Source organism: Bufo gargarizans, chromosome 4 (genome assembly GCF_014858855.1).
Source record: "Bufo gargarizans isolate SCDJY-AF-19 chromosome 4, ASM1485885v1, whole genome shotgun sequence".
NCBI lineage: Eukaryota > Metazoa > Chordata > Amphibia > Anura > Bufonidae > Bufo > Bufo gargarizans.
The window spans coordinates 479,700,199-479,772,287 of NC_058083.1; the positions used below are offsets into that span (position 1 = coordinate 479,700,199).

General features: G+C 45.8%; 1 protein-coding gene across 4 annotated transcripts; it reads right to left on the bottom strand.

Moving 5' to 3' along the window:
• Positions 1-11,789: 11,789 nt before the first annotated feature.
• On the bottom strand, positions 11,790-59,628 carry HYOU1 (hypoxia up-regulated 1). Of its 4 annotated transcripts, none has more exons than XM_044291467.1 (25): positions 59,552-59,628; positions 58,007-58,112; positions 46,259-46,352; positions 45,952-46,030; positions 45,390-45,544; positions 44,277-44,353; positions 43,246-43,427; positions 40,569-40,684; positions 38,844-39,030; positions 38,618-38,752; positions 38,153-38,235; positions 37,202-37,334; positions 36,927-37,111; positions 36,700-36,838; positions 35,971-36,031; positions 35,334-35,416; positions 33,489-33,632; positions 33,110-33,291; positions 31,755-31,842; positions 31,529-31,651; positions 18,718-18,851; positions 16,919-17,003; positions 15,973-16,216; positions 15,683-15,763; positions 11,790-13,034 (listed from the first exon to the last, which is right to left on the bottom strand). In XM_044291467.1, the coding sequence occupies exons 2-25, from the start codon at positions 58,077-58,079 to the stop codon at positions 12,982-12,984; spliced, it is 2,916 nt and encodes a 971-aa protein (XP_044147402.1). In that variant the 5' UTR covers positions 58,080-58,112; positions 59,552-59,628; the 3' UTR covers positions 11,790-12,981. The 4 variants fall into 4 exon arrangements, with proteins under 4 accessions (XP_044147402.1, XP_044147403.1, XP_044147401.1 ...); XM_044291468.1 differs by having other exon boundaries at positions 15,683-15,760; positions 59,452-59,579; XM_044291466.1 differs by having other exon boundaries at positions 59,452-59,579.
• Between the last annotated feature and the right edge of the window lie 12,461 nt (positions 59,629-72,089).

Genomic DNA, 72,089 nt, shown 5'->3' on the forward strand with positions numbered 1-72,089 from the left:
CCCAGTCAATTGAATTTGGTTAACTGGTTGTTTAATCAGTTGTTTAACTGGTTGTGATGGACTAATGTCTTTTTTCAGCCATATTAACTATGTAACTATGTTTACAATAGTGAGGGAGAAATTACTTTTCTAGACTAGACACATCTCCTTTTACATTGGCCACAGTCCTTATACGTGACACGGCACGTGTGTGTTTGGACCCTGGGGCTGTATCTGATTGTGCAGCAGTTAGGGCTGATTTCTGTGAGGCTTCCACTGAACATGAACAATGTGCCAAGTTCAATCGGTCCCTCCTTTTTCCAGGATCCACCCAGATGTTCTGGGAGAGTTGACAAGTATTTGCTTATGCATGCTACCTCATTATATTTCTCCTATCTTGTGCCATCTGATGTGTCATATGCGTGAGACGCCAGCAAGGTATCAGACATGCACTACCATGATATAAAAGCCCTGTGTGAAGGTCACCTGTGATTGGGAGTGATGCCCTTGGAGTTGTATACATTCAGGCAGGAAGTCAATGGGTGATGCAAACCATTGGGTTGTGAACCTCAATATCACATGCAAAAAAGGCACTGTATTTGATGTAATATTGGACTGTGTATTGGTGGCAGGGAGGGAGTTAATGCCAAAGACGCCCCACAGCTAGACAGAGTCCGAGGTCAGTGGAGGGGTTACGTCAAGGGGCCCTCATGCTGGAGAGTACGGTCCATGAGGAGATAAACAGAAGTCCCAGTCAGAGCCATGTAAACAGTGTGTAGGCAGAGTGTGCAGTGAGCAAGAGAGAGTGCTGGTAGACACTACAGTTGGTGAGACAGGGAGCCAGTCAGCTCCTGTGTGTTAGCTAGCTAGCAAGTGGAGGTGAGTGACACTTGCAAACTGGCATACCATCTAAAGAGGGTCAAACAGCTGAGCACTGTAGTAGAGGATAGCCCAGAGCAGAGGCTTAGCCACTGCACTTCTTTTCTTACAAGCCAAATCTATTTTTTTTCTTTATTGAAAGAAGATGACAATGATATATTGCAGAATACTTAAAAGATATGCATTTTCTTTTACATTATTTTCTTTTTGTCTGATTACATTTGCGTAACAAACCATAACGTTCCCAACTCCCCCCCCCCTCACTCATCTCGACTCTCATTAAGAAAAGATCTTCGATAATGCATACAATGTCATCCATCAATTGATGAAATCCTATTTTTGGACCATTCAGTGTGCAGTAAGTACCATGGGTCTGAGGCCCCCAATTTCAAGAACCAATCTGTTTGAACAAAGGGGGAAATAGTTGTTAAGATCTCCTCATCCGTGAAAAAAGCCACCATATACGGCTTCCACTTTTTGAAAAAAGGTGTCACCAGCTTCGATTTACAGCTTTCCGCATCAATGCGCTCTAGCGTCAAACAGTGTGTGGTTAGTCAAAGGACCTCATCTATAGTCTGTACATTGGGACGAAGCCAGTGAGATAGTATACTTCTTTTGGCCGCTAATAGAATCACATGTATTACAACTGCTAGTCGTGATCGAGTTTCCGACCTCCCCACATGGAATAAAACAAATTCTGGATCTTCGCATGGCACTTGCCGTTAATCTTATCAATAAAAGACCGCCAGAAGGCTTGGATGTTCGCACAAGACCATAATCCATGCGTGATATCCGTATTCGGAAGGTTACACTTTGGGCAATGTGTTATTCTCTCAGGTGGGACAGAAGCTGCGCCTCTTGGTAAGTGGAAGCCATATATAGCTCTGTGTATAATTTTAAAATACGTTTCTCTCCATACCTCATTACTAACGATTTTCCTAATCTTGTCCCACCCCTCCAATAATTGATCGGGGAGGTTCATGTCAGGAAAATCCCTCAGCCAGTTTTTAAATAAAAATGTATCTCCTTTCTTAGAATCCACCTCTCTCAGTTATAAATGAACGATAAATCTTTCCAACTTCCCGCACCACCTAGTAATGTATCAAAAGGGCCAGGCAAGAACTCTTTAGTCAAATCTCTCGCTTTTGCTTGTATGAAGGCCTTAACCTGATAGTACGCCCAAAAATGGTTCGGGGGTATTCCATATGTGGATTGTACCTTTTGAAAGTTATACAATTTTCGTTCTTCTTGCTTCCACATGTGTCTGACCTCTGATATACCCTTCTGTGCCCACTGTACAAATTGTTTATTGATTGTGGCAGCCTCAAATTCTGGGTGGCCCCATAGCATCATGTTTTTTGAGATCCCACATGGGAGGTCAAAAATTTTCCTGGTTGCTCTCCAGGTCGCGATAGTGTCCCTAAGAAGGACACTCTGTTTTACAGATAGAGGCAACTGAGAAAACGTAGTGTGCAACAATGCATTCAGCCTCCAGGGCTTAACCAGTTCTTTTTCCACATGAAGAACTGAATAATAACACGTGTCCTGCATCCAATCCAGACCATGTCTCATCAAACTGGCTAAGTTATATTTTCTAATGTCTGGAAAAACCTAGTTCCCCTCTGGACGTAAGTCTAATTAGTGTCCGCATAGATATTCTACACTTATTTTGCCAAATAAAAGAACGGAATGCCTGCGATAGTTGATGAACATCAGTATGTTTCAGAAGGAGTGGCAAGGTCTGCATGGGATAAAGCACCTTGCTAAAGCTCATCATTTTTTATCATATAATACCTGCCCAAAAAGGAGATAGGTAGGTTCCTCCACAATGTCAGTTCTGCTACAATTTTCTTAATTAGAGGAGGGTAGTTCAAGGAATAAAGTGTATCCGGAGTTCTACCAATCTTTATACCTAGGTATTTGATGTATTGGGTGGCCATCAAAACTGGAACCCCCATCTGGACGGTGTCCTTCTTGCTCTGAAACGGGGACAGGTCTAGCATTTCAGATTTGGTCATATTAACGTTGAAGCCTGATAATCTGCCAAAATAAGAGAGGAGATCAAAAAGCATCGGGGCATCAGATCTGGGATGGGCTAGAAACACCAGTAAGTCATCAGCAAACAATGCATGCGTTAGGATCTGGAAGCCTATAGATATGCCTCTAATTGAAGCGTTATCTCGCAATGCTCTCGAGAGCGGTTCCAACATGATTTTAAAGAGCAAGGGAGATAAAGGACACCCTTGTCTGGTGCCTTTTTGTAACTGAAAGGGATCCGATAAGAAGCCCGGAATAGAGATCCTAGCCATCGGCGCACTGTATAAAGATGTTATATATGTACGGAATTCTCCTGAGAACCCCATGCCGTCTAGCACCTCATTCAGCCATCTCCAGCTCACATTGTCAAATGCCTTTTCGGCATCAATGGCTAGTAGAGCTGGAGATGGGTGAAGTCGTGGGTTGGTCCTAATGTCATCTAATAACGCCATTACTGTCCTGATGTTATACACAGCTGACCTACCCTGTACGAACCCTACTTGGTGGGGAGAGATAAGCTTTGGTAGAAAATTTGCCAGCCTATCTGCTAACAATTTTGAGAGGTATTTTAGATCATTATCTATAAGAGAGATGGGACGATATGACGATGCCAGCGTGCTATCTTTACCCAAGACCTTTATATAGGCTGTATTCATATCAGTAGGTATCGGCTGTCCTTGTAATATCTCATTATATAGTTGTGTGAGTACTTTGACCACATTCGGGGCCATGACTTTATAAAATTCATTGGTATAGATGTCAGGACCTGGGGCCTTCCCATCGCTCGAACCCTTGATTACCCCCAGGACCTCTTCCTCTGTGACAGGTCGGTTCAATGCTAGCAGATCCTCCTGCGTTACCCTCGGCAAGTTCAAAGTTTTCAGACATCTCAGGCATAGCTTCGTACTCATCCCTGGAATAAAGGGTTTTATAAAAATGTACTTAATATATCTAATATCTCGCGTGGTTGGTGGCATAAGATCCCCATATAATTTTTTTAAACCAGTTATATGCGTGGACGGGCGTAGTCCTGACTTGTTACCGTATTTGAAATATTTCGCTTCACGTCTTCTACCCTCTAGCTCCTCTTTTTGCCTCAACCAGCGTTCATATTCTAGCTTCTTTTCCTGCCAAACCCTCTTAGTGGCTTCCGAGGGCTTCCTTAAGTGGGCGGTGTAAGAATTCCTTAATGCGGAGGACAATATTTTCAGTTTCTGTATTGTAGTCTTCCTGAGTCTATTTACGTAGGCTAGAATGTTACCCCTAAGGACTGCCTTTCCTACCCTTCATACCAACTACATATCTCCTGAGCTCGAGTTCGTCTCCCAATATTCCATCCACCAGTGCTTCAACATTTCTGTAAATTTTTCATTAGAGGCCAGGTCCGATGGGAATCTCCACAAGAAATCCGTCCCCCTTGGGATACTACCTGCTAGATCCATAACCACAGGGGAGTGGTCAGATATTACCAGCTCACCTATATCTACACCTCGAGTTCTATGTAGTACCGATTCGGAAACCAAAAGGTAATCCAAGCGGGACCAGGAATCGTGTACAAGGGAAAAATGGGTGTATTCCCTATCTTCCGGGTGTTTGACGCGCCAGGCATCATATAGTCCCAATTTCTCCACCGCTTTACTCAGGGTCTTATGTCTATGTCAGGGTTTTATACACCTCCCCTTTGTACTGCGTCTATCCTCCTCATAGTGCATAACTGTATTAATGTCCCCTGCAACAATTTTATGGGATTCTGTCAGAAATTGCAGTATGACATGCAGCAACCTTTTCTCTTTATCTTCCATCGTGGAGATAACCTGGCATTTCAGATGCCTATGAACTAACCGCAACACCCCTCCTTTATTGCCTGCTGGCAGAGAACCCAGAACCTACCCCACCCACCATTTATGCATGCGATGGAAATCCTTCCTGTCTAAATGGGTCTCTTGGAGTAAAGCTATGCAAATAAAATATATATACAATATATAAAAAGCCTTAGGTGCGTTGCCTTTCTTTTGGTGTGTCGCGAGTCCAATAGTGAAGTGGGCAATGTTCACATCTATAGACACGTTTTCTTTGAATGGACCGTGGAGTAAAGCTATGTCTATCTTTAAGCGTCTGAGGTGTCCGAGTATCATCATACGCTTTTGGGGAGACCTCAGCACTTTAACGTTCCAGGTAGCGATCCTTGTCATTTTGTCTTGCCCAAGCTACATGGCTGACACATAATGTTGTGTATACTGAACTATAGTGTAGTTACTCATACGATTACATTTAAGTACCCCCTCTATACCAGTTATATAGGGGACTGCTCATATTGCCATATACTGAGGTGAATATATGGCAGTATACACGCCCCCCCCCATCGACAAGCAGGGCGCTCAGGTGGCAATGCTCTTTTAGGCAAGGGCTACACAACGACACTGGTCAAGGCCAGGATCACTCAGTAGCAGTGATCCCATAGAAATAAATGGGATCGTCATGGCAGTGGCAAGAAATCCAACACAGCTGGATTTCTTGCAACTGCCGTGCCGATCCCATTAATTTCTATGGGATCACTGCTACTCAGCGATCCTGGCCGCGACCAGTGTCATCGTGTAGCCCTAGCCTTGGGGTGTGTGATATAGGGCTGAGAAGTTCTCTATAGGAAGACAGCAGTAAGGAATATGACAGATCCAAGGTCTCAGATTCCGGTGGGCTCTCTCTTGGATTCCCAAGCATTATTCTAAGCTGCTTATCTGCCAAATAGCATGTTATAGGGAGCTGAAATAGAGCAAGAAAGGGGGGTGAATAATATTTCCTATGTCTCTCCGACCTGCCATTTGTCGTAGGTGGTCCAGTGGTCATTTGGATCAGTTGCATTTTTAACATTACATGTATTTGCCCCACTCTGGTAGACACTTTCTCATTATAGGGTATTGAGTGCAGAATGTGATATTTTATTTTAGCACAAGGCTACCACATAAAACGTTAAAAAAAAAAAAAAAAAAAAGAGACAGTCTGAAGACACTGCACCTTCCCTATGTGCCTAGTTTCAGCCTATTTGACTCCATCACCACTGTAACAAACTGAAGCCACTCATTTCTTCAACTATCGTAAAAACACTGAATGCAACCTCTGAACTGGCAGAATACTTGTGGTCTGCTCAAGTTTATCTTCTGCCCCTAGAACATACTCTCATATACATACTCCACTATCCCGCTCACCACATTAAAGATAAAATATTCATACTTGTCCACCTTGGTTGTCACATGAGCAGAATGGTGAGGTGCATCACATAGTTTAGTGGCTTCGGTAACTAGAAATAAGTGCACAGACTTGTGGTAGTCAACAAAGCTCCTCACCTCAGCAGTCTGACATAATTGGTACCAGCCTCAGGACTGCTATGACCCATGGAGCAGCCATTAGGACATGCTTGCGGCCTCTCCATTAATTTCTACGGGAGTTCTGTTGCTAGCAGCACTCTGATATCTCTAACTGTCATAAAAATTAAAGGAGCAGCTCAGTTATTTTGTTCTCAAAATTGGGGGTCCCAGCGGTAGAACCCCCGCAGATGTATTAGTTATCCCCTATCCCAGTGGCATTGAATTAAGCTCTTTTACTCCCCCTCAGTCCTGCCACAAGAAGTAAAAGTGCTTCCCTAACTGCCCTATGAAAAGGCTCTCAGAGGCAACTTTTGGGTAGTGTAATGCCTCTTTCACACAAACGATATGGATTGTGTCAGGATGCATTCAGTGAAACTCGCACCTTTCAGAAAGCAAGTTGAGTCAGTTTTGTCTACAATTGCTTTCAGTGTTTGTTTTTTTTTCCACGCAGGTGCAATCAGTTTTGATACGTTTTTCATGCACGTAACAAAAAACGAAGACTTAGAAACAACATCTAGCATCCATTAGTGAAAAACGGATGCAGTGTTTTTCACTGAAACCCCATTCACTTCTATGGGGCCGGGGCTGTGTGAAAAACACAGAATATAGAACATGCTGAGATTTTCACGCAACGCAGAAACTATGCGTGATAAACAACGCTCACGTGAAATGAATGGGTCAGGATTCAGTGCGGGTACTATGCGTTCACTTCACGTATCGCACCCACATGGAAAACTCGCTTGTGTAAAAAGGGGCCTAACTCTTTGTGAGAGATTGTTGACTACTTGACATGACTGTACAATGCACTTGAAGACATTTTGCCCAGTTGACAGACTTTGAGAGGGCTGGACTGAGAGGATGGTCATTTCGACAAATTGCCCACCATCTACGCTAGGGATCAGCAACCTTCGGCACTCTAGCTGCTGTGAAACTACAACTCCCAGCATGCAAACAAGCTTGGCTGCTCTTCTAACTTCTAGAAGCGAAGTAAGCATTCTGGCAGTTGTAGTTTCTGAACAGCTGGAGTGCCGGAGGTTGCTGATCCCTGATCTACGCTGTCCTGACAGAGCTGTTAGGTGGTGTTGGGAGCAGTGGTTACGTGAGGGTCACCAAAGAGGCTCAGGACAAACCACCAGTAGAAAAGCAGCTCCCACAGTTTTGTTGTCTACAGTCCAGCACTGAAGGGAACAAAAATGCCCTTTGGCTTCCTCAGGAACCCATCAGCTTAAAACATGCACACGGCATGATGAGGCATAATGTGAATGGAGCAGCACGGTGCGTGTCCGACCATCACTTACTAAAAGTCCAAGTCTGGATAGGTGATGACCAGGGATGAGCGAATCGACTTCGGATGAAACATCCTTAGTCGATTCGCATAATACTTTCTTTGAATACTGTACAGCACGAGCGCTCTGTACAGTATAAGGCTACTTTCACACTAGCGTTCGGGGCTCCGCTTGCGAGTTCCGTTCAAAGGCTCTCACAAGCAGCCCCGAACGCTTCCGTCCAGCCCTAATGCATTCTGAGTGGATACGGATCCGCTCAGAATGCATCAGTCTGGCAGCGTTCAGCCTCCGCTCAGCAGGCGGACACCTGAACGCGGCGTGCGGAGGCAAACTGATCCGTCCAGACTTACATTGTAAGTCAATGGGGACGGATCCGTTTGAATATGACACACTGTGGCTCAATTTTCAAACGGATCCGTCCCCCATTGACTTTCAATGTAAAGTCTGGAAGGATCCGTCTGAGGCTACTTTGACACTTAGAATTTTTTTTACAATATAATGCAGACGGATCCGTTCTGAACGCAAGTGTGAAAGTAGCCTTAGAATGTATTGGCTCCTATCAGCTGAAGTTCAGGAAATTATATATTTTTTTTTTTACAGTAGAAATATATGAAGTTATTACCCAAAGTAATATTTATTTTTTAAGTTATTACCCGAAGTCTTGCGAGACTTTGCAAAGTAATAACTTTGGCTCATAGGAGCCAATACATTCCAATACTGTACGGAGTGCTCGCTCAGTACAGTATTCAAACGAAGTATTATGCGAATCGACTTCGGATGTTTCATCCAAAGTCGATTTGCTTATCCCTAGTGATGACGGTCAATTGTGGGATCAAGCAGCCAGGGGTCAGGAGGCTTCTGAATAACACAAAGACTCCCTTTCAGAAATATAAAGAACTTTATTATTTGTTTCCTAGTTTCTGCAAATGATAAAACAGCGCAGTTATGAAAATACGAACTGGACGCAATTGAACAGGAGGACTCTGGACGATTCATGTGGTCAGAGAACTTCCCCACTGCTCCATGTCGCTTTATAAAAGGTCATACATAGTTTTCATTATTCAACAGCCAGGAGTCATTTCTCTCTTTACAATCCATTGTACAATATAATCCGACTACACTCCAGTCAGCAAGGAGGAAAACCGATGAACTGCAATAAGTAGCTTCCAATTACAATGCAGTTTTGCGTTGGCAATTGTGGGAACATTCAGACGTGCCCAATGCAGAACTGCTGAAAGCCACAGCAAAAACTGCATAGCAATACAAGATTTTCTTTAGTCACTCATTGGCCTCAAACAGCTGCAGTAGTTCCAGAAAACTTACAAGAATTGCTTCTATGAACCCCCCTCAATTGCAGTAAACTGGTTTGCAGTGCTGCCCCTTTTTTCCAGTGACGTTTTAATGCATTGTGTGAATGCAATGGCAAGTTACCCCTAGCAGTGAAAATGTGAACTAAACAGCACTGTACCACTAAAGCATGTAAATACCAAGCCGCATACTGAACCCACCATAAAAAAAAAAGGACAGTGTGGTGCAAACATAAGGCTAGCTAAGCACTATGGAACAGAATTAGTTAAAAACTTAAAGGCCTAATAAGAAAAACAAAACTGAAAAAAAAAAAAAAAAACACACAAGACTCTACAGCTATAACAAGTCAATGTTTTTGCTCATATGGACTTTGTATCAGCAAAAGAAATCTGAATGGACTTTGGACCTCTTCATATAACCATTATTGGACCAGTTACACAACGCTCACCTATTTTGGCTTTGAGGCCATGTCCACACATGCCTGAAAACACATTGGAAAAGTCCACAGCAAGACTACAGCAATACCGCTTGTATTACATGCTGCAGCGTTCACCTTCATTGGAAAGGGTACAATCCGCAGCATAAATTGACTGCTAATGATTGATTGCTGCAGATTTCAAATCCACATCTCAGGCCAATGTATGCTGCAGCCTTTGTTAATTCTTAAAATCTCACCCACTTTGCTGGTACTGTATAACACTGCAGATCTGCCGCTCGAAAATCTGGGACAGCAAATGCACAGCTATTCAGTCACGTGTGGACATAGCCTTCGGATTCCACCCTTTGCACTGGACAGGGTAAAATTTGCCAGCAACTCCCAGCATTTCTGCAAGTAATTCCGCACCATTTGATGCAGACTTTGCTGCTGTGGAATACCAGTCTGACACGCTGCAGACTGTCCACTATGGCAAATCTCCAGCAAACCTGCCACATGAGTCTGTAACCAAAAACAGGAACCGAGATCTTATCAAGAATTCTATTTAAATGGATGGAGAGTTGTATACACTTTTCTACATTTCAGCGGTTCTCCCTTCAAATCCAGTATACTCACCACTCCCTATAAGCGGTAAAATGATCATCCAAGTAACTATCTTACTTATGGTAAGGGACAAAAATGTCATCCACAGGAACTCCAAATGACGTACAGAACTTCACAAGAGTCACAGATTGAATGATTAAGGCGGGAGCTACACAGGCGTGACAGACAGGTTACATGAAGAAGTTACTGAAGCTCATGCGTGGAGGCCGAGTGTAGCCCAGTACACATCAGTCACTACAAACCACACCACACACACTTAGCTCCAAAAAGAGTGAAGGGGAGCGTTGATATCTTAGGTTCTAAAAACGAGCATTTCGTTTTATTTAATTTCACTTTTAAAATGCACACATACATATTAGCCCTAACATCCAATTTGTGGAATATTGCTGAACAGAGCCAAAAAAAAAAAATGAATTTTGATGATGAAGATGCAAAAATCTAAGTGCTTCTCACCTAAGCAGGCGTCTATATTGCTGTTATGCCACCTCCTTAATAGGCATATAAATTCCACCTGCACAACAGCAGGGCTCAAAAAGCTTTATCAAACTCTTAAGACCCGTGACCCTGAAAAGGAAGGGGATGCAGTACTAGTGTAGTCTTCACAGCAGCCCTAGGCACCCGACTGGTGCAGGGGACCATTCTAAGGGGCAAGCTGCAGTTCTGGACAGGAGTGTTGCTGTAAATAAAAAAAAATAAAAGTTCTGAGACCCAGTGCTAAGCTACCTTCATTTTCAGGCAAGTCAGAGTTTAAAAAGTTGGGATAAGACCAAAGGAATGTGATAGATGAGGCAGAATACCACTTTACAGTAAAAGGTTCACCTCTGATCAAATAATACCAAGTGTCACTATGAGTTTTATTCCCTTTAACAGCTGTAGTGATCCAGTAACAGGCAGAACTTTAGATGCATATTTGCCCACAAAACAGCAATCTACTATAGTGCATACAGACTAAGGACTGATTCACAGGACCGTGGTTTGGTTCCACATCCGAGCTGCATTTTTTTTTTTGCGGCTCGGGTTCAGAACCATTCACTTCAATGAGGCCACAAAAGATGCAGACAGCACACCGTTCCGTGGCCCTGCAAAAATGATGAGTCATGTCCTATTCTTGTCAGTTTTGCAGACAAGAATAGGCATTTCTATAAAAGGGCCAGTCCGTTCCGCAAATTGCGGAAGGCACCAGTGTTTTGCAGATCCGCAATTTGGGGACTGCAAAATACAGCACGTTCATGTGAACAAGCCACAAGGGTGGTTTCATACCCTTGGAAAAATGCCATTGTATTTTTTGATGCTTTTTATAAAGTTGTTTTTTTTTTGAGCCAAAGACAAAAGATTGAACTTGAAAAGAGTTGAAAATATAAAAGAATCCACCCAGCTCGATCCAATTCTAGCTTAGGCAAAAAAAAATAAAAAAATAACTGCAATGGTATTTATAGGGCATCTGTCAGCAGATTTGTCCCTATGACACCGGCTGACCTGTTACAGGTGCACTTGGCAGCTGAAGGCATCTGTGTTGGTCCCGTGTTCATATGTGCCCGCACTACTGAGAAACACGTTTTAATATATGCAAATGAGACTCTAGGAGCAACGGGGGCGTTACCATTACACCTAGAGGCTCTGCTCTCTCTGCAACTGCCATTCGCTCTCCACTGACAGGTCCAGGCAGTGAAAAAGTCATCACACCTGGTCCTCTCAAAGTAGAGAGCAGGCACATATGAGGGCATGGCAGTTAGAGAGAGCTGAGCCTTTAGGTGTAATGGCAACGCCCCTGTTGCTCCTAGAGTCTCAATTGCATATTATAAAAACATGTTTCTCAGCAATGTGGGCACGTATGAACATGGGACCAACACAGATGCCTTCAGCTGCCAAACGCACCTGTAATAGGTCAGCCGGGTCATAGGTACAAATCTGCTGACAGATGTCCTTTAAAACTCAATGGGACTTGAAAGGAAAAAATAAAAAAAAATAAGGGGGTTCAGATACTCCCAGTAGCAAAGCAGTCCCTTTTTTCTGCAAGTAAACAGATGATCAGAGCTTCACAGCTCTGATCCATTGTCCATCATAAGCATTTAATTTGAAATTAGCATTCTTGGTGAAGCAAATTTGCGCCAACTTTCCCCACAAAAAAAGCCGCCTACTTTAGTGCATTCAGACTATGGGTGGTTTCATGCCCTTGGGAAATCACCATTGCATTTTTTTTTTTTTTAGGAAGTATTTGGAGCCAAAGCCAAGACAGAACTCAAAAGGAATGAGAAACATAAAAAAAGGAAGGAGTTTTAGTTCTCCTCTCTGCTGGATCCATCTCTAGTTTTGGCTCACAAAACTGCAATGGTTATAAAAAAAAAAAAAAAAAGTGAATCCACCTTAAGGCCAGGTAAGGGGGTCAGGTACTTCCAGCAGCATAGCAGTCCCTTTGTTCGCAAGTAAACCGATTATCAGAGCGCACAGGTTCCACGGCTGTGATCCAGAGTCGGTCATAGCTATTCAATTTCTGATGAGCATGTATGTTTCCAGTTGAAAGCGACTCCCTAAATAATTCACCTAAAAGGGACCTTGGGACAACTAGACACTGCCCTAGCGCTCAGACCCAAAGTCGAAGAAGAAAGGCAGTGCCGATCAGAAAGTTATTGCGATTGGCGAGGATTTCATGTCACAGTTAAGCATCTGAAGTGAAAGTTTTAGCACACAAAACATATTCTTTACATCAAAGCTTTTTTTTGTGTGCATTTTTCTCATGCTGGAAAAAAAGCTGCTCCACGTAGTAATATTAGGCCTGTCAGCGGTAGATTTCTATGTTGTCTCCAAAATGCTAGAGCAATTGAAATGGCCTTCCAGCACGAATTCGGTCTCTTCCTGTGTACACCCAGAGTTAAATAAAACACGACAAAACACACAAGGTAACAAAAATTCTAACATTGCTCTGACAAGACAGAAATATACATCTGAAGAACAGTTTTCTTTTTGTTTTCTTGAAAAAAAAAAAAAAAAAAAAAAAAAATAGAGTTCAGTTTGTCTGAAACCATTGGGGTCCATTACAAAAAAGTAATGTCAATAAATACAAGTGCCAGCGTGGATTGCAGGTGACACAGGGTTATAACTCGGTCTTCTGCTTCTCTTCTGAAGGTTTCTGCGTCGATGAATCTGCTACATGGCAGAACAAAAGAAAAATGGAGAGAGAAAGAACTATTAGAATTAAGTGACCGCAGAGGATTAAAACCACACCAAAACATTTCCACACGGCCCTGCCATCTGGACGAGCCCGAGAAGGAGTCGCACATTTGTAACTTTTCTCTTGCCCCAAGACAAGCGGGCAGCAGGTTTCTGACAGAATGAGCATTATAGCAGGTGTAGACTGCATTTGTCTTTAGGACAGTGCAGGACGCACCAAAAATGTGTGCGCCTCTTAGTAAGGCCTCATGCACACGGCCGTTGTTTGGGTCCGCATCAGAGCCACCCGTTTTGCCGGCTTGGATGCAGAACCATTCACTTCAATGGGGCCGCAAAAGATGCTGACAGCACTCAGTGTGCTGTCTGCATCCGTTGCTCCGTTCTGTGGCTCCACAAAAAAAAAAAAAATACATGTCCTATTCTTGTCCACGCTTTGCGGACAAGAACAGGAATTTATATTTAAGGCTGTCCATGCCGTTCCGCAAATTGCGGCATGCGCACAGACGCATAACACACCACAGTCGTGTGCATGAGGCCTAAATTTGCAGTATTTCACTTGAATTGCAGTTTAAGCACAACAGCGTATTTTTGGTCTGCATCCGACCCGCATTTTTTGTGGATTGGAAGCTGACCCATTCATTTCAATGGGTCTGTAAATAATGCAGACAGCACAACAGGTCCATAAAAAAAAAAAAAAAAGCACAGAAGTTAACCGTATTTTTGGCAGATCCATGTTTTGCGGACCTCAAAATACATACTGCCGTGTGAATGTATCCTAAAGGGGACCCTGTCAGCTCATGATACAAACTGCCCACAGTATCTTTGCAATATGCTTGTAGAGCTCCAGAAGGGACTTTTTTCCCTTTTTGAAACTTGTAAACCTGTAGAAAATCTATAATCCTTGTTCCCATTGTATGCAAGTTAGCTGCTGCAAGTCAAGGAGGCCAGCACTTTCCCTGCCCTACCGCCACCTCCTGCATTCTGATGCATGTTCCCTAGCTCAGGGAATATCATCCCCTGGCCCCCTTAGATCCTGCACAGACTCCATTTGGTCACATTTCCTGCGCGTGCTTAGTGACTGGGTGTACAGCCCCTGGCTTCAAGGCTTCCCTGCACAGCAGGAGAGCTCTTCTCTGGAACATGTGGCACACATGCAATGAAGCCTTGAAGCCAAGGGCTGCACACCCAAAGTCACTGGTCATGCTCAGAAAATGCAACCGAATGGGGCCTGTGCAGGATCTAAGGTGCCAGGGGATATCAATCCAGGTTCAAAAGGTGGGGTCGGGCAGGGAAAGTTTGACTTCGAGGGGGGGGGGGGGGGGATACTGGCCTACTTGACGCCGCTAATTCACACATGACATGGACAAGGATTAAAAGTTGAGTTCGAAAAGGGGGAACAAATGTCCCTTTTGGAGTACTGTGAGCATATTGTAAAAAGGTATTGTAAGCAATTTGTATGACATAAATGAGCTGACAAGATTCCCTTTAAAGAGGACCTTTCACCACTCCTGATGTGCCTGTTTTAATATTTTCATGCATTCCCCATGTAACAGTGCTGGAGCATCTAGTCTAATGTCTGTATATTCTGCCATTCCTTTATTATTTCTACGAAAAGTTATGAACGAATTGTTAGCAGTCTGCAGTAAGGGTACAGAGGGCTGGTAACCAATTGGGGGGGGGGGGGGGTACCTGCACAGACTGACTCTATCCAATCAGTGCTGCCATTTTTAAGAGTGGGCAGGTACACCCCCCCCCCCCCCCAAACTGGTTACCTCCCCTCTGTACCCTTACTGCAGACTGCTGGCAATTCACTCATAACTTCTAGTGCAAATACAGGAATGGCACAACATAGAGACATAAGAATAGATGCTCCAGAACGGATATTACATGGGGAATGCATGAAGCTAAAACGGGCATGTGAGGAGTGGTGACCGGTCCTCTTTAAGACTAACATGTGAAACACATTAGAAAAACCGCACCTGCCCATAGGTTGTGTCTGATATTGCAACCAGGGACGGACTGGCCATAGACTCTATAGGGGGGCATCCCAAGCCCTCCTCACAGGTAAGTAATCTGGTCTGTTGCTCCCAGAGTTAGTTCTGGTTCACTGCTGTGGGAGTTCTAGAAACAGTAGAGCACAGAATGCTCAGCCCTTTTTGTAACCCAGTGTATGGTGGCCGGTGCTTAACCAAGTTATACCCATCACAGCCATGAAAGGATGAGATAGGAATAACCCTTTAATCTCCCCTCTATCAGAATGCCTGGCTGTGAAGAGGAACATTGTGCAGTACTGTGAGTGGTCCAGAGAATAGGAAAGGAAAGGAGCAGATGGGGACTATACAGTAAGCACATGGCTGGGTCACCAAAAAGAAGGTATGGCGGTGGCCGTGTCCAAGAGCAATCTATGTAAACCAAGAAAAGGCCATTGGTATGAGGTGGGAGGATCTCTGCAGACAATCATTTTGAGAAATAGATAATCTTATTTTGTGTCAAACTGCGTGCAAAGAGCACAGATGTTGGCTGCGAGATTAACCCTTCAAATTTTCCTGCAGATTCATGGATACATACTCACAATCTTACTATGTAACCAGAGCATTAAAATTCCTCTGCATGGCCCGGATTACCTGCTTCAGAACCTTCCAATTCTAAAACCTTCTCTTCCGTTGGAGGCTCCTTTGCAGGCTCAGGTTCACTGGGTGGCTCTGCTTAAAACAGATAAATAAAATATAAATCTATACATTCTTTACAGTTCAGAGTTGGGGTATGTTCACATGTGTCCTAGAACGTTACCCTAGTGCCACTATGAGCACAGGCTAATGCACATTAAGCTTGTAATAAGGTGTGTAGGGTAGGGGGGGGGGGGGGGAGAATAGTCTTACCAGAGCATGGGAACATGGTTAGAATTGCTGCTTACCTTCCGTGCCCTCTTTTTTTTTCTCAGCACTCTCCGTTGTATTCTTCTCTCCGTTGTCCGATTTTGTGGTGTTACTTTTCGGCTTGGGCTTAGGTTTGGGTTTGGAAAACTTTGCCTTGTTTAGCAGGTACTGAATCTCCCTGTCTAAAGCTGCTAGCTTTTGCTCAATATCTTTAGACAACAAGATTGGTTTCTCGGTGGCTGGTAACTTGGCTTGCTCTGCCAGAGTTTCGTTTTTCCAGACCTGAGTACAAATTGTAGAAAAAGCAAGTTAATACAATAATAACTTCTTTGCTAATCATTTAACATCGGCGTAACAATGTCTACTTTCAGGACGACACCATAAAATTTTGCAGGGCCTACCATATCCCACGTCATCCTCAGTGATCAGGGGCGGGTTGGCCATAGACATTACAGGGAAAGTTCCCGGTAGACAGATGCCCAGGGGGCCAACCTGGGCCCTCCTCATTGCCGGCCAGTGGAAGTTTTTGGGTATGTATTTTGTGCTGCTGGTAGAATTTTGAGATGGACTGTGGTTTGTGCCTCTGTTGGGGTGATATATTGGGTGCCACAATATGGTATTGCCTGCCCTGCCTTCCATCAATTTAGACCCCACTACAAAACAGGGCCACTTTGTATTTTTTCCAGGGGGACACTAAGTTCCCAGTCCATGATCAATTTCCTCTAATAGACAGATGGGCTACCATTATGACAAATATGTATCGGTTATGTACAAGCATCAGTCCTTAGGGACTACTGTTCATCCCACCTGAAACAGATAATGGAAATAAAGAATATAGAAGAAAAAGAAAAAAGAAAGAAAGAGGGATCGAGATGTCATGTACCCCAAAATGGCACCATTAAAAGAAACAGCTTGGCCTAAAAAAATAAAAATGGTTATGGTGACACAAAAGGAAATTACTCAAATAAGAGTCACTCTTCTTACCCAGGTGTCATTAATGAGCTTTTCCAGTGTATTTAGCTCAATTTCTGTAAATATAGGATCATCATCAGGGATCATCCTCGCACTCCTGAAGACAAGACAAATGTTAAATTACGGTAGAAAGCAAAATAATTCTATGAAAAACCCAAGTAGAACGCACGAGGCTGTTACCATCAGTCCCAAAAATACTGGTAGGAAGCATGTCTGACCACCACTCCAAGCAAACTCCTCCTCAATGCGCCCAGGGGGCTTCTAGTAATTGTGGAGGTCCAACTGTGGAGACCCCAGAGATCAGACATTTAAATGTAGTGTCAGCAGGAAATTCGCTGATAAACCAGACAATTAGGGGTCGTGTACAGAGACTGACTTTTCACATCAGCGTTTTACTCTTAACTTGTAACGGGGCATGCCCCTAATCATTAATTAGACGTACCTTCAGCAGTCCTTGCGTCTGGCGGAAAAACTAGACTAGCCCCTGGCTGGAGTATTTATTTGCCAACCTTAACACCTGTTTCCAGGCGTAAATGTTCGCAAACTTGTCCGGGCCCTGGCCCAGCCCCCGCCACTCCCATGTGTTGAATGTGTCGCAAAAAAAATGGTCACACGAGCGTTCAAAAACTTGCATAAAATGTTTGTAAGTGACGCTAATGCAAATAAGCCGTTTTCATGACATTTCATGGTGACCTGTTCCCATTAACACCAATTCCCATTGATAGGTGATAAATGTCGCTCGTGAGGGGAAAAACTCCTTTATAGGGACTTATCCAGTTTTTCAAGAAATTTTAGCTATCCCACCCACCAGACCATACTTAACTGCTCCCTGCCACTTGGTTCCAGCTTCTTCGATCTAGCACTTGTAAACTTCCAACACGTATAGGGGGTCACATGTGCCAATGACTGGGTGCAGCAGTGACGTGTCCGTTTAGGAACCAGTGATATACCGCTTGGGAGATAATGGCTACATTCTATAACAAATTATTCCATATCTAATGGATAGGGGATACCTGTTCTCATGATCAGTGAGGGCCTCAGAGGTCGGACCACCACCTATGATGAGAACAAAATTCCCTGTGCACCCTGTCGGAATGGAGTGATGATCGAGCATGTGCACCACCGTTCCAAAGTCTGAGACAGACGGATATTGTACTCAGCTGTCTCCAGCAGTCCCATACTGGATGGGATAGAGCCGCGCCGTGCATGCTTGACCTGCTGCTCTATTCATTTAGGGAAAAAAGCCCCCCCCCCCCCCCCCACTTAACGTATTGGGTTCCAATAGCACCTACATTCTAGTGCACAGTATCAGAGTATAGTGTAGCATATACAGTGGCTGGAATCCAGCTAAGGGTCTATTTACACATCCGCAAAATGGGTCCGCATCCGTTACGCAATTTTGCGGAACGGGTGCAGACCCATTCATTTGCAATGGGGCCGGAATGTGCTGTCCGCATCAGTGCTTCCATTTCCACAAAAAATTAGAACATGCCCTATTCTTGTCCTCAATTACGGAAAAGATTAGGCATTTTCTATTATAGTGCCAGCGATGTGCGGTCTGCAAATTGCGAAATGCACATTGCCGATGTCAGCATTTTGCGGATCCGCAAAACACTTATGGACGTGTGAATGGACCCTAATGTGGGATATTTGAGGGGACATAATGAGCTGCAGTCTAAGCAACATCCATGGAAGCAAATATGGATGCTGCCAAGTGTCCTTTTCAGCAGGAAACCAGTCCCGCTACAGTGTATAAGGTGGTGATCATAGTACTCACTCCATTATAACTAAACGCACACCAGTTCACTTACTTCAGAAAAATAGACGAGTGATTCAGCAAACTGTCCAGAGCCGACAACTTTTCTGGCCACTTTCTTCTCTCTTCAACCTTGAAAAATAATGACTTGCACACCTTCTTAAGTTCACTTAGCTTGTCCTTAAGCTCCTGCAATAAACAAGATGCAAATGATGAACAGGAATAATTCTCATGGACACAATCCCACTTTTTGCCCTCATGCACACAACCATATTTTTCACCCACGTGCCATGTTTTTTTGCAGCTAGCACACCGACCCATTCATTTCTAAGGGGCCATGTACATTTGTATTTTTTGTGGATCAGTGTGGCTGTTCCGTAAATTAAAAAAACAACATTTCTTATTCCTAACCATATTGCGGACAAGGGTAGCTCTTTCTACTGATGGGAGGGAGAAAAATAAGAATACACGCAGAAGGAGTCTGTATTTTGCGGATCCGTTGTTTGCGGACTGGAACATACATGGGACTGTGTGAATGAAACCTTAAAGATCCGGATCTGGTACCAAGTGTTCCGGAAAAACGGATCAGGTTTCCAGGTCTGCACACGCGCAGACCTTTAAAAATGTGAACAATAAATAAAATACCGGATCTGTTTTTCCAGATGACAGATCCAGTATTGCAATGCATTTGTCACACGTATCCAGAAACAAATGCTATCCGTTTGTGTATGGATTTCTGGATCCGGCAGGCAGTTCCGGCAACTGCTGTTTTCTTTATCTCTTTGTTGATAATCGAACATTCTTTGCTTTGTTTTTTTTCTTCTAATGGGCAATGGAAATTCTATATCCGCTTCACTAGCTATGTACTTTGCCATGGCATAGGCCGATTCAAATCCATCTTCCCTGTAGTCCTGCAGAAAATGGAGCACCGACCTAATTTCTCTTCAGAATGTCAATGCCAACATTTGGATTCTGAAATAGTTTGCACAATTAATATGGTATAACACATTAGACCAGACAACAATGCAAATAAACTGGCCTGGTGACATTTCACCCGAGAGGCTTTTGGCTTCTGCAGCTTTAACATCATCGTTTCTTGATGCGGCATAGATGACCTGTCAATGCGGCATATCCAGCGAGTAGTTTTAAGGTTAAGTTGGTAATGTTTTTCTTTAAAATTGCCCACCGCTGTGTCGATGAACTGAAGAGCACATAAATGTGCTGTAAAACTCCAAAGAACGTGACAGAGGACAGATTTAGCGGTGTCAACAGTGACCAGGATCAAAGAGTGGCTACTGCAGGGCACGTACAATGCTCTCATTAAATGGACAAAATTCTGGATTTCACACCTGGTTTCTTGCCTTTCATATTACAGCCATTATCGTAACTCTGGCCTCTGCAGTCATGTATGCCGATTGTGTACGTGTTGCAAGAACACATTGCACAATGCTTCTCCAAGTGCAAGGAAACCTGCAAAGTATTCAGACACTGATGCACCGACCGACCGTTCACAGCTGACAATGTGAATTGTAACTGACAGTTCAACGCGACTCATGTCCGGCGTGCAACCACTTGGAATATTTTTTTTGCCCATCTAGTTCATTAGCTCATTTTGAATGTCCTTACTCGGGTAGTGATCTTTGATTTTTTTTCTTTTGTATTTTTGTCTCACATGCTCATTCATTGTTGGGTCATATCTTGCAAGAAATTCCACTTGACCAAGAAAACTTCCATTACTAGGATGGTACAATTTATCTGTACTACCACCTAAAGCCAAGTGGCGTTCAGCTAAATAGCCGATAACGTGGATCGCTCTGCTGAAGATAGATCACCAGTATGTTTTTTCTATTTCAAATTGCTGCATGTTGGCACTGTCATGTTTTTTGCTCACAAATATCCCTTTTTGAGTTATGCCAGTCTTGCATGCAGCTGCTCATGTGAAGCTGAATGTTAGCGTTTCTTCAGATGACTATGGATATGCTTCCATTTGTTAAATCCGTCTTTGGAGATTGCAATGTACCATTTTCCAAATCGCGCACAGCAAAAACTAAATATTTTATCTACCTGCAAAGAATACATCAGCCAAGTGTGTCAAACTTTGTCTCCAGTGCCCACTTAAAATCATTTTCAGTCATAAATGGTCTTGGAATTTTTGACTTATCCTGTAGGAATACCATATTTAGAATTTGCTTGGGTCCTCTTTTACTAACTCACTACTTTGAGCATCATGATGCTGGGTCATCGGATAAACTTTTAGTAATACAGTTTCCATGGGTAAATATGTGCTCAGCAAAGCAACAGATTCTGTAGCTTCCCCCGATTCCATGTGTTGTCTTTTCTATTGCTGGCATGGGCTTGGCAGAACTTTCCCCTTGGCTCAATTCGTCCTGTGACGTGAAGAACGTTGTTCGCTTCGGATAAGAGTCCAACATCTAGCTTTTTTTTGAGAACCGCTAAGATAAGCGAGCATTATACTTCTAAATGTCAGGTCGTTTCTTGCTCGTCCAAGCAATGAAATAATGAAAATTCTAATGTACTTCCTGATCGCTGTGTATATTATAATCTTTATCTATATAACACCAACATATTCCACAGCACTTTACAATTCACAGGGTATAGATACAGATAAACAGTCAACAAATTAAACATTTTAAAATTAAAGGCCGTTAAAATTAAAAGGGCCCTGCTCACAAGAGCTTACAATCTATGAGAAGCCTGTCACCATGCCGTCTGCCTGTTCAAACATCTGTGAGAAAATGGCTCAACGATCCTGCGTGGCACTGTAAAGAGTTCATTCTTTAAATGTCTTCCCTCTTTGATATTGCGCCATCAACTGTGAGAAGTATTATTGACAAGTGGAAGGAACCAATAACTCTCCAAACCCAGAATTCCATCCTGAATTTCTCGCGACTCCATTTCCTTTAGAACCATTGGCCCCAATCTTTCATGTCGAGCAACGGAGCTCTCATGAAATGAGCAGCTCTTATCCAGGTAACCTGCTCGGAGTGCATTGGCAACAACACGGTCAGCGATTCTATCACATGAATTCTTCACCCAAATCACAACCTCTTGCAGGCTAGGTTTCACAAAGTTTCCACGCTGACTTCTTGTCATTCTACTTTCAATGTAGTCGTTAATTTCCATACGCAAATGGTCTTTGAATGGCTTGTTTACTGCAATATCAAGAGTCTGCAGATAGGCAGCTGCATCCCAGACTAGCAGACCTCTTTGGCTGGCTGCATCCCAGACTAGCAGACCTCTTTGGCGGCTGCACCCCAGACTAGCAGACCTCTTTGGCGGCTGCACCCCAGACTAGCAGACCTCTTTGGCGGCTGCACCCCAGACTAGCAGACCTCTTTGGCGGCTGCACCCCAGACTAGCAGACCTCTTTGGCGGCTGCACCCCAGACTAGCAGACCTCTTTGGCGGCTGCACCCAGACTAGCAGACCTCTTTGGCGCCATAGCAGACCTCTTTGGCGGCTGCACCCCAGACTAGCAGACCTCTTTGGCGGCTGCACCCCAGACTAGCAGACCTCTTTGGCGGCTGCACCCCAGACTAGCAGACCTCTTTGGCGGCTGCACCCCAGACTAGCAGACCTCTTTGGCGGCTGCACCCCAGACTAGCAGACCTCTTTGGCGGCTGCACCCCAGACTAGCAGACCTCTTTGGCGGCTGCACCCCAGACTAGCAGACCTCTTTGGCGGCTGCACCCCAGACTAGCAGACCTCTTTGGCGGCTGCACCCCAGACTAGCAGACCTCTTTGGCGGCTGCACCCCAGACTAGCAGACCTCTTTGGCGGCTGCACCCCAGACTAGCAGACCTCTTTGGCGGCTGCACCCCAGACTAGCAGACCTCTTTGGCGGCTGCACCCCAGACTAGCAGACCTCTTTGGCGGCTGCACCCCAGACTAGCAGACCTCTTTGGCGGCTGCACCCCAGACTAGCAGACCTCTTTGGCGGCTGCACCCCAGACTAGCAGACCTCTTTGGCGGCTGCACCCCAGACTAGCAGACCTCTTTGGCGGCTGCACCCCAGACTAGCAGACCTCTTTGGCGGCTGCACCCCAGACTAGCAGACCTCTTTGGCGGCTGCACCCCAGACTAGCAGACCTCTTTGGCGGCTGCACCCCAGACTAGCAGACCTCTTTGGCGGCTGCACCCAGACTAGCAGACCTCTTTGGCGGCTGCACCCCAGACTAGCAGACCTCTTTGGCGGCTGCACCCCAGACTAGCAGACCTCTTTGGCGGCTGCACCCCAGACTAGCAGACCTCTTTGGCGGCTGCACCCCAGACTAGCAGACCTCTTTGGCGGCTGCACCCCAGACTAGCAGACCTCTTTGGCGGCTGCACCCCAGACTAGCAGACCTCTTTGGCGGCTGCACCCCAGACTAGCAGACCTCTTTGGCGGCTGCACCCCAGACTAGCAGACCTCTTTGGCGGCTGCACCCCAGACTAGCAGACCTCTTTGGCGGCTGCACCCCAGACTAGCAGACCTCTTTGGCGGCTGCACCCCAGACTAGCAGACCTCTTTGGCGGCTGCACCCCAGACTAGCAGACCTCTTTGGCGGCTGCACCCCAGACTAGCAGACCTCTTTGGCGGCTGCACCCCAGACTAGCAGACCTCTTTGGCGGCTGCACCCCAGACTAGCAGACCTCTTTGGCGCTGCACCCCAGACTAGCAGACCTCTTGGCGGCTGCACCCAGACTAGCAGACCTCTTTGGCGGCTGCACCCCAGACTAGCAGACCTCTTTGGCGGCTGCACCCCAGACTAGCAGACCTCTTTGGCGGCTGCACCCCAGACTAGCAGACCTCTTTGCTGGCTGCACCCCAGACTAGCAGACCTCTTTGCTGGCTGCACCCCAGACTAGCAGACCTCTTTGCTGGCTGCACCCCAGACTAGCAGACCTCTTTGCTGGCTGCACCCCAGACTAGCAGACCTCTTTGCTGGCTGCACCCCAGACTAGCAGACCTCTTTGCTGGCTGCACCCCAGACTAGCAGACCTCTTTGCTGGCTGCACCCCAGACTAGCAGACCTCTTTGCTGGCTGCACCCCAGACTAGCAGACCTCTTTGCTGGCTGCACCCCAGACTAGCAGACCTCTTTGCTGGCTGCACCCCAGACTAGCAGACCTCTTTGCTGGCTGCACCCCAGACTAGCAGACCTCTTTGCTGGCTGCACCCCAGACTAGCAGACCTCTTTGCTGGCTGCACCCCAGACTAGCAGACCTCTTTGCTGGCTGCACCCCAGACTAGCAGACCTCTTTGGCCACCTCGCAAAACAAGTGGCAGCATTAAATCCATCCGCTTCCTTATAACTGCTTGTGTGCGCGCCAGGCTTTTTTTGGTTTCAAGAACATAAATGCTGGAAACACGTTCAATCTCATCTTTCTTAGTGATAAGAGGTGTGGTTTTCTTTCCATCCAAATTGCCAAAATACAGGTAAAACATGAACTTTCGTGACCAGTGGAGGGAACGTAGATTGAGGAGGCACCCCTGTGTTCAATTGTCGTTTGGGCTCCTTGACCCATTAACGCTGCAGTTTCATCTATAGCAATCACATTGCAAAGTTGGTATTTAGAAAAGTCGATGCCAAAGGACTTGAATGCAACTGCTCACTTAACTTCAGCATCTTCCAACTTAAACAGTGCTGTTGATTTTCGGAGACAATTCTTATCGCTAAAGGAAGCCATCCAGCCAGCGTTGTGATGCTTTGAATTCTGGAAATATTTCAAATTGTGTGCCATTGCAAGGGCAAATGCTTGAATATCAGCCCTGCGCACAACCAAAGCCTTTGCTCTCCTGTCAGCAATCCATCCACCGATTATGTCTTCCAGCTCAGGAACTAAAAGGTTGCCGACCTGAACCACACTTGTGCTTCTTTGCATTTCCTCTGTCCACCTGTAGACTGAGGTTATCGTATTCTGCCCGCCATTTTTGGACCATTCGGATGTCCAACTACTTCTCTTTGCAGAAAGCCGTAAGATTCGTGCCCTGGGAGTCCTCCACAATTCCTTTGTACTCAACAGAATAACTTTCTTTTTGCACTCATCTTGTCTGGGGGTACAGATACTCAGGGCAGAGATAGGCCAGCAAACCTGATGTGTAAGGGCTGGCTTATTTATCAGGGATCCAGTGAGAACTGGGTCCAACCTGCACACTGATGCAGAGGAGACTTACTTTCACTTTCTATGTCTCCCTGGACCAGGACCTGACGGGGGGAGCCAACCGTGTTGATGGGGCTGACCGCACCTCTCCGGTCACTTACAGATGCAGCTGTCACGATGGGGCAGATGAGAAGGGCTGCCTGCATCATCTTTACCGCTCCGGTACATAGCCATGCCCATTACTATGGCTTATTTTCGTGGTAGGTCTTATATTGCGCAAATTATTAGAAATCCTGCTACGGCTTATTTTATGGGCATGTCTTATTTTCAGGAAAGCACGAGAGAAAGATTATATATATTATATCTATTATATCTATATTATTCGTGCATGGCATTGGGAGGACACAGCACCATGGGTATATGCCCAGCTGCCACTAGAAACAAAAAAAAAAAAAAGTGTTGGCTCCACCCAGGTGGGCTATACCCCTTCTGCCAGAGCCAAAAGAACTCTAGTTCTAGTGTCCGTAGGAGGCAGACCTGAATCTTTTTTCGCAGGTCATCCTGCTAATTTTATTTTTTCTCTTTTTCTCTACAGGTGGCAGGGGTGGCTCCATCGTGCTGCACCTTAGTTGCCCCCCCTGCGGGCGCGTACTCAGGTACCCGGCGGCCACCCAGTCCCCACGTGACCTGCTTCCGCAGTGGATTTCCGGCGGACCCACGGCTCCCGTGTTGAGTCCGCCGAAGGGGTGGTTATGCTGCGCCTGAAAACAATCGGAAGGAGAGTATGGCGCTCCCCTGCTCCCTTTTCCCCGTTAGGTGTCTTTCCTGACAGCCTGTTGTGACCTGGCCCTTTCCTTGGCTATCATGTTCTGGGGGTCTTCCTGGAGCCTCTGTAATTCGGGGGCTCACTCTCTGGGGGTCATCTCTCCGTGTCCCCTCTCCTGGATCAGGGATCCCTGCATTGGGGGGCGCACCTTTTTTTTTTATGGAGCCTGCCCCTTTAAGACAGCCGATTTCGGCCTTCCCCTACCTCCTTCTCCCATGGCGCTGTGTCCCATCCTCTACTGCCGGAGCAGTCGCGGTCGCCCGCCTCCGGCAGCGTTTTTTTTCACTACAGGCCCCGGCTTTGCTTCGGCCTAGGCCGCGGTTACATGTGGCGGAGCTCCGTCTCTGCCTCCCAGGCTTCCCGGGCTTCTTCTCCTGCGACCCTCCCCTCTGTGGGTGGCGCTCTGGGAGGTCCTTATCTCGCCCAATCCAGCGCCAGCGCGGGCTGCTCTACTCGTCGCCATCTTGCTCTCTCCTGCGATCGGCTTCCTGGGACACAGCACCATTGGTAGCGGTAGGCAGCCTTTTCTGGCTGACTTTTCTTTTCAGGCTCCACCATCCGCCCTCATGTCTCCCTCTGGTCAGGCCCCCACTCCCTCCGCCGCTATTTCCACTCATTACGCCTGCTCTGTGTGTAATAGGAAGTTCCCATGCAGCCAACCTACTTCCCTCTGTGTGCAGTGCCTCAACCCCAGGCCCGCCCAGTCCGCCCCTGCGGCCCCCCCTTTGTCGGTCCTCCCGGAATGGGCTGCTACTCTGTCCCAGGCCATAGATAGCCTTGCCAGCCTCTCCCAGTCCCTGGCGCAGTCCCTGGACAGTCTTCCTGCCCAGATTGCGGCCGCCTCTATTCCCGTTTTCGCACGCGGTCACGCAAGCGACCACGTACGGTCTCGGCTGGGTCCCACTCCTCCTCAGCTACCCCGGATCACTCCCCGGTCAGGTCTGAGTCGGGCGAAATTTCTTCAGCCGCTTCCGCAACTCCTGGGGACTCCTCCGCTTCAGATTCTGAGCGGTGCTCGGCGATGTCGGCAGCCATACAGGATCTCATCAAGGCCGTTCGGGACGCGCTCCATGTGCAGGACGTTCCTTCTTCCTCCTCCCTGGAGTCAGTGTGCTTCCGCCGTTCTAAACTGTCCACGGTGGTCTTCCCGAATCACGAGGATCTGGACGCGCTCCTCGCTAAGGAGTGGCGTCACCCTGATCAGCGCCTCCATCTTACCAAGGCCTCCGATCTCCCTTACCCCTTCTTAGAGGACTCTGTCAATCTCTGGACGGTTCCCCCTCTGGTGGACCCTCAGGTTGCTCGCCTGGCGAAGGCTACTACGCTTCCCCTGGCTGATGCGGCTTCCTTGTCGGATCCCGCTGACAAACGGGTCGACTCCTTGGCCAAGTCTGTTTTCATTGCGGCGGGCGCCGCCATCCGCCCCGCGTTTGCCGCCTCCTGGGTGGCCAAGGCATGCGTCATCTGGGCGAAGCAGCTTCTCCGTGATTTACCTGCAGACTGACCAGGGGGATTTGGCAGTGCTTGCCTCTCAAATTTATCAGGCTTCCAAGTTTCTTTGTGATGCCTCTATGGAATCGGCCCGCCGCTCCGGCCGTGCGGCCGCCAACTCTGTGGCTATCCGCCGCACCATCTGGCTTCATTCTTGGGCGGCGGACTCCGCCTCCAAGAAAGCTCTGATTTCTCTTCCCTTTCTTGGTGGAAAGCTTTTTGGGAAGCGCTTGGAGGAGCTCATTTCGGAGGCCACTGGAGGTAAGAGTTCTCTTCTTCCCCAGAATCAGCCTCGCCGCCGTCGCTTCCCTGGGTCGTCCTCCCGGGTGCAGTCCTTTCGGGCCCCTCCCACCCGATCTGATAAGAAGTCCTCCAGGCCTTCCTTTAAGTCCAAGCCATCTTGGCATGCCAAGCCCAAACCTGCTCGCCCCCAGTCCACTAAGCCTCCTTCCGCATGACTCTAACTCCGTCAAGGTGGGAGGTCGCCTGCTCGCCTTTCGGGATGTCTGGCAGGCAAGTATAGAAGACGCTTGGGTTCTCGAGGTGGTCTCCTCTGGATACAGAATCGAATTCACCGACCTTCCACCCGGTCGGTTCTTCCTGACGTTCCTCCGCCCGGGCCCTCGCAGGGGTTTGCCTGCCTCTAAGGCCACCATCTCTCTCTGGGTTCGATCGGCTGTCAAGAAAGCCTATGTCGCAAGGGGCCGTGCTCCACCTTCCAGGTTGACTGCTCATTCGACTAGGGCAGTTGGGGCTTCCTGGGCGGTGCGTCATCAGGCTTCTGCTGCTCAGGTTTGCCGGGCCGCCACCTGGTCGTCAGTTCACACTTTTTCCAAGTTTTACCATATTCATTCCTTGGCCTCTGCTGACGCCAGCCTGGGGCGTAAGGTTCTACAGGCGACTGTGATTTAGATTGGCAATATGGCGTTCTTCCCTCCCTCAGGGACTGCTTTGGGACGTCCCATGGTGCTGTGTCCCCCAATGCCATCCACCGTAAAATCCTTTTCTTGTAGTAGGCATTGGGGGACACAGATCCCACCCTTTCTGTGCTTTTCTTGTTGGTGGTCCCGGCGTTTGGTTGTGGTTGTCAGGTCTCTCCAGTTTGAGACTTGTTAGCGTTTAATTTTATTTTTTGTTCAGGTGTGGCGCTCCTACTGCTTTTGTACTGACAGTTCTTTTGGCTCTGGCAGAGGGGTATAGCCCACCTGGGTGGAGCCAACACTTTTATGTTTCTAGTGTCAGCTGGGCATATACCCATGGTGCTGTGTCCCCCAATGCCTACTACGAGAAAAGGATTTTACGGCGAGTACAAAAAATCCATTTTTTACTGGTACTATTATCTGGTACATATGATTTTTTGATTGTTCAATATTATACTTTTTTGGGACAAGGTGACCAAGAAATTGCTGTTTTGGCATTTTTTTTTTTTTTTATGGCATCCACTTGAGGGGGTAGGTCATATGATATTTTTTATAGGAGCTGGTCGTTACTTTGGTAGCGATACCCAATTCAGTTTTACCCAAGACAAAGCATTTTTGTAAAATAAAAATCATGTTCTTGTGTCTCCAGTTTTTGGCATCACCTGAGGGGTTAGGTAATTTTTTCATCAAAACTTTTTTTTTATAAAAAAATAAATAAAAATAGCTTGATGAAGTGAAAGGGGCACTTTTATAAAAAATATAAATAAATTATAGTAAAAACACCTTATTATTTTTTTCACTTAATTTTGTGTCCCATACAAGGACTTCAACATTTCAGGGTCTGATCCCCATTTCAGTGTGGTACTATACATGTTGTATTACTGTACGACATTAAGGGTCCAATCACACGTCCGCAGTGTTTTGCGGATCTGCAAATTGCCGGGACGGCACTCCAAATTAAATGCCTATTCTTGTCTACAGCAGAGCCGCGGACCAGAAGTTCGGGGGCCGCAGATGCGGACAGCACACTGTGTGCTGTCCGCATCTTTTCAGTCCCCATTGAAAATGAATGAGTCCACACCCGTTCTGCACAATTGCGGAACAGATCTGGACACAAAGTGTGGACGTCTGAATGGAGCCTTAAACTGTCAGTTTCACACTGACCGTGTGCCTGTGAGACACAGCCAGGCCGGTTACCATGACAGCCATTGGCCCCCTGTCACTGCAGTGTGGGGATTGATGGAGAGGCAAAGGGTGCACAGCTCATGTGCCTGCCCAATCATCATGACATACTAGTGAGTCAGCTTGCAGGAAGTCAGTTCCCGCTGTGATGTACTAGTATGTTGCATGTCGCCAAGGGGATGGAGAGATATTATATATATATATATATATATATATATATATACACACACATATATACACACATATATACATATATACACATACACACACATTCAAAACAACTCCATAAGTTTCTCTCTTTTCAGGCAAAATCCAGAGACTGAACAACACTGCACAAGCAATCAAACATAAGGCAATGTTCATATCACCGTGTACTAGTCCCTTCTTTTTATGCATCAAAAGAACTGAAAAATAAAGGAAAAACAGATCCTGTATTTTAAGAATCAGTTATGCAGTGTTTGTCTGAGATCCATTATTTTAAAAGGGAAAAAGGACTCTTGCATGCAGTACTTTTTTTGTCTAAAACTAGGGATCGACCGATATTGATTTTTTAGGGCCGATACCGATACTTTGAACTTTCAGGCCGATAGCCGATAATTTATACCGATATTCTGGGAATTTTCATTTAAAAAAAATAAAAAAAATTCCTACACAAATCTGCTGAAAATTAATGTTTATTGTTAATGTGTAGTTTTGTTTTTGTAAAAAAATAAATTAATTAATTTCTACTTTATATTTTGGTTATTTATTTTTTTTAACTTTTTGTTTTGCTTGTTTTTTCTAACTTTTAGCCCCCTTAGGGACTAGAACCCTTGTCCTATTCACCCTAATAGATCTCTATCAGGGTGAATAGGAGCTCACACTGTCCCTGCTGCTCTGTGCACACAGCAGCATGGAGCTTACTATGACAGCCAGGGCTTCAATAGCATCCTGGCTGCCATGGTAACCGATCAGAGCCCCAGGATTACACTGCTGGGGCTCCGATCGGAGGAGGAGGGGAGAGGGGATCCTGTGGCCTCTGCCACCAATGATTAATACTGGAGGGGGGGCGCACTGCGCCACCAATGTTTTTAATGTGGGGGGCGCACTGCGCCACCAATGATTAATACTGGGGGGCTTGGGGGGGGCGCACTGCACCAATGAAGTTAAATCTCTCATTTATTCATATACAGGAGGCAGGAGCTGCAGAATGACATAGCCGGCTCCCGACCTCCTATGAGCGGTAGCTACGATCCGCGGCACCTGAGGGGTTAACCGAGGATCGCAGCTACAGCTCATAGAGGCCGGAAGCCGGCTATGTGATCCTGCAGCTCCCGCCTCCTGTTCAATTTGAATGAGAGATTTCTCTTCATTGGTGGCGCAGTGGCCACAGCCCCTCCCCTTCTCTTGTCCCCTGTCCTCCCATTGGCTGCAGCGGCAGCACAGGGGGGAGGAGACACTGCTTCCTTCTCCCCTGTGCTGCTGAGGGAACACGGAGAGCGCTGACAGCAGCGCGATCTGTGTTCCCCATACGCTATCGGAATATCGGCAAAATAAATGCCGATACCGATAACAGTCAAAATCCTCAATATCGGCCGATAATGTCGGTAAAACCGATAATCGGTCGATCCCTATCTAAAACCAAGGATCTCAGATGGTATGGAAATGGCGAAAATGTCTGTCAAATGTGCGTAACGGATGCTTAAAGGGAACCTGTCACCGGGATTTTGTGTATAGAGCTGAGGACATGGGTTGCTAGATGGCCACTAGCACATCCGCAATACCCAGTCCCCATAGCTCGGTGTGCTTATATTGTGTAAAAAAACTAAAACGATTTGATACATATGCAAATTAACCTGAGATGAGTCCTGTCCCTGACTCATCTCATGTACAGGACTCATCTCAGGTTAATTTGCATATGTATCAAATCGGGTTTTTTACACAATAAAAGCACACAGAGCTATGGGGACTGGGCATTGTAGATGTGCTAGCGGCCATCTAGCAACCCATGCCCTCAGTTCTATACCCAAAATCCCGGTGACAGGTTCCCTTTAAAATACAAGATCTGCTTGGAGGAAAGTGGCACAAGGGGAGCAAGCTTCTCACAACTGGGGGATGTTGGAGAATCGTGAGCCTGCATGTGACTGCCAGAGAGACCTAAAAGTCCCCTCATATGAGCTACATGAGCTATGAGACCGGAACAAAGGTCGCACTGAAAGGCAAGTTAAACTGATTTGGTTTTTGTCACATAGATTTTGCTGTAAAAAGATATATTACAAAGGTTCCCTTGTACTATTGATTTATAGTGAGATGACTGTTACTCTTTAACCAGAAGAAACTGTTCTCTCCATTTGTGATGAGGTACCTTAGTGGCTGCTGTATATCCCTCATCTTCTAACCAGGTTGAGGCTTGGCTAAGCTTGAGCAAGATCTCCTCTCTCTGATCTTTTGTAGACACTTTCCGGAACTCATTTTGTTCTAGTTTGTCCTAAGGCAAAAAGTGGACACGGTGTCATGGAAAGACCAGTAACAACCATACATATATGGCTAGTATGAAATCTGCCACTCACAAAACAATTATTAATCAATACCTGGGTCTCAAATATAAAAGCTTCTAAGCTATTTGCAGCTTTTTCTCTCTCATGTTTCTCCAGATCTCGCTCAGTGAGCTCCTGCAGCCTAAAGGCAAGGTGAAAGATTATTAACATTAAGTCGGGGGGCAAAAAAAATAAAATAAAACACAAGAGAAATAAAAAGTACTTGTCCATTCCAATGCATCCCAAGGCCATGGATAATGTGTAGTCAAGACTTATTGCCAATATACTTGGGGACAAATCTGGGTCAACATTTAATAGGATCAGATATAGTGAAACCTTTCCAATAGATCAGATCTTTGAGGAGACCTCCCTCCCCCCCCTTCCCAGACTGGATTTTGCTGTGCCGATATTTTACTGGCCCTTCTCTTCACAAGGACCCATGTTTACTGCCATTTTAAGCGATTGTGTCAGACGTTTTACTGTATTTAAACTACTAAAATCATGATGATGGCTCCTACTGTTTACCCAGACAAAAACACACCGCCTTGGCAGTAACCCAACATTTCAAACAAGTGATCCATCCTTAGATCCCCCTTTAACAGATCACATAGCTATTCCACAATCACAGTAATTGCCCAACACATCTAAAATGAAAACACTTTGCAATAGGTTTGGATTAAAACGCCCAATTATTTTGTGTCTACAGCTTCTACACAAAGCAGTGTGTCAGTAAGGCCTCATGCACACGGCCGTGTTCCGCGGCCGAGAGCGGACCATAGCAGCCAATGACGCCATGCGCTCATGCTGTCAGGAGGAATCCCTGCCGGGTTTCCACGGTCCGCTCTCGGCCACGGAACACGGCCGTGTGCATGAGGCCTAAGGCTGCAGTCACTTTCCCTTTCACCTGCCCCCATTTTGCCAGCATACACCTGCTAGGTCAGCAAAAGGTAGGGGGCAGAGGAAAGAATATTACTGCAGTGTCCGACTACATATATTCTGCCTATAGTCTGTTACCATGGAGACACAAATTTGAGCTATATTGGTTTTCTTTTAATGAAGCCCCTTTGTTAAAAATGGTTTAATTCCCCAAAATACCACCACGTACCAAGACTGCCTTATTCTTAAGATATTAGCCAACCACTGCGCCCTGTAGCAAATCTGTTTTCATATTTAGTTGCGCTTTGCTATGACCTGCATTGGAGCCTTGTAACGTGGGACGTAGGAAGAGCGTAACAAGTAGCGCGATTAGTGTCACACGATTTGCTGATGTCAGTTCACATCTCACTGCCCTAAAGCACGATGGGACGGTAGACATGACAAACCAGGAAGTAGAATTCAAGCATGGGGATAAGAGAAAACTGCAAATGAGCCACTTTCACATACGACAGATGCCCTTCACATATACTCACTTCTTAACAGATCTCTTCACCTCTTCCTCTGCAAGATCTTGTATATCATTAACGGTCTGCTCTGCTCCTATTTCATCAACAAGTTTCTGCTTCTTAGGAGGAGGTGGTGGTTTTTGGGGCTCTTCTTCCGGTGACTTTGTAGACTCAGCTTCTTTTGTAGTTTCTTCTTTTTCCTTGGAGTCCTGCAGAAACAGCATACATTTAAATAATCCAGCAGTTGATCCAGATTTTGTAAACTCAGTAAACCAGGTGATTTGGAGGAACAGGTGCCTGTCCGGAGGCTGGACAAGAACCTATCAGACGCTTATGGCATATCCTGTGGATATACCAGAACTATCCGCTTTGGAAATGCCTCTATAGGCACATTTTTGCAAGTTACCTTGTTCTCTACTTTTTCACCCTCCTTTTTCTCTTCCATTTTTTTGTCCTCTGCTTTAGTGTCTGAATTAGCTTGCTCACTAGCTGGTGTTGTGGATTCCTGATCATCCTCTTTTGTGGCCTCAGTAGGCACCTCCTCTTCTTCCTGTAAAGAATATAGAAAAATAATTACATTTTAAGGACAAAATAATTCACACTTCCTAATCATTGAATTCATGTGTTTCAGTAAGTCCTATTGCCACAGGTGCATAAAGTCCAGCCCCTAGCCATGCAGTCACCTTTACAGACACTTGTAAAAGAATGGCTCGTTCTAAAGCGATTGCTGCATTCCAGCATGGCCCTGAAATAAGTCACCACTAGTGTTGAGCGAACTTCTGTTTTAAGTTCGGCGTCTAAAGTTCGGCTTCCGGAGAATCCCGACATGGATTCCGAATACCGTTGTGGTCCGTGGTAGCGGAATCAATAATGGCCGAATTTTGATTCCGCTACCACGGACCACAACGGAATTCGGAATCCATATCGGGATTCTCCGCTAACCGGAAGCCGAACTTTAGACGCCGAACTTAAAAACAGAAGTTCGCTCAACACTAGTCACCACTGCCACAAGTCAGTTCATGAAAGGTCTTCCCTCCCTTCCATCACCTGTTAGTGGTATTACTGTAAAGTGGAAGTGTTTAGGAACCACAGCAACTCAGCCACAAAGTGGAGACCACAAAGTTACGGAGCAGGGTATCCGAGTGCTGAGTCACCAACGTTCTACTGACTCCATAATTAGGAAGCCCAGACCTCCTCTGGCATTAAGATCAGCACAAAAACTGTGCCAGGAGCTTCATGACATTGGTTTCCATGGCCGAGCGGCTGCATGCAAGCCTTACATCACCAAGCACAATGCAAAGTGTTCGAAGGAGTTGTGTGAACGCCGCCACAGGATACTGGAGCAGTGGAAACATGTTCTGTGGTATGATTAATCTGGCAGTCTGATGGATGAATCTGGGTTTGAAAAAAACCCAGAAGAACGTTACCTGCCTGACTGCATTGTGCCAAGTGTAAAGTCTGGTGGAGCCGTTTTTCAGGGGTTCGCCTTGGTTGCAGCGAAGGGACATTTTAATTCTTCAGCATACCAAGATATTCTGGACAATCACATGCTGCCAGGGTTGCGAAGGCCCTCTGTGTTCCAGCATGACTTAGAACCACTGCACAAAGCAAGTTCCACAAAAGGTATGATTGGGCGAGTTTGTGATGACTGGCCACACAGTCCCAATCACAACCCCAATCAACACTTTTGGGATGAACTAGAATTGAGATTTGCGAGCAAGGAGGAGCGGGCACAGCTCCACATTAATGCCTTTGGATTTAGAAGGGGATGTCATACAAGCTCTTGAAGGTGTAGGTGTCCCAATACTTCTTTTCAAAAAATGTAGATACAGACGCAATTATTGTCCGAGTTTGTACTTCATTATTTTGGCCTCAGTCCCAGCAATGGACTGCAGCACAGAAGGACATAGTAGAGTACTGTGTATTTCTAAGTCTGTAGTCATAGTTTGGAGAAGGCCCTTTAGGCTGGAATCGCATGATGCAGTTTTTCAGCGAAAGCATTTGAAGGCAAAGGGAAATATAAAGCAAGGACGTATACTTCTCTTCCCTGCCGAATTCATGTTTGATTTTAGTTCAAAAACTGCAAGTGTGTTTTTTTACTTAGATTTGATGTGAAAGGACTTGTCTAGCCTACATAAAGTCCTACTCCTAATCTCAATACAGCATGAAATAGAATAAATACTGTATATTCATCATTTTTGGAAGATGTCCAATCGCTAGATATGGACATGTTTGGGTGATAAAGTCTTACCTGGACACTATCTGTGGCATTTTCCTTACTCTCTGCGGTGGAACTGCCTCCTCCAAATAAACTTGATATAGTATTTCCCAGCTCTGCAGAAAGCAAGGTAATATTTAACATTACAGTACAGTAAAATAAGTAAAAAAAAAACAAAAAACTTTATGACAGAAATATATGCTCCAGTAGAAACAACTCCTTAAAATGAGCTTTAGCCAATCCCTTGACCACATACACTTAACCATTTTAATCTGCTCCTCTTGTTTCATTATATTCTCATATATTGCAAGTGAGGAGTATTTAAAAAAAAAAAACCAAAAAAAAAAACAAACACTAGGATGCAGTGTATCACAAGCCATCTACAAGGAAATGGGTCTGATGTGGAGATGAGCACATTCTCGAATTTTGTTTTGGGTCCTATTCACAAAATTTGTTAAAAAGTTTGATTCTGGAACAAATCACTTCTACCCAAATCAAATATGCCCTGAAATTGGTAGATAACACTCTGGTCTAGAACTTTTATTTTTTCAGGATAGAGACAAACAGAGATAAAGATAATTTTTGGTGAAATTTGGGACGAATTCCGAACCAGTAGAACCCATTCATTCATCATGCATATGATCTAGTCTATGCAGGCAAAGCTTCTTACTTGTCAATGTGGATTCCTGCTCTGGCTTCTCCTCTACTACGGTCTCGAAAACAGCTTCCACCTAAAGGAAATGGGACATTAAAAAAATTACTTAACCAGAAAATATATACCTAGCCTGGCCAGTAGGTGCCTTGGTCTAGTATATATGAGTTACTACAAGTACAGAAACACGCTCATAAAATGGAAAGCGTGATCATCTGGCAACCATGGAACTGCCAAAGTGCCAGATCATAAACCACAAGTATGAAGCACCATGGACTTCAAAAGCCACTGATAATCAACGCAGTTAATCAAGCATGGGATTATTTTTGCTGAAAGTAGGATTATAATTATACCTAGACTCACACTGTCGGAGCAGCATTCTTGTGCACTTTAACCTGCCTATCCCACAGACGACCATGATTAGGTGGTACATATAGCTGTGTGGGCGCCTCCTCGTCATTAGCAGGATGCACACAGAGGTTACTAGGAACAGCACACTATGTGCAGGGTCTGCTCTCCTGAATGTAGATGCCCAATGGCATAGGTAGGTTTAGAGTAGGACCTTCCTGACAGATTACCCTAGCGCAGGTAGACGGGCACAGATGTGTTTTAATCACAATATATTGGCTGAGAGACTCAGATTTTATCATATCAGTGAGGGCTTAGTCCATATATAATGCTTGCATCTATTGTGTTAGTGCATTATTATCAGTTTTCTGTGACTTCTTTTCCATTATGACATCTTACCCTGTCAAGACTGAGTATTCCACTTTCATCCATGTTGAAGTGCGCCTTGATACCTTTTGACTCATAGTCTACGTTCTTCTGAAAACTCTCCCCGACTCCACGGAGTTTAACAGTAGTGAGGTTCAGTGATCCAAAAATCCTGAAGTGACAAAAGTGACATGTTTATTGTGGCCACACAAGACCTTTCTACAGAACTAGTTAACACTCTGAAGACTGAGATTACTGACTTCAGATCCTCAGCGTCCAGGAAGCTCAGGTCTCCATAATTAATGTTGAATTCAAAGTCATCATTGTATCGATTGAAGGTGATCACTTTGCGCTGCGGGTACGGTGCCAGCCTCTGGAAGAGAATTCTCTTATTGTGCTTCAAGCTTTTTACGTTTTCTTCCTCCACTTCTCGGGTAAACTCCACCTGAAAGGTACAAGATATAATTTTAACCAAACATTATTCCCTCTCCAATTATACATGACTACTCGCAACATGCCAGGTTGGAAATCTTACCTGTATTGGAAAAACTGCAGCGTCTCGGACCACAAATGGCTTCACTTTAAATGCTTTACTCAGAGCAGCCGCCTGGTAAACGGCCCCCATTGAGGCAGCTTCATCTGCATTTATGTTCTTTCCAAGCTCCTCTCTGTGACAAAATTGGGAATTACAAAGACTAATTACATCAGTTACATAAGGTTAAATAAATAGCATGGTTTCAGAACTTCTGGAGGTTGTCCTACTTAGGCAGAGTTGCCCTATATCCTGCCATCAACTGCTTTTCCCCAAGGCGTGGTAGTGAAGCGCTAGAGAAACTAAAGAACTGATCCCATGGTTTTCTATGGGATCATTTCTCTCATCAAGAGCATTGTGACCCCGGATAGAAAAATGCAGCATATGTTTCTGTCCAGCTCTAAGTTTTGGGACTGGTGCACAAAAATGTTATCAGTTGTGTTAAGCTCAGGCATAAAACCACTGCTGGGACACAACTGATGTATGCTAACTCAGCCTAAAGGCTGCATCAGTTTTTTGTGCAAAGCACAGATACCGGCCGTGTGCATCCCGCATTTTGTGGAATGGAGCGTCCTTCTCCATGACAGAAATTCCTATTCTTGTCCGCAAATACAGACAAGAATAAGACATGTTCTATCTTTTTTGCGGGGCCACGGAACAGAAGTAAGGATGTAATCTACATCTTATGCAGCCCCATTGAAATGAAAGGGTCCACATCAGATCCACAAAATTGTGAAATGGATGCGGACAGAAAAATACAGTCGTGTGAAAGTGCACAAAGACTTTCCCTATATCCCTACATAAAAATAGGGCCACATCCCAACGATAACATCTGATCACTCAGTCATCATGATAACCCACAGCTATTAAAAGAACAGGCTTCATTACAAAAAAGGGGTCAACTTTGCGAGACAACCTCTCAGAAAAGGAAATTTTGGCTTGCATCATACTCACTTGCCCACAGCTTTAAGCAGTAGCTCTTGAACTTTGGGGATACGAGTGCTGCCTCCCACTATGATGACCTGATCAATTTCATCCTATTACCAAAAAAATAATATATTTACCCCCAGCCAATCAGCTGTTTGAAGAGAATGCAGCCTTGTCTTCACGGTCTACCTGCTTGCCATCACATCCTCCGACCTCATTCACTTCAATGGGAAGGAGCAGTTACATTCAGTTTGCTCCTTCCTACTGAAGTGAATGGGGATGGAGGAGCTGCAGTTATACCTGCTCACTGCTACAATGTCGGCGGCAGGCAGGCAAACGGGGAAGAGAAGGCAACGCTCACACAAGCTGTGCGTTCTTGTTAAACAGCGCATCGACGTCAATCTGATATTGGTGACCTATGCTGAAGATAGGTCATCAATATAGGAAACGGGACAACCCCTTTTAAGTATGCTGCCCATGTACTGTTCTCACCATTTTCATCTCGGCACTACTCAAAGCTTTCTGCACGGGAGAAGAAACCCTTTCAAAGAGATCGCCACACAGCTCCTCTAAATCTTGACGAGTTACTTTGGATTTAAAGTCGATGTCATCCATAAGCCCCTCAATCTGTATACAAAGAAAACATTGGATGTGTGAATACAATAAAGGATTGTGTCCTCCCAGTTATTAGGGTTTCTGTATTACACGAGTATTGTACCTGTGCCATGTGATCATTGTTGGCACTCAGGATGGTCTTAACACGATTTGCCTCCTTGAGGAGTTTAGCCATGGCCCTGGGGTTCTCTCGAATGTCCTTCCTGGACTTCTTTTGTTCGTTGAAAAGCTTGGCCAAGCGGTCCCGAAGCCTCAGGTCTACCTCCAAGCCACCAAGAGATCGGTCAAATCTGGATTGGATACGAAAAATAATGTAAGCAAGGAAAAATAAAAAATAATAGATGTGAGATTTGCACCTTAGGCACATTTGTATTCCTTGAGCTCTCCAGGATTAGAAAAAAATTTAACTTTTTCCAAAAACAGCACCACACTTGTCCACAGGATGGATGCGATATTGCAGCTCGGCCCAACTTGATGGTGCCAAGCCATAATACTGGACACAATCATGGGCAGGTGTGGTGCAGTTTCTGGAAGAAGACAGGCATCGAATCCTAAAAGACTCCTTTAAATGGATTTTTCCACAAACATCTATCACTTATGTACAGGAGAGGTGATAAATATCTGAACTCTAAGGGCCCTTACCAATCACATGTATGGAGATCCTGAGGCCCTCATGCCTCCTCTCGACTGCAGTGAGGAAAAACTCAATATCTACGGGGCTGACAGACATCTACAGGTGAAACTCCAAAAATTTGAATATCGTGCAAAAGTCCATTTATTTCAGTAATGCTAGTGTCACACTCTAGTCAGCTAATGAATCCATAACCCCTGAGCAAAGGGGACCTGAGATTGTGATTGGGGTTTTCACAAGCTGTAAGCCATAATCATCCAAATTAAATGCAACATCTCATATGTTAGTTTCACCTTTCAAGTTGCATTACTGAAATAAATGAACTTTGCACAATATTCAAATTTGGAGTTTCACCTGTAAGTATAGTGGTCGGCTGTTCCAGATAGTCCCATAAAAATAAAAAATAAATGAATGGATAGAGTGACATGACCACAGCTTTAACCAAACAACTGCATTGAGAAAGAATAGAGGGCTTGGGACCCTTGGTGGAGCCCCCAAGGATCAGACATTCATCTCTCGGGTGGATAGGTGATAAATGTAATTTGTGGGAGAACCCCTTTAACTTTTATAGCTAGAAGACACTAATCAGAAATAAAGCAGTAAATGGCAGAGGGGAACTGAAGTCAGAACGGATCCCATAGGTTTCTACGAGATTCTTGTGATACATCCCGATGCCCCAGTTGTGATGCCAGATAGAAATACACTGCATGCTCAGTTATTCTGTCCAGCGCCATCAGCATACGGACCCCGGATCTGTGCACCGACATGCAGGACATAAATAAGTTGTGTCCGGCTCCCAGCTTCAAGTAGCTGGGCAGACCCGATCTATGTGAAGCGGGCTTTAGCCATACGATTTGGATCCCGCTGATGGGTCACATTGTGTATGGGCAAAATAGCGGGACCAGCACTCGGGCCTTGAATAAACCCATAAATCTTTTATTTCAAATATTTTTATAAAAAGTCCAAAAATGGCACACAGCAGGACATTTTCCAACACCAGTCAACGTGTTTCAAACTGTGCCCAATCCTTATTCATGACAAAACAAATGAATCCCTTTTGTATTTAAAAAAAAATAAAATGCACTCACAGGTGCAGCCTAAAGCACAATTCGGCAGGTGACATATCATTCCGTTATATTATGACAATTCGTTACTGAATTCTTGCACATTTTATTTGCAGGACAACTCATTTCTTACCCAACACCTCGAATTTGAAGCTGTGGCTGGATGCCGGACTCTTTAGTCTTCGTGGTCTGATAAGTCACAATCGTGCATGTTGTACTCCTCGATCCCATATCATAGAACATTATGTTCTGTAACACAAAAGACAGATATACAATTTAAAACATGGAGAGGGGAGCTTTGGAGATCTGTCCACAGGGTGCAGTGCTGCATGGCCATTGCTGTTACTGTGGTGCTGGGCCTTTGGGGTGGTGTGGCCCAGTGCAAGAAGGCTTAGCCTGGCAGGAGGTGTGCTGTTGGGTCTTACTGCCTGCAGGCGCTGTGCCAATTTACTGTAGGGACACGCTTAAACCCACCTGTGACCTGGTGAATGGGTCTGTGCATTTTGATCAACACAAAGGGGGTCATTTACAAACAGATATATGCTACTTTTTGGCGTATATATGTCACAGATAGAGGCGCGCAAGCAGGCTGTCTCATTTAATCATTTTCTATGCCTGCAAGCAAGGAAGCTGGCATAGATTTAAACAGGACCATCCATCGCCAGCTAAAGGGGTATTAAGACCAGCGTCTTAATAAATGACTCCCATAGTGCCTTGTGTTCATGTTTTTAAATTATGCATAGCAGATTAAAAAAAAAAAAAAAAAAATATTTATATTTATATATATATATATATATATATATATATATATATATATATATATATATATATATATATATATATATATATTTTTTTTTTTTATTACACACATACTTGGGATTATTTAGCCTATTTGAATGGGTTGTCTACGGACAAATGATTATAGTGTCATGTATTCTGTATCTGACTCAATGTCAGACAACTTTATTGATTATTAAATGGTTTTTATAAAATAAAAATGTTAAAAACAAACAATTACTGATATATATATATATATATATATATATATATCTATCTCTATCTATCAGTAATTGTTTGTTTTTAACATTTTATAAAAACCATTTAATAAATCAATAAATCTTTGAGAAAGGCTTCATGTTGGAGCCGAAACGTTGCGTAACCACTGGGTGAATAAACAGCTCTTTTTTTCACCTTACTGGAGTACTGCTCTGTTTTTCATTGATATTATCCTGGGACGCTATTCCCACTGGAGCTTGCACCCAATCTCCAAATAAATATATTCCAAGGCTGGTGCTGCCATTTATTATAAATTATATATATTTATTTTTTCCAGGCCTATATAGGAGGGAGGCAGTGGGCAACCTTAAAGAGGACCTTTCACCAATTATGACACTGAACTAAGTATGCAGACATGTAGAGCGGCGCCCGGGGATCTCACTGCACTTACTATTATCCCTGGGCCAGCGCTACAGCAGAACAAGGGCAGCCTACCATAACTTTGTGACCGGAGATACCGGAGGACATAGCGGGAGAACGGAGCGGCGCCCAGTGATAATAGTAAGTGCAGTAAGATCCCCGGGCGCCGCTCTACATGTCTGTATTCTTAGTTCACAATGTCATAATTGGAGAAAGGTCCTCTTTAAGAGTGATTTTTCTCAAATTCCCTAAATACAGCATATTACAAAAACCACCCCCATCTCTGCCCCTACATATCAGAAAAATAAATAAAAATAAAATGAAGGTTACAGTTAAAGAGGACCTTTCATCAATTTAAATTTAATGAAATAACACTTCTACCTAATAGTGCGGCATCCACCGATGTTTCCTTTTGTTTTTTTCTCCCAAATCGACCCCCGAATTCATTAATAGCCCCGATTCTTCTGCCGCCTCATATGTAATTGAGACGGACTTTTGTATGGGGCGTTGCTAAAGATTTTGCTGTGGCCGTGAGTGCTATTCTCCCTGGCCGAGAGACGAGCGCTGCGATTGGGGAACATCAGTGGATGCCGCACTATTAGGTAGGAGTGTTATTTCATTAAATTTAAATTGATGAAAGGTCCTCTTTAAGGCTGTATTACACTGGCAGATAGCCTGCCAGATCGCTAATGAGTGTTCATAGTAACGATCAATAGCAACTGCCCATTACCCGATTTGCTTGTCTATCGAGCAATCCAGATTTTTAAACTATTGTTTGCTGGCAGCAGATCGTGCCGTCTAATGACGATCAGCTCCCAGCAAAGAGTCAGCATGGGAAACAATGGCATTAGCGATCGCTACTCCCCATACTGTGGAGGAGATCGCTGCATGTAATAGCAGCAGTCTACTCCTCTAGAGAGCAAGCATTCCCTCCTGACAATAGTCAGCCGCATTGTTAAATGTAATACAGCCCTTACACTTTAGAGAGGTTCTTCGGGCAGGATAGGTCAATATCAGATCGTCAGGGGGTCAGACAACCCCGCCGATCAGCTGTTTGAGCAGACTGCTTTGCTGCATCCCTTATCTCTTCCTACTCTGCTTCTGTATGTCATGGGACAGCAGCAGCTAACAGGAAGAGACGGCACATGCACACTGCACGTGCCGTCTCCCCGTACAGCTAACTGGCAGTGGTGCCAGGAGTGGGACCCCCGCCGATCTGATATTGATGACCCATCATGAAGACAGGTCATCAATATGAAAAAGCCCAGACAACCCCTTTAAGAGACAACAGGTGAAACATTACTTTGATGGGAATCAATGCAATTTTTTGTAAAAATATCTGGTCCACACACTGTTCATACCAAAGTGTGAAAGTAGAAAGCTTGCAAACAAACCTGCGCGGTTGAGTTAATATCATTTCTTCGGAAAACGCCGTAGTTCAGAGCCACAGCAGTGTTATCATTGATAAGCTGAAGCACTTTCAGACCAGCTAGTTTGGCAGCTTGGAGAACAGATCTGCGTTCTGCCTGATTAAAGAAGGCTGGGACGGTAATCACTATATCCTTAATGGTTTGCTCTAAAAATTGAAGAGGAGAAATAAATGAAAGTGAGTGTGCATAATAAATATATATTTTTTTTTTAACAAGATTACAGTAACAGTCAAAAAGAAACAGAACTGGACATAAATATTGCAAGTGTGATCGGAGGCTCAGCCTCAGGTTTTCTTTACCCTATGATTAAAGGGGTTCCCTTGAACTCAGCGCAGGGCAGCCATTCAGGCCCCAGGAGCACAGCCCTCCTGGGAAAAGACCTCACAGATGCTGTATTTGCAATTGACAACAGCATCTGAGGAGTTCGCAGTCCATGATCGGAGTAATCGCCGGTCACAGACTTTGCCTCCAGGCGTCTGCTGTGTAAACAGCAGAAAACCAAATCTCTATGGCACCCATACAGATCCACCCAACTTAAACTGTACATGTATGGTGACGGCCAGGGAGTCGTGTCATCTGAGAGATCGGTAGCATAGCGCTAGGATATGCCAATGTCACATGGGTGGACCAATCTCTAGAACGGGGCACCCAAGGTGTACAAGAGCGATCCGCACAAGTGTGGCCATCTCTATTCACTTCTATGGGAGTTCTGAGCATTGGCTCAGATATTTTCACCTACAGAGGTGAATGGACACTTCGCTGCACGTGCACTTTCTATCCTATAGGATTTCCAGAATCAGACGAACAAGCTCACTCAGCTATTATTGGGAGCTTCCACAGAAGTGAATGGAGAGCACGCCGACATGTGACCCGTTCTAGAGATTGGTGCGCTTATTTGACATTGGTGACATATTCTAGCGATGTGCCACCAGTGTTTTAGATGATAATAAATATCCCACATAGATCTACTACTAATGCACCCATTTAATAGGTACCTGCAAATTCTTCAGCCAGAATTCTGGAGTAATTCAGCATCATGGCCAGCAATTCCTCCGGGGTGTAAGTCAGCTCTCTGGAACCACACAGTCAAAAGAAGGATCAGAACAAGCAATTCTATGCACAGACACATAAAACCCTACTCTTATGAGACTACTAACAGCCTGTGCAGCTGTCACGGCTTGCTGGGGGTTGTAGTTTCCCTACAGCAGAAGCAGGAACATACAGGCAATGGTACTATACAGTAATTAAACCAGATTAAAGCAAATGTCCAGTCATGGGCTAAAGAAATAATATGCAGGTCAGCACTCCTAGGGGACGATCTCTCTCTTTGGGTTTTAGCTTTGCTCCATCATGGAAGAGCTGTGATCTGTGACTACAGCTTATCTGCAGGGAGTCTGAGGTAGTCTTAGACACGCCTCCTGTCCCCTCATTGGCAGGCTGCTGCTCTCCCGCCCCCTTAAGCTCCACCTTCTGAGACTGGAGGTAGAATCACAAGTCTATCACATCCTCACCAGGTAGTCAGTGCATGGAGTGTCGGGTATAGATTTTTATTACAGTGGGGGTGACACGATTACAACGTAGACTAATACGCACCAGTGAAAAAAAAAAAAAAAAAAAAAAAAAAAAAAAAAAAAAAGAATTGTCAGAACGGTTGCACATACACGAATCTGAGGCTCAGTCAGGGGGAGCCAACAACATGGGCATCACATCATATGGACGGTCGTTTGAATGCGCCCTAAGGCCCAGCGAAGCGGGTGTCACACTGCGCAGCACCCAGCCGGACGTTCCAGCACCGACTGGGTCGCATAGCATATTGATTTATGATGCTATGTAAACCTTAGAGGTCTGGATTGTTTTGGATAACACTGACATAATACTGTCAGTGTTTTCCAATACATTCCAGAACTGTAAGGGTTACAAAGCATCATAAAATCGATATAATGCTATGCGACCCCGGCAGTGCTGGAAGGTCAGGTCGGGTGCTGCGCCGCAAGTCCGCAGCGCGACACCCGCTCGTCTGAAAGGAGCCTAATGCTATGTTTTACATCTTAACGGTTCATTAATATATAGCTATAGTGGAGTGCAGTGCGTGCAGTAATAAAGCTTACTCTGAAAGCTTCAAAAGAACCGTGCCCCGCTCTTCATCCTTCACAACATTGTACTCTGGGAACCGGTTTCTAAAACTCTCAACTTGTGGGTTCTCTGCCCGCTTCCCTAACAAGTCCTGAAAGTACCGCATTGTCACCTTGGGATTCTTCGCTGCCTGTGGAGAGACAATAACAATAAGAAGTCAGATGGTCCGATGAAACTTGAAGAGCTAGTCCAGAGGGGGAAAAGGGACAGAATGGGTTACAAAATAAGAACCATTATTTATCTCACCGATCCACCAATGTTTACCGAAAGCCTGTCCTGGTCTCAACGCACAGGAAATAGCAGGAAAGGCCCGCTCCGCCAATCACTGGCCACAGCGGGGACCGACCTCAGTCAGTGACTGTCTGAGAGGGTGTTTTCGAACATTTCCTGTGCGGGGACCTGGTAAGCGCAAGAACAGCAGCAGCCGGGAATGGGTAAGGAGTAATTTATTTTTTTTACTTAATTTTGTCCGTTTTTTTTCCCCCTGCCATAAAGGTGGTTAAAAAGACACTTACAGAAAGGCTAGAAGGAACTTACCATCCCTACAGCATTGTCCCCAAAGAGACGCTCATTGTCTTTCAAAGCAACGGCACACGGCGTTTTTCTCCTCGACTCCCTGAAAAATATAATGACCAAACACATCAGACTACAAGTCTCACATCTGTGAAGAACCAGCTCTGGCGATGCACTGAGTCAGCAAGGAAGGCTTGGAGAATTCAGCTGAAGTGTGAATGCAGCTCTTGATGATTGTACATTGCTGTGACAGAAATGAAACACTAATGCCAGGGAGGACATGTTATCCATTGCAATCAGAGGGAGGGACTTTTTGACCTGCAAGACTTACTTGTTCAAAACAATTTCCATAGGAACTCCGGGTTTCACGATTGCAATTTTCATCCATTCAGAGCCCATATCAACAGACATGACGGCCACAGACTCTGCAAGGAGAAGATAATCATGTGGTCAGATAATCATTTTGGAAAAAAAAGTCTACATCGTGTATGGCCTAACCCTTAAAGAGCACTTTGCAGGATCAACCCGTTAGATAATGTATACTACCTGTTAAGGTTGATCCTGCTGATTAAACAGATACCGGTAAATTGGTACCAGTATCCTAGAGTGTAAAAAAAAATGACTTAGTCTTTATGTAAATTAGGGCTTCAGTGCAACAAGGGGAGTGGTCAACAATGGAAAGCTGAGGTGCACAGAGGGGCTAGTCCCCATTCTTCAGTGCACCAACTCCCTCATTTGCATAAAGAATAAAAAAGTCTTTTCTTGGGAGCAAAGCAATCGATTTTCACAAGACAGGCATCATTTTATTAAGCAGGTTCAACCCCATCACCAAACGAGATTTGCCATCAATAGTAACATTCTGGAATACCCCTTTAAAAGGGAGTCTGTCAGCAGTTTGAGAGCAGGATAAACGAACCTCATGTGGAGATTTATTATCAGGAGGAGTGCGAGTGTGTAGTTTTATCCTGCCAGGTTTTGCTCTTGCAAGTGCCCAGCAGGCGGAGCCTCACTGTGACGTGCCCTCTGCAATGAGCGTCTTCACAGCCGAACCCCCATCAGTGACCCCTTTAGAGGTCTCCTGGTTGGTTGCTACAGCTGTCACTCACAGCAGAGGGGCGGGGCTGTGAAGCAGCTCAATGCAGAGAGCACAGCCTTCTGGGTCCTTGCAGAAGCAGAATCTAGCAAAGTAAAAGGTTCATATTCACACTACTCCCGATAATGAAAAAATGCACAAAAAGTATGTGTCCCCTGAACCCCTACCTAGTGCTGTAAGCAGTTTAAAAAAAAAATGCTCTAATTAAGCAGTTGTTTACACGGTGGATTCCCTGCGTGGAACCCGCCTTCCGCTGCTATTAATGGGAATTCACACTGCCATTTATTTCTTTTGGCGCAGATCCTGGTCTCCATGCTGATTAGCCCCACTGAACAAGGCCAACCTGAGGCGAGATCCACAGCATTAAAACTGCAAAACCAAGGCAGAAATTAGAGGGTCAGCCTCAGATCCCTGATTTCATAGCAACTCATTCACCAAAGCGTCCATAAAAGCAGTGAACGAGGCAAAGAGGTCACATTTGCCAACGTCTGCTCATGTACTTGAACGTCTCAGCAACTACCACTCCAAAATAACGCCTTCATCGCAGATCAGATCTCCATTTGCAATGCAGAGAAGCGTGATCCATTGTCCCCGGTAAGCGGATATTTCATCCTGGGGAGAGGTCGACACAAAGTGGAGAGAGGACTGCCACGATCACTACTTTTAACCCCTTTCAGGACCACACTATTTTTGGTCTTTAGGACGTAGCAATGTCACTTTTCAAGACATATAACACTTATTTTCCGTCAACCCAGTTGTATGACATTGTTGTTGTTTTTTTTCTTTTGTGGAATTTGCATTTCAGTTATTTAACTTTTATTAACACTTTTTAGTGCAACCCCACCAATATTGTTTGCACTATAAGGCCTCTTTCACACGAGTGTGACGGATTGGCTCTAGATGCGTTCAGGGTGCGGTCAGTGAAATTTGCACCATTTTTCAAGCAAGTTCAGTCAGTTTTGTCTGCGATTGTGTTCAGTTTTTTCCGCGCGGGTGCAATCCGTTTTTCACGCGCGTAAAACTGAAGGTTTACAAACAACATCTCCTAGCAACCATCAGTGAAAAACGCATCGCACCCGCACTTGCTTCCGGATGAAATTAGTTTTTCACTGAAGCCCCATTCACTTCTATGGGGCCAGGGTTGCGTGAAAAACGCAGAATATAGAACATGCTGAGGAAGATCATGTATGGGTCAGGATTCAGTGCGGTGCCATGTGTCACACTTTTATTAACGCTTTCTGTGTTCAATGTGAGGTTCTCTGGGCTAGTTTTCTTACGTTTTGCTTCTTTTGCACCATAATTTCAATTTTAAAACATACTTTGTTTTTGTGCTGCCATACAGGACAAGCTTTAGTTTGGTACCGTTTTGGGATACATAAAATTATTTTATCACTTTTTAACGAGCTCGCATTACAGCCATCTGAATGCGGCCAGAAAGAGAAAACGCTGAGTTTTATTCCGTTGGTAAAGACGACTGCAGAACATATATTGTGCCAGATGGGTATATTAATCCTCTAAACTTCTGTGCCAAAAGGATTAAGAGGATCTTCCCACGAGTCCCAGTGTAAGACTGGGGAAGGTGCTGCAGGAGGACAGGAAACCTAACCACACTGTTTGGATATTGACAGAAGGCTACACGCCGACAACAAGGATATCCTGTCTGTTGTGTGATAAGCGGGGCGGGAACCTGCAAGCACGGGAAACCTGCTCCTACCGCATTAATCTGCACGTTTAAAAGCGCCATTAATTACCCAAGTCGATGGCAGGTGTGATAGAAACTCACCATATGGTTGGAATCACATGCATTTTTGAGGCAGTTTTGAAGCCAAACCTGAGAGAACGGAAGCTTATGGGTAAGGTTCTACACCTGATTTTAGCTTTAGAAACCTGAATGTGCACTGGCATCCTCCTACAGTCCTTAAAGGGAACCTGTCATCAAATCCATCCTATTAATACCAGCTTACATGTCCGATGAGCCCCTGCTAGATAAATCTAATGTTCTCGCTCCCATGTCGCTCGGTGGCTTTATTGCAGAGAAAGATACAGATGGTTTATCCTCACTATCTGACTGGTGGGGGTCTGACAACTTGCACCTTTGCCGATTTGCCGCTTCAGTATAGCCCTGTTGACAGAAATTGGACCTATACAGATCTCCCTGTTAAAGAAATTTATCACCGGTCCGCAAAAATGCTGTGCTGCAGGTCCGAAAAGTGTTGTGGGGTCAATCACGCTTTAAACAGGTATAAATATAGAGTTCGGACCGCGCATATCATCAAGTTTGTATACTGGCCTTGATATGCGTGGTCCGAACTCTATATTTATACCAGATCTCCCTGTTATGCAATGGTCTTCACTGCAGTAACCAGCTCTGTCCACTACACAATAGACGGAGCCGTGGAGGTCCAGAATCAGAGGAGTGGGGGGCAGGGTGTCAGACCCCCATCAATCAGATATCGATGGCCTATACTGGAGATAGACCATCGGTATTAAAATAAAATAAAAATCCCTGTAATACTACCTTATTGCATGGCAACGGTTATGAATTTTGGCTAAGTGAAGGCTGGGTGCACACTTTGCAGTGGAGCGCTGCACATATAAAAAAAGCAGAAAGGCTGCAAGTGTTTTATGGCGAATTGCTGTGGTTTTGAGATGCTGTTAATAGCTGTAACGTACAAGAGAATCACTGCCAAAAAAAACACCCCACACTTGAACCGCACAAGTCAATTGAGATCTTATAGGCCTCTTCCACATGAGCGATATGGATGGTGTCAGGATCTGTTCAGGGAAAAACTAATGGTTTTGCAGGCAGGTTCAATCAGCTTATTCTGCGACTGCGTTCAGTGCTTCCGTTCAGATTGCACGAGTTTTTCACTGAAGAATGAGCTATATCTCCGAGCGGCCATCAGTGAAAAACACATTGCATCCGGAGGTCTTCCGTTTTACACACAAGCTCCATTCACTTCTATGGAGCCAGAGCTGCGTGAAAAACCATTACAGAATGTGCTGCGATTTGTGCTGAACGCAGATGACACGTGCACAGACCCATTGAAATTAATGGGTCAGGATTCAGTCCGGATGTTGTGATGTTCGCTACATGTATCTCAACCAGATGGACTTGAATGGGGCCCGCGATCTGCAAAATACGGCAACAGATAGGACACGGAAGCGCTTCTGTGGGCTCCGTTCCTCCACAATGCAAAAGATAGGACGTGTCCTATCTTTTGCTGTATTTTACGGATTGCAGACCCATTCAAGTCAATGGGTCCGTGCCACAATACAGGAACACTGAGCCCTTACGTTTGTGTAAATGAGCCCTTAATGAGAGGGGTGCAGCCTCACATAGCACAGCACGTTTCACAGGGCCAAAGATGCCTATAATGCATTAGCAAGCATGCCGGGTAATAACCTGGGGGCATCTAAGGCTACTTTCACACTAGCGTTAATGTTTTCTGGTATTGAGATTAGGGATCGACCGATATAGATTTTTTAGGGCCGATACCGATAATTTGTGAACTTTCAGGCCGATAGCCGATAATTTATACAGATATTCTGTGAATTTTCATTTTTGAAAAAAAATAAAAAAAATTCCCACAAATCTGCTGAAAATTAATTTTTTTTTTTGTAAATCTTTCTTTTTCATTTATATTTAATATTTTTTTTTTTTTTAACTAACTTTTAGCCCCCTTAGGGACTAGAACCCTTGTCCTATTCACCCTGATAGAGATCTATCAGGGTGAATAGGAGCTCACACTGTCCCTGCTGCTCTGTGCTTTGTGCACACAGCAGCATGGAGCTTATCATGGCAGCCAGGGCTGCCATGGTAACCAATCGGAGCCCCAGCATTACACTGCTGGGGCTCCGATCGGAGGAGCAGGGGAGAGGGGATCCTGTGGGGGGGCGCACTGCGACTGGGGTGGGGGGGCCCTATGCGCCACCACTGGTGATTACTGGGGGGGGGAGGGGGGGCGCACTGTGCCACCAATGTCTAATACTGGGGGGCTTGGGGGGGGGCGCACTGCACCACCAATGAAGCTTAATCTCCAATTTATTCATATACAGGAGGCGGGAGCTGGCTGCAGAATCACATAGCCGGCTCCTGGCCTCTATGAGCAGTAGCTGCGATCCGCGGCACCTGAGGAGTTAACTGCCGCAGATCGCAGCTACAGCTCATAGAGGCCGGGAGCCGGCTGTGTGATCCTGCAGCTCCCGCCTCCTGTATATGAATAAATGAGAGATTAAGCTTTATTGGTGGAGCAGTGGCCATAGCTCCTCCCCTCCTCTTGTCACCTGTCCTCCCATTGGCTGGAGCGGCAGCAGCAGCAGCACAGGGGGAGGGAGACACTGCTCCTTCTCCCCTGTGCTGCTGCTGAGGGAACACGGAGAGCGCTGTCAGCAGCGCGATCTGTGTTCCCCATACGCTATCGGAATATCGGCAAAATAAATGCCGATACCGATAGCGTTCAAAATCCTGAATATCGGCCGATAATATCGGTAAATCCGATAATCGGTCGATCCCTAATTGAGATCCGTCATAGGGTCTCAATACCGGAAAAAAAACACTTCAGTTTTGTCCCCATTCATTGTCAGTGGGGACAAAATGTAACTGAACAGAACGGAAAGCTCCAAAATGTATTCCCTTCTCATACCGGAGAGCAGCATGCTAAGGTTTGATTTCCGTCCCGAGATGAGGAGCAAGACGGATCCGTCATGACCCACAATGCAAGTCAATGGGGATGGATCAGTTTTCTCTGATGCAATTTCTCTGACGGATCTGTCCCCCATTGACTTTCAGTGGAGTTCATTTCAGCGTCAGATTTCTGCTACAGGTCCTGCAACAGATATTGCCACCCTTTAAACAAATGCGGCACTCAGTGTTATTTTTCCCAATAAAACTGCAGGCACTTTTACCAGAACCTGACGGATCCCTATGCAATCTCCCATACGGTGGATCCGTCATAGCACTGTGGCACCCGTGATGAATGAAAGCCACAGCACTGATGTAAATTAAGATGTACACCGGCAGATGTGTCTAAGTCATCAATGTTTGGGGAAAACCGTATTAATTTCAATATTGTGCTTCTAAAGCAGCAGGTCACTGTGGTTTTTCTACCTTTTTTGCTCACCTTTTAATTTGAAAGCTGGGCTCACTTTAAGAATTTTTGGGATCGTGTGCCGTAGAGCTTTGACCTTCTCCCTTTCTCGTTTTATTTCCAGTGGTTTAAAAAAAAAATCTGCCGGTGTACATCTTAATTTACATCAGTGTTGTGGCTTTCATTCATCACGGGTGCCACAGTGCTATGACGGATCCACCGTATGGGAGATTGCATAGGGATCCGTCAGGTTCTGGTAAAAGTGCCTGCAGTTTTATTGGGAAAAATAACACTGAGTGCCATCAATATCTGATGAGTGGGGGTCCAACTCCCAGCACCCCCACCAAACTGGGCTGTGATGCTCAGACGATCATTGCTCCCTCTTAATATACCAAGCACAGGGTCATACATTGCGTTCTGGTGCCGACTTCCAGCGACAGAGCTGCCCGTGAAGAGCAATCCCATTCAGAGCTGCACAAAGGCCAGGTGACCGATGGACATGACGTCAGAGTACCCCTTTAAAGCAGTATTCCTAACTTGGCATTTATGGCATATCCACAGGATATGCCATAAATTTCCGAAGGGTGCAGGTCCCACATCTGGGGCAAATATCTCCATTTACTGCTGTGGGATTTCTGAAACCGGTTGAGTTCCATGGCAGTGTCAACTATTTATTTCTGGTGGCGTGTGACAGGGCCCCACTGATGATAGGAGTGGGCTCCAGCGGTTGGACCTGCACTTATCAGACATTTATAGCATATCCTGAGGATATGCCATAAATGTCCAGATGGGATTACCTTTAAAAGGATTGTCCAGCCTTTAAATAATGGCCTATACCTAGCTGATCAGCTGGGGTCCAACACCCTGCTGCAATACCAATCACAGCCACTATTCAATGGAGGGCGCTGTTCTTGGTATGCTACAAGAAGGCCGCAGCACAGTTGATCGACGAATGTGCCGGGTGTTGGACCCCTGGCAATCTGATATTTATGAACTAAATTTTCTTCAACTAGGTTGCCCCCTTTTAGGCCTCATGCACACGACCGGTGTTTTGCAGTCCGCAAAACACGGATGGAACGGCACGGACAGCCATTGATATAACTGCCTATTCTTGTCCATAAAACGGGCAATAGGACAGCTTATATTTTTTTGCGGACCACGGAACAGAGCATCGGATGCGGACAGCACTGTGTGCTGTCCGCATCTTTTGCAGCCCCATTGAAGTGAATGGATCCGCATCCAAGCCGCAAACACTGCAGCTCGGATGCAGACCAAAACAATGGTTATGTACATGAGGCCTAAAGTGAAGGAAATCCTTGACTAAACTAAAGGTTGGAGCACTTTATAGAATGCTGGCAGAATCCCCTCCCTGCTGATGGCCTCCTCTGATGGGACTGGGTACAAGATGCTTCCGGGAGACAGCAGCACATTGTAGTGATGTACAGATTGTCTGAACTGGAAAAGCAGCGCCCATCGTAAAGTTATAAAATAACCCTAGTACATTTAGCACGTGCAGACCAACGCCTTCCTCCTATTACATTGTGTGCACTCGTAAAAGTAGTGAAAGTAGTTCCTATTTTTAAATTTTCACCAACTTCCCCATTCTTTTTTCTCACAACTAATCACTGATCTGCAGAAGACACCAGCCACCCCAATCACCCAAGACTATACAAATTCTATACAATAACCCCTAATAAAACCAACTTACTCATTAAAAAAAATATATAATTATACTATAAAGAAGGGCAGAGATAAAAAAGACAAATGATCTTAGTAGACCCCCCCCCCTTAAAAAAGTTGGAGACATTAATCCCTTAAAGGGGTTATTCGCCTTCTTGTAACTGACTGGTGGGGCTCCGACACCCAGGACCCCCGCCAATCAGATGTTTGATAAAACACCAGTGTTCCTGTGAGCGCCGGGCCTTCTTGCCTTAGGCCAGTGACATCATCATGACCATCGGCCACGTGGCCTTGTGCAGCTCACCCTTCACTAGAGCTGCGCCTAGGCCACGTGACCAATAGTCATGATGTCACCGAGAAGGCACCAGTTTTTTTTTTGTTTTTTTTCAAACCGCTGATCAGCAGGGGTCCTACGTGTCAGACCCCCACCAATCAGATGCTGATGACCCATCCAAAAGATAACCCCTTAAGGACTGAGCCAATTTTAACCAGAAAGGGGCATATCGAATACATTAATTAATGTGTGGGTCCCACTGCTGGGACCTGCAAATATCTCAAAAACGGGAGCACATCTCATGGCCTCTGCGACTTCTAGAGAAGTTGAGAAAATAGCCAAGGGTTCCAGTTCAGGGCTCCACTCCTGAAAACAGGTGCCGAGGTGGGGCCCACATCTACTGGACATGTCTTTTGAATATGCCATAAACGTCTGTGTTGGGAATACCCCTTTAAGGACCAAGATATGTTTGTTTTTGGCTTTTTGCCTTTAGTCAGACCCCCAGTGATCTGAGAGAAGGTCAAATACTTAATTTCCAGAAACCCCTTTAACTATACCCATGTCTAATCTATACTCCCCAGCACCCCACCCACAGGTCCACATGACCCTGAGAAAACCTTGACGACCTCCGATATGGCCATGAGTCTCGGTGTAAATCATATCACTTGGATTGGCCCCCCAGAAGTCCTACGCAGACCTTCCTGTATACTGTAGGTGGCGAGGAAAGCTCCTGTAGTTTGAGACCGGATCCTAATCCCTACTGATTGCAATGCTTGGTGCACGCAGGTTACAGGACTTGTAGAAGTCCACAGGAGACAATTCACACGATGCAATGGACTGAAATGACGACTGTCCTGGAGGCAGATCCTGCTTGGAACTCTTTAGGACAAGGCGTGACCACGTTTGAAGCTCCATGTGGTGTCTTCCAAGGTAAAGCTACTTTCACATTAGCGTTTTTTTGCGGATCAGACATGTATCTGCAAAAACGCTTCTGTTACAATAATACAACCGCATGCATCCGTCATGAGAGGATCCGGTTGTATTATGTCTTCTATAGCCATGACGGATCCGTCTTGAACACCATTGAAAGTCAATAGGGGACGGATCCATTTTCTATTGTGTCACAGAAAACTGATCCGTCCCTATCGACTTACACCACATCGCAGACAGAAAAACGCTGCTTGCAGAGTTATTCTGTCCGCGACGGGAGCGCAACCAAACTGTAAAGGAATGCATTTTGGTGCATTCCGTTTCGTTCAGTTTTGTCCCCATTGACAATGAATGAGGACAAAACTGAAGCATTTTTTCCGCTATTGAGGTCCTATGACGGATCTCAATAGCGGAATTGAAAATGTTAATGTGAAAGTAGCCTAACATAGGAGGCAATCAGACTGAATGAGTGACTACCGGACCTCTGCTTTATAGACTTCTATAGGACTGCCACAGACAGCACTCCGTTATCTCAGACAGACCGAGGTCCATGGAGCAAAGGTCACACGTGGCACAGCTCCATCCACACAGGGGACTCGGGGATCCCTGTTCGTAAATGTATCACTTAACCACCGATGATATTAAAGGGGTTTTCTGAGAGTTTTATACTGATGACCTACCCTCTGGACAGGCAATTAGTATCTGTGGGGGTCCGACACACAAAAGATCCCTGCTGGTCAGCTGATTCCCACCGCAACCTTCTCTCTGCTCATCAAGACACAGCCCCATACACTGTATTCACTTCAATGGGGCTGAGCTGCTTCTAGGCCACATGACCAACATACGGTGACGTCACTGGCCTGGGCAAAGCAGAGAGCACTGCTGCCTTCTCAAGCAGCTGATGAGCGGGTGTCAGACCACCACTGATCAGGTACTGATGACCTATTCAGAGGAAAGGTCTTCAGAGAGAAACAAAAAACACACAACACACACACAACCACTGACAGAAAACCCCTTAACGACCCAGGACGAGAATGCTCGTCCTAAATCGCCAGCACTTAGCGCTAGAGGACGAGCATTACCGTCCTGCAGTCGTTCCTCCAGCCCCTCCCCCCCCGGCGTGCGGTGCCGCGATTAGCGGCAGAGATCCGGCTGTTACTGATAGCCGGATCCCTGCTGCATCCACCAGCATTGGTGATTATGCCAATGCCAGTGGATTAACCCCTCATATGGGAGGTTTGCTCTCCCTCACCTCATTCATCAGTCCCCGCACTGCTGTGGCGGGGACTCGATGGTTGCCATGGCGGCCCCAAGCCAAGCATGTACGGAGGCCTAAGAGGCCCAGCCCCCAGGCTAGGTCTCCTAGGCAACTGTTAGCGTCTTACAGTGTAAGACACTAAGGCCCCTTTCACACGGGCGAGTTTTCCGTGTGGGTGCAATGCGCGAGTTGAACGCATTGCACCCGCACTGAATCAGGACCCATTCATTTCTATGGGGCTGTTCACATGAGCAGTGATTTTCACGCATCACTTGTGCGTTGCGTGAAAATCGCAGCAAGCTCTATTTTATGCGTTTTTTCATGAAACGCAGGCCCAATAGAAAATACAGAATGCATAGTAAAATAGCGCTGAAGGGGTAAAATAAATAAAATTATTTAACTCACCTTAATCCACTTGATCGCGTAGCCGGCTTCTCTTCCGTCTTATTTGCTATGCAGGAACAGTACCTGTGGTGACGTCACTCCGGTCATCACATGATCCATCACATGATCCATCACATGATCTTTTACCATGGTGATGGATCATGTGATGACCGGAGTGACGTCACCACAGGTCCTTTTCCTGCACAGCAAATAAGACAGAAGAGATGCCGGCTGCGCAATCAAGTGGATTAAGGAGAGTTAAAAAAATAAAAATAAAAAAATTAACCCCTCCAGCACTATTATACTATGCATTCTGTATTCAGAATGCTATTATTTTCCCTTATAACCATGCTATAAGGGAAAATAAAATCTACAGAATATCGATCCCAAGCCCGAACTTCTGTGAAGAAGTTCGGGTACCAAACATGCCGATTTTTCTCACGCGCGTGCAAAACGCATTACAATGTTTTGCACTCGCGCGGAAAAATCCTGCATGTTCCCGCAACGCACCAGCACCTTTTCCCGCAACGCCCATGTAGGTATTAATATGTATTATAGAAGTAGAGAAATTGAAACTTGGAAATTTGCTAATTTTTCTAAATTTTGGGAAAATTTGGTATTTTTTTTATAAATAAAAATGATTTATTTTTTTACTCCATTTTACCAGTGTCATGAAGTACAATATGTGACAAAAAAAAAGGAAAAAATAAAAAGCAAAAAAATAAAATAAAAAATAAAACACTATCTCAGAATGGCCTGGATAAGTCAAAGCGTTTTAAAGTCATCACCACATAAAGGGACACTGGTCAGATTTGCAAAAAATGGCCTGGTCCTGAAGGTGAAAATGAGCCCGGTCCTTAAAGGGTTAAAGGGGTTGTCCAGCCTCACAGCAGTACTGTTCAAACCTCTGTGACAGCCAAGGCCTGTGATTGGCTGTAGTGGTCATGGGATCCAGCCGTTTCCTGGTCCTGCAGGGAACAGAGCAGCATCTGGACCCAGGACAGTTGAGTGACACTTGTAACTTTCAGGGGGCAGGGGAGGACCCCAGGGGTTGTCGGCTCCGAGGCTGGACAACTACTTTAACGGAAAAACCTGCTGTAGGGGCAATAAGGGTACAACCACATGGCGTGGTCATAGCGCTACCACTTGACCATAGTGCCTAGAGAAGGCTCCAGTTAGGACCGCACTGTTTAGTTGGTCTGCATTGTTAATGGCCGCGGCACGGTGTTGCAGGTGCCACACAGACACTGACCATGCAGACCAACTGTACAGTGTGGTCCTGGACTGGAGCCCGGGTGTCACGCGGTACTCAACTACATCAAGACCACACCATGTGGTCATACCCAAACACATGAACTGCACCATCTTACCTGTCTGGGAGGGCAGCAGGATTACCAGGAAAACGGAGAGGAGAGCACACAACGTCCAGGTCCGGAGCCCCATTTTGCAGGGATGACGTCACAAAGGATATACAACCTGCATAATGAGAAGAGTACACACCATTACTTCAGTACTCCAGGGCCAACCACTAACATACTTTCAGTAACAAACCCGCTTCTGCGACGAGACCGGCAACTGGATCAATGCAGCCACTAGAATATCTCACAACCTCCTGTAGTCCTTGCAATAGCAGCAAACTACCCAAAGCAGCCCAAATAACCCGCAGATGGCACGCTCTCCCAGTCTATATCCCACTAGTGCCCACATACAACCCGCAGATGGCACGCTCTCCCAGTCTATATCCCACTAGTGCCCACATACAACCCGCAGATGGCACGCTCTCCCAGTCTATATCCCACTAGTGCCCACATACAACCCGCAGATGGCACGCTCTCCCAGTCTATATCCCACTAGTGCCCACATACAACCCGCAGATGGCACGCTCTCCCAGTCTATATCCCACTAGTGCCCACATACAACCCGCAGATGGCACGCTCTCCCAGTCTATATCCCACTAGTGCCCACATACAACCCGCAGATGGCACGCTCTCCCAGTCTATATCCCACTAGTGCCCACATACAACCCGCAGATGGCACGCTCTCCCAGTCTATATCCCACTAGTGCCCACATACAACCCGCAGATGGCACGCTCTCCCAGTCTATATCCCACTAGTGCCCACATACAACCCGCAGATGGCACGCTCTCCCAGTCTATATCCCACTAGTGCCCACATACAACCCGCAGATGGCACACTCTCCCAGTCTATATCCCACATACAACCCGCAGATGGCACGCTCTCCCAGTCTATATCCCACTAGTGCCCACATACAACCCGCAGATGGCACGCTCCCAATCTGTATCCCACCAGTGCCCGCATACAACCTGCAGCTGGTAGCCAGGACTAGATGTGTACTCCCCACACTGTGTGACAGGTCACTTTGCATTGAAGACGGCCTACAACTAAGAATGGCACAAATATACATGCCACCCATGACTACACACGTGAGCAATGCTCATGGTCTTATCCGCTCTGCACAACTTCAGGACACCAAGAGGATACATGATGTCCCCAGGGGCCAACGTGACATCACCAGGAGAGTACACAATGACACCATGAGAGGCCACATGACATCACCAGGATACCTGATGTCACCATGTGGCCCACATGACATCACCAGGAGGATACCTGACGTCACGATTCCTAACAGATCTGGAATGGCTAGCACTATGCGGCTATGACTGTTCATCTCTGTTATAAGCGCAGTTCACACGGTGCACAGTATAAACGTCATTACCGCCCCTGCCCTATAGACTGCTGGTCTACCGAACCCCCCATTGCAGCAGCCTCTTTTCCCTGCAGGTGCACGGCTCACCTAGGCCCCTGCCGTGTGAGGACTGTGCCCCCGGTGCAGCTCTGCGCAGTGTCGGCGCCCTCCGCTCTTCTGGCCGCCAGTCACTCTGCCGCTCACTCACCTGTCTGCTAAGAACCCGGAGTGTCTCGCGCAGGCCTGAACGCGGCGTACGCTGATTGGTCCATTTACCGGCAGCTCCAGCGACAGCCAAGGGCGGACCTCCAACCAATCAGGCTTCACAGAAATTTCTGGCTCCCTCTTCCCATTGGTCCACGTTCCTTCCAGGGCGCTGATTTGTCCACGATTCTGTGACGTCACGCAGCCTAGAAGCAGTACCCGACAGCGGGCGGGTGTTTACAGTAGGCAGAATTTTGGACGGAGGGTCTGATGCAATGTGGTGTCAACGCTGTAGGAGGGAGCTTAGTGCTGCCCGGTGTATGAGAAACCGGCGAGAGCGTGGCGGAAATCACACGTGGTTTAGCATGCGTTTTTTATTTTTTTAAGGAGCACTATCAGTCTTTCCTTTCTAATTTTCCTTCTTCTTGGATCTTTTTATGGCTTTGGTTTAAAAAACTGCATCAAAACTAGTTGCCCCCCCAAAAAATCTGATTGAGGCAGGGGTGTGATATACCCATGATATAATTTCTATATAGTGCATTTGTATTGTGCGGTTCTGCTGCGATGCCGCTGCTAGATAGAGGGACAAACGCTATTAGAACAACTATTTGCAACTGGAGTGATATACCAACCAGTTGCCCTCAAAAAAATCTGATTAAGGGGTTCTATATACCTGCCTCCACAAACACTGCTCTTCTATAGGGACTTTGTCACAGGGTCATTTTGAAAATGACAGGCAGAGGAAGAGGCAGACTATTCCGTAGGGTCGGGCAGGTGCACCAGGCCGGAGCCTAAGTGAGAAGGTGCGTGCGATTAAGTCAAAGGACGCACCAGAGTTGGTTGAATGACTCACTCAGCCTTCCGCTTCTGCACCCCTTCATCCTCTGTATCTGCACCCTCCTCACTCTCTGCTGTGTGCACCCCCAAAGACACCACAACCACCATAGCCCCTCCACTCGAGTCAGAGGAATTGTTTTCCCATCAATTCCCAGAGCTTACCGATGCGCAGCCATTCTTGGCATCAGATGAGGTAGCAGCGGTCTGACGACAGTACCCAGATCAGGGCAAGGAGGGTGGTCCCCGCTGTTGCTGCCTACTCCGAGATTTCTAATGTCCGTGGTGGTGAAGGTGAATGTTTCTCCCAGAAGGGCATCCCAGAGCTATATGGCCACGTTCAGCAGCAAGTGAATGTATCTCTGGTACACAGTGTCGATGCTAAGATACATCTTACCACAGACACGTGGTCTAGCAAACATGGGCAGGGAAGGTACATAACTTTTACTGCCCACTGGGTGAACCTTCTGACGGCCGTCAAGCATGTAACCCGTGGCACCCTTTGTGAATTTGGTGTTACCGCCACGGATTGCATGCAGGCCTGCTTCTTCTTCTCCTCCTCCTACTTTATCCTCCTTCTCCTCCTCAGCTGACTCCTCCTTTTCCACTACTACCGCCTCTTCCGCTGTACCCCCCAGCTCAATTTGACAGTTGGTAAAGTGGTGTGCGATAACGGTGCCAATCTGATGGGCGTGCTGAAACAGGGCAAAATGGCACACGTCCTGACCTTAGTCGTGCAGCGATTTTTTTTTTTGCCAAATACCCCGGGGTCCAGGGCGTCTTGCGGCAGGCCAGGAAAATCTTCCCATTTTAGAAGATCTTACACGGCCATGGCTCGCCTTGCTGATGTTCAGCGGCGACACCACTTGCCCATCAGACATCTTATTTGTGACAGCCCGACACGCTGGATCTCCACCTTGTATATGCTTGATAGGCTGCTCCAGCAGAAACGTGCCGTTAACGACTACCTGTGTGAACTCTGCAGCAGGACAGGTTCTGCGAGCTTGGTTTTTTTCTTCAGAACGCCAGTGGCTGCTCATGTGCAACACATGCAGACTTCTGCGGCCATTTGATGAGATCACCAATCTGGTCAGTTGCAGCCAGGGCACCATCAGTGACATCGTAGCTTACACCTTTCTGGAGCGTGCATTGCGTTGTGTCATTGATCAAGCCATCCAGGAGCTGGAAGATGAGGAAGTCGCAATGCTGGATTAATTCCCAGGGGGGGCTACTCCATCTGAGACAAGTCAGCAGGAGTCTGAAGAGGAGTCAGAGGAGGATGGTGCCTGGGGGGAGGAGGAGGAGCAAGAAGAGCATGCTTTAAACTTTTCTGGGATTCCTGGTGTTGTCCGTGGCTGGGGGAGGAGACGGAGGACGACATTCTCCTGGGCGATGAACAAGAGCCAGGCCGCTCCACCGCTTCCAACTCCGTGCAAATGGGGGCCTTCATGCTCCAGTGTTTGAAGAGGGACCCTCGTATAAAAAGCATAAAGGGCAAGGACCAGTACTGGGTGGCAATGTACTTGGACCCCCGGTAAAAACACAAAATAGCAGACATGTTACCAGCATCACAGAGGGCTGTCAGAATGCAGCATTTCCAGGCCTTGCTGCGAGAGATGCTGCATTCTGCTGTTGTGGGCGCTGGCAGAGGAATTTCCACCCACAGAGAAACAGTTGTGAGTAGAGTTGAGCGGACACCTGGATGTTCGGGTTCGGCCGAACTTCACAAAAAAGTTTGAGTTCGGGACCCGAACTTGCCCCCGAATCCCATTGAAGTCAAATGGGAACCCGAACTTTTGAGCACTAAAATGGCTGTAAAAATGTAATGGAAAGGGCTAGAAGGCTGCAAATGCCAGCAAAATGTGGTTAAGAGCATAGCAAGTGCTCTGCAAACAAATGTGGATAGGGAAATGACTTTAACCACTTTAACCCCGCTAGCTGAAACCCTCTTAATGACCAGGCCACTTTTTACACTTCTGCACTACACTACTTTCACCGTTTATTGCTCGGTCATGCAACTTACCACCCAAATGAATTTTACCTCCTTTTCTTCTCACTAATAGAGCTTTCATTTGGTGGTATTTCATTGCTGCTGACATTTTTACTTTTTTTGTTATTAATCGAAATTTAACGATTTTTTTTGCAAAAAAATGAAATTTTTCACTTTCAGCTATAAAATTTAGCAAAAAAAACGACATCCATATATAAATTTTTCGCTAAATTTATTGTTCTACATGTCTTTGACAAAAAAAAATGTTTGGGCAAAAAAAAATGGTTTGGGTAAAAGTTATAGCGTTTACAAACTATGGTACAAAAATGTGAATTTCCGCTTTTTGAAGCAGCTCTGACTTTCTGAGCACCTGTCATGTTTCCTGAGGTTCTACAATGCCCAGACAGTAGAAAAACCCCACAAATTACCCCATTTCGGAAAGTAGACACCCTAAGGTATTCGCTGATGGGCATAGTGAGTTCATAGAACTTTTTATTTTTTGTCACAAGTTAGCGGAAAATGATGATTTTTATTTTTTATTTTTTTCTTACAAAGTCTCATATTCCACTAACTTGCGACAAAAAATATAAAATTCTAGGAACTCGCCATGCCCCTCACGGAATACCTTGGGGTGTCTTCTTTCCAAAATGGGGTCACTTGTGGCGTAGTTATACTGCCCTGGCATTCTAGGGGCCCATATGTGTGAGAAGTAGTTTGCAATCAAAATCTGTAAAAAATGACCGGTGAAATCCGAAAGGTGCACTTTGGAATGTGTGCCCCTTTGCCCACCTTGGCTGCAAAAATGTGTCACACATCTGGTATCGCCGTACTCAGGAGAAGTTGGGGAATGTGTTTTGGGGTGTCATTTTACATATACCCATGCTGGGTGAGAGAAATATCTTGGCAAAAGACAACTTTTCCAATTTTTTTATACAAAGTTGGCATTTGACCAAGATATTTATCTCACCCAGCATGGGTATATGTAAAATGACACCCCAAAACACATTCCCCAACTTCTCCTGAGTACGGCGATACCAGATGTGTCACACTTTTTTGCAGCCAAGGTGGGCAAAGGGGCACATATTCCAAAGTGCACCTTTCGGATTTCACAGGCCATTTTTTACACATTTTGATTGCAAAGTACTTCTCACACATATGGGCCCCTAAATTGCCAGGGCAGTATAACTATGCCACAAGTGACCCCATTTTGGAAAGAAGACACCCCAAGGTATTCCGTGAGGGGCATGGCGAGTTCCTAGAATGTTTTATTTTTTGTCATAAGTTAGCGGAAAATGATGATTTATTTTTTATTTTTTTTCCTTACAAAGTCTCATATTCCACTAACTTGCGACAAAAAATAAAAATTCTAGGAACTCGCCATGCCCCTCACGGAATACCTTGGGGTGTCTTCTTTCCAAAATGGGGTCACTTGTGGTGTAGTTATACTGCCCTGGCAATTTAGGGGCCCATATGTGTGAGAAGTACTTTGCAATCAAAATGTGTAAAAAATGGCCTGCGAAATCCGAAAGGTGCTCTTTGGAATATGTGCCCCTTTGCCCACCTAGGCTGCAATAAAGTGTAACACATCTGGTATCGCCGTACTCAGGAGAAGTTGGGGAATGTGTTTTGGGGTGTCATTTTACATATACCCATGCTGGGTGAGAGAAATATCTTGGCAAAAGACAACTTTTCCCATTTTTTTTTATACAAAGTTGGCATTTGACCAAGATATTTCTCTCACCCAGCATGGGTATATGTAAAATTACACCCCAAAACACATTGCCCAACTTCTCCTGAGTACGGCGATACCAGATGTGTGACACTTTTTTGCAGCCTAGATGCGCAAAGCGGCCCAAATTCCTTTTTAGGAGGGCATTTTTAGACATTTGGATCCCAGACTTCTTCTCACGCTTTCGGCCCCTAACATGCCAGGGCAGTATAAATACCCCACATGTGACCCCATTTTGGAAAGAAGACACCCCAAGGTATTCCGTGAGGGGCATGGCGAGTTCCTAGAATTTTTTTTTTTTTGGCACAAGTTAGCGGAATTTGATTTTTTTTGTATTTTCTCACAAAGTCTCACTTTCCGCTAACTTGGGACAAAAATTTCAATCTTTCATGGACTCAATATGCCCCTCACGGAATACCATGGGGTGTCTTCTTTCCGAAATGGAGTCACATGTGGGGTATTTACACTGCCCTGGCATTTTAGGGGCCCTAAAGCGTGAGAAGAAGTCTGGAATATAAATGTCAAAAAAAATTGACGCATTTGGATTCCGTGAGGGGTATGGTGAGTTCATGTGAGATTTTATTTTTTGACACAAGTTAGTGGAATATGAGACTTAGTAAGAAAAAAATAAATAAAAAAATCCGCTAACTTGGGCCCAAAAAAATGTCTGAATGGAGCCTCACAGGGGGTGATCAATGACAGGGGGGTGATCAGGGAGTCTATATGGGGTGATCACCCCCCTGTCATTGATCACCCCCCTGTAAGGCTCCATTCAGACGTCCGTATGATTTTTTACGGATCCACGGATACATGGATCGGATCCGCAAAACGCATACGGACGTCTGAATGGAGCCTTACAGGGGGTGATCAATGACAGGGGGGTGATCAGGGAGTCTATATGGGGTGATCACTATGGGGTGATCACCCCCCTGTCATTGATCACCCCCCTGTAAGGCTCCATTCAGACGTCCGTATGCTTTTTTACGGATACATGAATCGGATCCGCAAAACGCATACGGACGTCTGAATGGAGTCTTACAGGGGGTGATCAATGACAGGGGGGTGATCACCCCATATAGACTCCCTGATCACCCCCCTGTCATTGATCACCCCCTGTAAGACTCCATTCAGACGTCCGTATGCGTTTTGCGGATCCGATCCGTGGATCTGTAAAAAATCATACGGACGTCTGAATGGAGCCTTACAGGGGGGTGATCAATGACAGGGGGGTGATCACCCCATATAGACTCCCTGATCACCCCCCTGTCATTGATCACCCCCTGTAAGGCTCCATTCAGACGTCCGTATGATTTTTTACGGATACATGGATCGGATCCGCAAAACGCATACGGACGTCTGAATGGAGTCTTACAGGGGGTGATCAATGACAGGGGGTGATCAGGGAGTCTATATGGGGTGATCACCCCCCTGTCATTGATCACCCCCCTGTCATTGATCACCCCCCTGTAAGGCTACATGCACACGTTCAGGATTCATGTGCGGAGAATCCGCACTCAAATCCGCAGGTGTTCACAGGCAAATCCGTGCGGTCAATCCGCATTAATTGCGGATTTGTGTGCGGATTCGGTGCGGATTTTCCGCATGCGGATTTCACTAAGTGAATTAAGAAAATCCGGTCAGGAAAAAAAATAAAAAATTTTAAATCCGCACCGCAGGTCAAAATCCGCGCGGAAAAAATCTGCATCGTGTGCATTGAGAATTTCAAATTCTCATAGAATACAATGTACATGACCTACGGTGCGGATTTTCCGCACGCAAATCCGCGTGTAAAATCCGCATGCAATCCTGATCGTGTGCAGGGGGCCTAAGGCTCCATTCAGACGTCCGTATGATTTTTTACGGATACATGGATCGGATCCGCAAAACGCATACGGACGTCTGAATGGAGTCTTACAGGGGGTGATCAATGACAGGGGGTGATCAGGGAGTCTATATGGGGAGATCACCCCCCTGTCATTGATCACCCCCCTGTAAGGCTCCATTCAGATGTCCGTATGATTTTTTACGGATCCACGGATACATGGATCGGATCCGCAAAACGCATACGGACGTCTGAATGGAGTCTTACAGGGGGTGATCAATGACAGGGGGGTGATCAGGGAGTCTATATGGGGTGATCACCCCCCTGTCATTGATCACCCCCCCTGTAAGGCTCCATTCAGACGTCCGTATGATTTTTTACGGATCCACGGATACATGGATCTGATCCGCAAAACGCATACGGACGTCTGAATGGAGCCTTACAGGGGGGTGATCAATGACAGGGGGGTGATCAGGGAGTCTATATGGGTGATCACCCCCCTGTAAGGCTCCATTCAGACGTCCGTATGATTTTTTACGGATACATGGATCGGATCCGCAAAACGCATACGGACGTCTGAATGGAGCCTTACAGGGGGGTGATCAATGACAGGGAAGTGATCAGGAAGTCTATATGCGTGATCACCCCCTTGTCATTGATCACCCCCCTGTAAGGCTCCATTCAGACGTCCGTATGTGTTTTGCGGATCCGATCCATGTATCAGTGGATCCGTAAAAATCATACGGACGTCTGAATGGAGCCTTACAGGGGGGTGATCAATGACGGAGGTGATCAGGGAGTCTATATGGGTGATCACCCCTCTGTCATTGATCACCCCCCTGTAAGGCTCCATTCAGACGTCCGTATGTGTTTTGCGGATCCGATCCATGTATCCGTGGATCCGTAAAAAATCATACGGACGTCTGAATGGAGCCTTACAGGGGGGTGATCACCCATATAGACACCCTGATCACCCCCCTGTCATTGATCACCCCCCTGTAAGGCTCCATTCAGACGTCCGTATGTGTTTTGCGGATCCGATCCATGTATCAGTGGATCCGTAAAAATCATACGGACGTCTGAATGGAGCCTTACAGGGGGGTGATCAATGACAGGGAAGTGATCAGGAAGTCTATATGCGTGATCACCCCCTTGTCATTGATCACCCCCCTGTAAGGCTCCATTCAGACGTCCGTATGCGTTTTGCGGATCCGATCCATGTATCCGTGGATCCGTAAAAATCATACGGACCTCTGAATGGAGCCTTACAGGGGGGTGATCAATGACAGGGGGGTGATCAGGGAGTCTATATGGGGTGATCAGTGGTTCATAAAGGGTTAATAAGTGACAGGGGGGGTGTAGTGTAGTGTAGTGGTGTTTGGTGCTACTTACAGAGCTGCCTGTGTCCTCTGGTGGTCGATCCAAACAAAAGGGACCACCAGAGGACCAGGTAGCAGGTATATTAGACGCTGTTATCAAAACAGCATCTAATATACCTGTTTGGGGTTAAAAAAAATCACATCTCCAGCCTGCCAGCGAGCGATCGCCGCTGGCAGGCTGGAGATCCACTCGCTTACCTTCCGTTCCTGTGAGCGCGCGCGCCTGTTTGCGCGCGTTCACAGGAAATCTCGGCTATCGCGAGATGACGCACGGATGCGTCCAGGAGGAGTAAATCAACCACCTTCCGGACGCATCCGTGCGTTAGGCGGTCGGGAGGTGGTTAAATAACATAAAATACGTAAAAAAAAAAATCTTGATCTAGGAGGACGAGGTCCATATGGAGTAGGAGGATGAGGAGGCGGTGGATGTGGCGGTGTAGGTGGAAGCAGGGGAGGAGGTAGCCTACACAGTTTTGGGGTTTTAAATTTTTTTAAATTAGGGTACACCCCAAAACATTGGGAAATATAACCTGTGAAAACCCTCTCCAGTCATGCTAAACACACGTTCAGACAATACACTGGCTTCAGGGCAGGCCAGCACCTCCAAGGCGTAAAGGGCAAGCTCAGGCCATGTGCCCAATTTGGAGACCCAGAAGTTGAAGGGGGCAGACCCATCATTCAGTACGTGTAGGCGTGTGCACACATACTGCTCCACCATTTTGCACGTCCCCGTGATGTCCACGATCCAATTGGATATCTTCTCTATCAACTTTCAATGTTCTTTTCTTTGCCTACCATGGTGATCACGGGTAGTGTGGATTCAGGGTTCCAGGCCGGAGAGGGAGCCTAAGAAAGGCATACCACATCCAAGGGAGGTCAATGGATGAAATTAAATGTAATCGAGCGGAAATGTGGGACAAAGTATTGAAGCATAAGCTTCCAAGTTAAGGAGGGGGCGCGCGGCAATTACCCACTCCCGACTCGGGGAGGTAGTGACGATAAATAACAATACAGGACTCTTAAGATGCCCTGTTATTGGATTGATTAATTCAAAATTATAGGGAATGTCACTGCGGTATTTTGGATTTGGAAACGTTAGCCAGGATAGGCCCTGCTGCCGCTTTGTTGACTCTAGATAACTTCTGCCTGATCGCACGTCCCTGTGACGTCCACGATCCATTTGGATATCTTCTCTATCAACTTTCAATGTTCTTTTCTAAGCCTACCATGTTGATCACGGTTATCGGCGAATCAGGGTTCCACGCCGGAGAGGGAGCGTGAGAAAGAGAGACCACATATAAGAGAGTTTAATAGTTTCAAATTAAATATCATAGAGTGGAAATATGGGACAAAGTATTGAAGTGCAAATGTGGGACAACTTGTTAAAGTTTAAGCATTGAATGAAAGGAGGTGGTGCACATCAAGTAAAGAAGAATTTCTGAAATTTTATTCCCTGTCATCTATGCAAAGCAGGGGTTTATTCACGTCCAAAATAGTAAAATGTTAACCCAAGAATCTAACAGAAAAATTTAGTGAAATTTATTAACCTGTCTACTAGGTATAGCAGTGGTACATCACACCCAAAAATTGGTGAATTTCACCTGAAAATGTAACAAAAAAATTTGTGAATTTTTTAAACCTGTCTACTAGGTATAGCAATGGTACATCATACCCAAAAATTTGTAAATTTCACCCGAAAATGTAACAGACAAAGTAGTGAAATTACATCAAATAAAATACGTACAAATAAAAAAATGGATTTATGAGGTGGAGGTCCATATGGAGTAGGAGTTTGAGGAGGCGGTGTAGGTGGAAGCAGCTTTGGAGGAAGACGAGGTAGCCAACACTGGTTTTTGGTTTTAATAAAAAAAAAAAAATGAGGGTACACTCCAAAAGAGTGTTAAATATCCTAAATACAAGAATGAGCAATTGCGCTGTAGTATAACAATGGCTGGTTAAGGCCGGTATACAGTCGTGGCCAAAAGTTTTGAGAATTACATAAATATTGGAAAAGTTGCTGCTTAAGTTTTTATAATAGCAATTTGCATATACTCCAGAATGTTATGAAGAGTGATCAGATGAATTGCATAGTACTTCTTTGCCATGAAAATTTACTTAATCCCCAAAAAAACTTTCCACTGCATTTCATTGCTGTTATTAAAGGACCTGCTGAGATCATTTCAGTAATCATCTTGTTAACTCAGGTGAGAATGTTGATGAGCACAAGGCTGGAGATCATTATGTCAGGCTGATTGGGTTAAAATGGCAGACTTGACCTGTTAAAAGGAGGGTGATGCTTGAAATCATTGTTCTTCCATTGTTAACCATGGTGACCTGCAAAGAAACGCGTGCAGCCATCATTGCGTTGCATAAAAATGGCTTCACAGGCAAGGATATTGTGGCTACTAAGATTGCACCTCAATAAACAATTCATAGGATCATCAAGAACTTCAAGGAAAGAGGTTCAATTCTTGTTAAGAAGGCTTCAGGGCGTCCAAGAAAGTCCAGCAAGCGCCAGGATCGTCTCTTAAAGAGGATTCAGCTGTGGGATCAGAGTGCCACCAGTGCAGAGCTTGCTCAGGAATGGCAGCAGGCAGGTGTGAGCGCATCTGCACGCACAGTGAGGCGAGGACTTTTGGAAGATGGCCAGGTGTCAAGAAGGGCAGCAAAGAAGCCACTTCTCTCCAAAAAAAACATCAGGGACAGATTGATCTTCTGCAGAAAATATGGTGAATGGACTGCTGAGGACTTGGGGCAAAGTCATATTCTCCGATGAAGCCTCTTTCCGATTGTTTGGGGCATCAGGAAAAAGGCTTGTCCGGAGAAGAAAAGGTGAGCGCTACCATCAGTCCTGTGTCATGCCAACAGTAAAGCATCCTGAGACCATTCATGTGTGGGGTTGCTTCTCATCCAAGGGAGTGGGCTCACTCACAATTTTGCCCAAAAACACAGCCATGAATAAAGAATGGTACCAAAACACCCTCCAACAGCAACTTCTTCCAACAACAGTTTGGTGAAGAACAATGCATTTTCCAGCACAATGGAGCATCGTGCCATAAGGCAAAAGTGATAACTAAGTTGCTCGGGGACCAAAACGTTGACATTTTGGGTCCATGGCCTGGAAACTCCCCAGATCTTAATCTCATTGAGAACTTGTTATCAATCCTCAAGAGGCGGGTGGACAAACAAAAACCCACTAATTCTGACAAACTCCAAGAAGTGATTATGAAAGAATGGGTTGCTATCAGTCAGGAATTGGCCCAGAAGTTGATTGAGAGCATGCCCAGTCGAATTGCAGAGGTCCTGAAAAAGAAGGGCCAACACTGCAAATACTGACTCTTTGCATAAATGTCATGTAATTGTCGATAAAAGCCTTTGAAACGTATGAAGTGCGTGTAATTATATTTCACTACATCACAGAAACAACTGAAACAAAGATATAAAAGCAGTTTAGCAGCAAACTTTGTGAAAACTAATATTTGTGTCATTCTCAAAACCTTTGGCCACGACTGTACATGTCTATTCTGCACAAGGTACGGACAGGTCCTGTGGGATCCATGACTGGTTCATTTTAATGAACACAAGCTTATCCACATTGGCTGTGGACAGGCGGCTGCACTTGTCTGTGATGACGCCCCCTGCCATGCTAAACACACACATAATACATTGGCTGCAGGGCAGGCCAGCACCTCCAAGGCGTAAAGGGCAAGCTCAGGCCATGTGCCCAATTTGGAGACCCAGAAGTTGAAAGGGTGCAGATCTGTCATTCAGTATGTGTAGGCGTGTGCACACATACTGCTCCACCATGTTGGTGAAATGCTGCCTCCTGCTAAGACGTTCCATATCAGCTGGTGGTGCTGGTTGTTGTGGCATGCTGACAGAGCTTTTCCACATTTCGGCCATGCTAACCCTGCCTTCTGAGGTGCTGGCGGTGCCCCAGCTGTGTTGGCGACCTCTTCACCTGCCTTCGCCTTGTGCTTCCACTGTGCCCCCGCTGTCAGGTGGGAATGCCACCAGGCACTTGTACTCGCGCATCTTACGATCACACTCCAGTGAGGGAATTAAGGACGGTACATTGTCCTTGTAATGGGGATTTAGCAGTGTGGCCACCCAGTAATCAGCACAAGTTAGAATGTGGGCAACTCAGCGGTCGTTGCAGAGACACTGCAGCATGTAATCACTCATGTGTGCCAGGCTGCCCAGAGGCAACGAAAAGCTGTCCTCTATGGGAGGTGTATCGTCTGTGTCCTCTGTATCCCCCCAGCCACGCACAAGTGATGGCCATGAGCTGGTCTGGGTGCCACCCTGCTGTGAACAAGGTTACTCCTCATCCTCCGCCTCGTCATCCTCCAGAACTGTGCCCTGGCTGGACAATTGTGTACCTGGCGTTTGTGGGTGAGGGAACCCACCCTCGGAGCCACTTGTAAATTGACTGGCCGGAAACCCTACGAAATGATCCCTCTTCCTCCTCCTGTGCCACATCGTCTTCCATCATCGCCAGCAGCGTTTTTTGAAAGAGGCATAGAAGTGGGATAGTAACGCTGAGAACGGCGTTATAAGCACTGGCCATGTTGGTAGAGTACTTGAAACAGCGAAACAAGGATTACAGGTCTCGCACAGGCGCCCAGTCATTGGTGGTGAAGTGGTGCTGTTCCGCATAGCGACTCACCCGTGCGTGCTGTAGCTTAAACTCCACTATCACCTGCTGCTGCTCACACAGTCTGGCCAGCATGTGCAAGGTGGAGTTCCACCTTGTGGGCACGACGCATATGAGGCGGTGAGCGGGAA

Bases quoted from the DNA above. Each gene is read 5' to 3' on its own strand.
- HYOU1 (XM_044291467.1), bottom strand. From the start codon at position 58,079: ATGGGGCTCCGGACCTGGACGTTGTGTGCTCTCCTCTCCGTTTTCCTG. The intron at 44,354-45,389 runs GTAAGCTTTATT...GTGTGGTTCCAG, and splicing joins GTTCTTTTGAAGCTTTCAGA to AGAGCTGACTTACACCCCGG. The intron at 33,633-35,333 runs GTAAGACTTTAT...TATTCTTTACAG, and splicing joins ATGCCACAGATAGTGTCCAG to GAAGAAGAGGAGGTGCCTAC.